The 72,089-nt window shown below is 43.9% G+C and overlaps 1 protein-coding gene and 1 pseudogene across 2 annotated transcripts; one reads left to right on the forward strand and one right to left on the reverse strand.

Annotated features, from left to right (window-relative positions):
- Positions 1 to 362: 362 nt before the first annotated feature.
- On the reverse strand, positions 363 to 11,959 carry LOC129819641 (PR domain zinc finger protein 1-like). Of its 2 annotated transcripts, XM_055876067.1 has the most exons (7): positions 11,634 to 11,959; positions 10,676 to 10,973; positions 7,638 to 7,757; positions 5,750 to 5,993; positions 3,033 to 3,946; positions 2,797 to 2,925; positions 363 to 2,298 (listed from the first exon to the last, which is right to left on the reverse strand). In XM_055876067.1, the coding sequence occupies exons 2-7, from the start codon at positions 10,913 to 10,915 to the stop codon at positions 1,729 to 1,731; spliced, it is 2,217 nt and encodes a 738-aa protein (XP_055732042.1). In that variant the 5' UTR covers positions 10,916 to 10,973; positions 11,634 to 11,959; the 3' UTR covers positions 363 to 1,728. The 2 variants fall into 2 exon arrangements, with proteins under 2 accessions (XP_055732042.1, XP_055732043.1); XM_055876068.1 differs by lacking the exons at positions 7,638 to 7,757; positions 10,676 to 10,973; positions 11,634 to 11,959 and adding an exon at positions 6,309 to 6,534.
- A 34,259-nt stretch (positions 11,960 to 46,218) lies between these two features.
- LOC129819459 (prolyl endopeptidase-like) lies at positions 46,219 to 57,137 on the forward strand (annotated as a pseudogene).
- Positions 57,138 to 72,089: the final 14,952 nt, after the last annotated feature.

Genomic DNA, 72,089 nt, shown 5'->3' on the forward strand with positions numbered 1-72,089 from the left:
ACAATAGCTTGTCAGATTTTCAAAAGCGCTGAATATCCTAAAAGGGGACATCTTCTCAGAAGAAATAATCCACATTCAATGTTGCAATCGTTATTAGTACATTAGTATCGTCTGATGGTAAGTGATGCGGATTCTAGTTAACATCAGTGCATACTCTCAGTTCCTCTATTGTCGAAGAAAGTGAACTCAAAGAAGAGTATTGAGTGAGCGGTTGTGTGGAACTTTCTGGAGTTAGGTTATGAGTAAGAGAGGGCGAGAGTATGTGGGGGATTTGTGAGGGGGTGTCTGTGTGTGCGTTCATGTAAGTGTGGAGATACAATTATGGAATTTATGAAGAGAGAAAAGACAATTCAAAACACATCCAATTTTGAGAAACAATATGTTTAATGTGAGACATTTACTATAAAAGTATCATCAAAATACTGTACAAAAACTACAAATATGTATATATAAAAAAAATCTATTCACGACTCAGAGTAGTAACAATGTTAGAACTGTTCCACCATTTTTGTTTGAGGTAAAAAAAAACCTAGGTGCACATGGATCTAGTTCCAGGCTTTTTACAGTGCTAGTGGTACTTGTGTCGATAGTTTTGGTAAAATACAAAAGACTAGAGCCATTCACCTGAGCATATACACAGTAATACTTGGAGCAGACTGAGTAAAGGGGTATGTGCAATACAGACTACAGTACATTTGGTTCTGGCTCACATCTACCACCAGTATAGAGGACGAATGAAATAAAGCTTTATCGACAGTCGGTAGATAACAACTGAATCAAAGAGAAATAGCTAGAAACACAATGCTATATCAGTATATATTCAGGAACACAATGGGGGAAAAAAACAGAACAGAACTGTTGAAAATGTCTTACAAATACAAATGCATTGTCTTAACCTGTTTTAACAGACAAAAATACAAAGAAAAAAAATGGATAAAACAAACGTTTTTTTTTTTTTTTTTGCAAGTTTCTGTGCACAAGTATGCACCTCCAATACATCGCTAGATGACTCACAGGAAGTCCTGAGAAGCTATTTGCGTCGAACCGGAACATTATAACAATCTGACTACTTTAAGTTTGCTTTTTTTTCTCCATTTTGCTACATTACATTAGAATACACCATTTAAGTAAAAAAAATAGTTATGCTACATAAGTTAGACCCGTTTATCCTCATATTGTCTTTGATTCTTGTTGTTTTTTGGCAAATACATTCACATAGTTTCAAGATCCCTGGTCCGCCCTTTGAGCAAAAATAAATAAATACACACAAAGACTTGTCCACTAATAAAACATGAAATATCCCATTAGTAGTTCCTGGCAATGGTCCAGTGGTTTTCCAAGGAATAAGCCTCCTTGGAAGTATCAAGACATGTAACATTACGCAAACAATTCAAAGAATCACTCAACTGAACAAATATAGCTGACAAGCACAGGGTACAGCAAACTCTTTCACACATCCCATGTAAACCTGAGTGTAAACCTGAGTGAAAACAGTTGCGAGCACTTCACTGCTAATAAGAAAACACCATGTCTTTGGAATGGTCTTTGTTTTGGTGCGGCTTTCTCATTGGCTTTTAATAGTCTCTCTTCCCCTTGGGGAAATACTTTTTTTTGGCGACAACTTTATCGATTGTTCTCTGGCTTTGCAACAGTAAATGGCCTTCTTTCAGGAGGTAGACGCTAAAAATGTCTCTTATTCCCTCCCCACAAGGGTCCCTCCACTTTGCCCTACTGCCCTTGCATCTTCACCATTGGCCGGTTGTAGAGGCGTACCACGCTAGCCCTCTCCTGATGGGCTGAAGTAGGGCTTTGAGACGAGGTGGTGGGAGGAGCTGGGGTGTTAATGGCCGCCGTGAGGGCCTTGAGCAGCAGGGTGGCTTCACTCTGGTCATCCTTGCCGTCTCGCCCTTCCAAGCTCCGGGCCACCCAGCGCTCCACTGCAGCTTCCACCTGGGCCGGCCCTGCCCCTTCAGGCAGCGTGTCCGCCTCGGGGCTGGTGTCAAAGCGCTCAACCAGATCGCAGATGTGGGCGTGGGCATGGGGGTTAGCGCTGGCCTGGGAAGCGGGGCAGCAGCTGCGCTGGTGGATGCGCAACGAGAAGCGGTGGAGGAAGGCGTGGGCGCAGAGCGGGCAGTGGTAGGGGCGGTCGTAGGCGCTGTGCAGACGTCGGTGCAGCTTGAGGTGAATGTACTGGGTGAACTTGGTGCTACACAGCTTGCACTCGTAGGGCTTCTCACCTGAGTGGAGTCGCAGGTGGGTCTTGAGGTTGCTGGTGCTGCTGAAGCGCTTGTCACACACCTATATGAATAGGAACAGATAGATAGGAGAGTTCAGGATAGGATAATGCTGTGATAGTAATATCATTAGAACAACTGGGTGAGACCAGGCTCCTGTTTTCTATATTATCAGACAGGGCCTTCCCTGGTTGTGTGCCAGCAGGGTATGACCCTAGACGGGTTATTTTCAGTGGGAGAACCCTACCAGGAAAATAAACATAGGACTGACGCCTTGATCACACCCACATAAACTCAGCAAAAAAAGAAACGGACCTTTTTTCATGACTTTGTCTTTCAAAGATTTTTTTGCTGAGTTTAGTTACAATATAGTGTTCAACAAAAGCCCAGGGATTCCTTATATCACAGGGGCAGGGGTTTGTGTGTGTGTGTGTGTGTGTGTGTGTGTGTGTGTGTGTGTGTGTGTGTGTGTGTGTGTGTGTGTGTGTGTGTGTGTGTGTGTGTGTGTGTGTCCCCTAGAGGTCAAGTAGACTGGAGAAAGCGGATCAAAACACAAACATACCGTGCACTCGTGTGGTTTCTCTCCTGTGTGGACCAGGTGGTGCTTCTGCAGGTGGGCTAGCTGGGTGAAGCTCTTCTGACAGAGGTGACACTGGAAGGGCCTCTCTCCACTGTGAACTCTCAGATGCACCTAAAAGAAAAGTGCCTGGATTAGATAGGAACCCACAATGACAGACAATAATAGATTTGGCCACCAAAGAAATCAAAAGGACCACCTATGTCTTCTGAAATCCTCACCTTGAGGTTGGACAGCTGTCCGAAAGTCTTGAGGCAGACGTTGCACTCGTACTTGATCTTGCCGTTCTGTTTCTTCAGGGGGTAGGGTTGGGATTTGTACCGAGGGGCAGCGGGCGGTGAGGGGCTGCTCTTTGGCATGGCCAGGCTGAGGTTCATGGCCTCTTCACAGCCAGAGGGTGAGTGCAGGGGTGTCTGGTGCTCTTGCTTGGGCAGGGGGGAGAGCTCTGGGGTGGCTGGGGCTCCATGAGGAGGTGACATATTTGGGGTCCTCTCCTTCAGCTCTCCCTGAGTAGCTCCGGGGTAGGGTAGAGGCACTGGGAGCAGACCAGGCTGGTAGGTCATGGAGGGGTATGGAAGTCCATCGCTACCCAGGTAGCTACTGTGCTGCAGGGGGCCTCTGGAGGGGAGCATCCCAGGGAATGGTGGGGAGTACTGGGGGAGGAGGTGGGGGTAGTGGGGCCTGCTGTATGTGGGGAGAAGCTGATGGGTGGATTGAAGGGGTCTGGAGGGGTAGTAGAGTGGGTAGGAGGACACTAGGCCCTCTCTGTGGCTGTAGAGCCCGTGGAGGTGGAGGGGGAGGTCACGGTGCAGGGAGGGGGCAGTAGGGTGGTGCTCAGGGAAACCGTAGACGTGAGATGCCAGATTGGGCTCTCTCTGGTTGGGTTGAGGAGAGGGTGTGGCTCCCCGGTGGTCCTGGGTCACCTCCTCCTTCTCCATCTTCTGGCTGAAGTCCATGATTTGGTCGTCTGGCGTATCGGGTGGAGTGTCTCTCTCCAGCACCTCTACGTCGATTCTCTCCTCTCCTTCATCTTCTCTCTCGTCCTTCATTTCGTCCTTCTTTTCCAGGAGCCAGGTCGGCTGAGGTCGGTGTTGTTTGGTGAACTCAGATCCTCTGACATCTCCGCATATGTGTTCTATGGATGAAGATAAGACACAAGGTCAGACGTAGTGTCAATCTATCCAATCCACACAATTATACAACTTCAACACTTCCTTCAATAGGAGAGTACTGATTGACAAATGCAAAAGTTCACAGTCTTAATGAGGCGAGAAGTGACTAATGACACACCACACTCGCACACTCACATCCTCCCTGGCACTCCCTCTTATGGTAAATGAAGACGATGTTTTCAGTTTTTAGATGACACTTCAAAGATAGTAATTGTTTTCATTTTGAGAAACGTGTGTGTGTTTAATGTGTGGGTGTGTGTGGGTATGTGTCATGTAGACTTGATAGTAAAACAAAGAGCTTTCATTTTTGGGACGTTTCTGTCGCAAGGTGTGAATTACCCTACACGCGCATTTTTCTCCAAACCGCAGGAAGAAAGACATTTGGAAATGCGGCTTCAGACTACTGACATTTTAATTGGAAACCTTGTGGTAAAATAACAGGAATTGCCTGTGCGCGTGGAACACGACGTACACACCATAGGCACAGGGCAAAGAAACATTTTTGTTTACTGGCTTGTGGTCATAGAAAAAAAAGGGTTGCTGATTTATGTGAGTAGCTGTGTACCTTCACTGACACATGACTTATTGTTTAACAGGAATTGCCTTCCACCAGGATTACAGGGAAAGTCAAACCACTGTAGGCTACAGTAGTGAATTAAACCATGCATTCGAGTGACAATTCAAAGCTTAGGCATGACGTTTTCATTTTCACCTGTTCAGTGCCAACCTGTTCAGTGAAAAAAATTGTAAGCTATTTATTAGGCATAGAAATTGGTCATTGGATAGACTAATTCAATTGAGGCTACTTTTATCCTATATTTTTATGTTTAATCTTAGAAAGCCTAGCCTATTTGCTATTGTCTTTATCAGGGGTTGCCAAGTGTGTGGAGTACATAGTAAAAAGGCCTGTGTAAATGCTGTTGTCATTGTAGCCTAGTCAACATTAGTCAACAGGTCGAATGACTGTGCAATGTAATTATAGTGTTATAGGGTATGTCTCCTTAGAGTTTCTGGCAACAAAACTATTTGTCATACAATACATGGACACCTTGCCATACCTGAAAATACAGCTGACTATGACTCATGGACTTTACCAGGCATTGTTGAGAAGACTTTCCTACTTCCTTTGAGATTTCCCCTGTGTTGTGTCAAAAAGAGTGAGTGTGTGTGGGTGAGGTGTCTTCTACATTAAGGCAGGTGCAGCCGTCTATTGTGTTTTGACTGTAAATTACCCAACCATGACCATGACCCGCTCCAGAAAGTAAATAAGACAGGAAACAGTTCCCGTCACACTCAGTCCCATTGTCTACCATCTGATAAACTCTTGAGATATTTTCAATATGAGAAAGATACTTCTTGTTTCCTTTGAAGACAACAATCATGAAAGTCTGATCAGACAAAAAAAAATGGCTCACTTTTGTGTCATTTTATCGAGCAGACAGATTTAAATCGCATTTGTATCTGCTCCAGGTACGAAAAGAAAACTGTCTCGGTGTTCGTCACACCTGACTGTCTTTTACTACATTGTCCTCTCACCCACTGACAGATTGTCATTGAGTTCAAATGTCACAACAAAGGAGAGCACTGCATTGTAGTAACAGAAAAAAAAGAGAGAATTAGAGAGTAGACGGAAGGAGCAATTAAATGAGAGCATAGAGAGAAAGATGAGTGGAGAAAAGAGTAGAGGGTGGGGAATAAAGAAGGGGAGGACTCGAGGAGTGTGAACAGGTGAGAGGAGGGCAAAATAATCAAAAGATGGTACTCACTTTGTTTGAGCTCGTCTCCCGGTTGGCTGCACAGTCTCTGGGCGAACTCTTGGCTGTACCACACCAGCAGCTCCTGATTGGCCTCCACAGGCCGGATGGTGTAGAAGTAGACGTCGGGTCCATTCTGACACGCCACCAGGTTCTGTTCGGACAGCGAGCGCGCCGGGTTGACGTAGCGCATCCAGTTGCTGCTCCGCACGTCATAGCCGTCGATGAAGTGGTGTAGCCTCCCCCTGTTATAGATCTGAGAGGGAAAAGAGAGGAGAGGGATTAGAATACCATATCATAACAATAATACAATCAAGTAATAGAATAGAACACACACACACAAGCACATTTGTATTTAAACGCAGCGTAACATCAGACACACCACATTAGTAGATGAGTTAGTACACATTTTGTAACTGACGGATTTCTACTTTGTTGCATTCACTCATGACTGAACTATTCGTTGTAGTTGCGGAGTTGCTAAGCTGACAGCCATTGACACCAGTTATCAAAGTGTATGTATATATATATATATATATATATATATATAGAGAGAGAAATAATAGTTCACCTCTGCCATGGGCAGAATAGTCTCCTATTTCCTCTTCCAATGAGCTGGTTATTGTTCCACTTGGGTTGTGTCCTGAGTGTGTGTTCCTGAGCTACTGTCACTGTCTGGTGTGAAATCAGCGCTGTCACTGCTTTTATCAGCTGCTACATTATACTGACAGAGAGGGGGCGGGGCAAAGAGCTTTTTTCTCTTTTCTCTCTCTCACTCTGGTTGGGGGTTTCTCTCAATATGCTCAGACGTGAATGGCTGCTTCCCACCAGGAGATACAGTACATCACAATACTGTCAACCCTCCACATTTCCATTACATTTCCTCACTTTTCAACTTCTCAATAATGTATTAAATATTGGGAGCACTTGTAATTGTGTTTACTGTTACCTCCTGAGGAAATGTACAGTGGCTGTGTTGGCAGACACTCAAACACACACATACTGTACACGGCACGCTCGTCTACACCTGCCCGGCGAGCGAGCGGCGACATACTCTCAAGGCAAGTCCGACTTTCATTATTGCAGTAGTAGGACGGGAAGGGTCTGGCTTACAGGAGGAAATGCCAGGAGGAAGGTGAAAACGTAGGACAGAAAGCCTTAATGGGGAAACGACTCAGAGAAAACTCCTGAATGACATAAGTCACTGCCGTGAGACAGAGGGGACGAGGGTGTGTGGGAAGGAGAAGAAAGTGTGTATGAGAGAGAGAGAGAGAACGGGACACTAACAATCACTTCCTGTATGTCAAACTTGGTGAAAGGGACTTGAGCTCTGGGAAAGCAGTTAGTGTTATTGTGAAGGACGCTAGAGTTGCGTATGTGTAAAGATCCACAACTTCCTCAAAAATCTGTTCACAAGCCCTGAATACCTCTGGGCTTCTGTGCAATAGATTTTGGTTTCCTTTTAGATGGGAACTGACTGACTTGGTGTGAAACTGTTTAACCACTTTTGTTTCTTCTTCTAAGAATAATTGGAGAAGAAAACTAGGACCAATTTGTAGTCAAATCTCTTTACCCGTCTCTTTCGAGAAACAGTTCCCATAGAGTGTTGCTCGATAAGGCATTGAGATTTCCCCCCCTGGAACCCACAGTATCATTTTATTCACATGGTTTCGTGGCTGTATTTACAGTATGTCTTGATATACAACTCCAGCTGACTGAGAGCAAGTTATAACTACGTTTGTTAATCCTGTTTCCTTTGAGTATGCCAACTCTCATTTGTTGCTGCCAGAATCCTGTTAGGATAAGATCGAACTATGAACTTTAATGAGGAGGACAATTGGACCACGATTAAACAAACCGTGTGTGTGTGTGAACTTGAACGGTTATTCTGCCTGCTCACCCTCCAGAAGTATTTCCTGTTGGCCTGTTTGGGGACGTTGTCTTTGTTGTGGATGTCACCTTGCAGAGGCCCGAAGCGAGTGCCTTGGGGAATGTACTCTTTGCTGAAAACACCTGTCACCTAGAACACAAGACAATACATCATCAATCACTAATCCATGCTACTAATCATGCTGGAGAGGTAGAGTACAACAGTGAGAATGACCTTCACCAGTCTCTCTGTAGTGCCTGGACTTTTTCAGTACATGTTCAATGTCTACACTCTGAGTCAGAGTTTACCAGACGAAAGTTACACCCATGAAGTGAAGAAAAGAAATATGCATCCACAGTTAACTTGAGAGCTGGGACAAGGAAACAGGGAAATAGCTACTGTAGAACTCTCTGCCCTGAGCCCTGACGGCCAGGAATAGCAGCCTGACTCACACTTCAATAGGAATTATTTAGGATGTACTGGAAGTTTGAATGAGGCACAAGTCGTCTCCAAATCAAGTATGAGGACACCCAAGCCTGGCAGGGAGCATCTGTGGGACGCACACATAGCGTGGGGGTCTTACGGGGTTCTGTCTTGAACCCAGCCCTTTTCCAAGAAGGAGATACAGGACAACCCGTCCCTCGAAATTGAATTTAAAATGAGGAAATTGACTTTTTTTGGGGGCCAAAAGTTACTTCCTCGTGCTCCAAAGTCTACCTACTTGGCCCTTACATGTAAACACAACGAGAGAACCAATAAGACGTCTCAGATCATCTTTCAGTTACAAAACTTCCAGTTACTATTAATGGGGAAATGTTCTGTGATAAGTGGGTACAAGAGGGGCAGACAAGGAGAAGAGAGTGACGGAAGGAAGGGGGGGGGTGAAGGGAGAGAGGGAGGGAAGGGGAAGATCTGTTGCGTCCTGGCCAGGGGGTGACGGAGGGTGAGACGAGAGCGGGTGTGACAGGGATGTTGTGCGGCCCCGGTGTAGCGTGACTCATGAATGATTTGCAACAGGGCTGCTGGTTAACGACCGCTCAGCCAGGTTAATAAGAAGACCAGGAAGGGGGGAGGGGGGAAAGGAGGTGAGGAGTGTCGCTCGCTTCTTGACTGGACCACGCCACCACTCTCCCTCCCACTTTCCCCTTAGCTGTCCCTGCTCAGAATAGGTCCTCTCACAGCCAGGAAATGCGGCCCGTGACGATGCCTGCCCTGCACCCCAAACGAAAGTTAATCGTTGGAGCTTAACCTACTTACACCCCCCCCCCCCCCCCCCCCCCCCCACTGCTCAGCCCTTCTCTCTTGGCACACCCCACGCCCCATCTGCCACGTGTACTCTCGCACCCCCGGCACGCTTCAGGGTTACGAAGGAATGGTACAAACAATTCAAATCAGCTTACTTTATATTCTCCTAAAATAGGTACATCATAACTAAAAAAGGACCCCCCCCCCAAAAAAAAACAGTAACATGAAAATTAACTTGAATTTATCTTTCTGTTGCTCAATAATAACTTTGTGAACAACTGAGGGTGTCCCAGTCAATCGCCATGACTAAACAAAAACTAGTAACAAACAATGTCTGGCAAGAACTATTAAGTACATGTCCCTATAGGTAGTGCATAGGTTTTATTTGTATTTCAATTGTTATGTGTCCGTTTCCTGCTGACTCACACAACCTCTGGCATTGTGACATTTGCTGGGAAACACGCACACATACACATACACACACACAACATAAAAACGCCACAGGTCATATGGATTGCCAAAGCAATTTCCAACTAATCAGGGGAGAAATCGCCATGATGCAGTTATAGAAAGGGAAGCTACTCTGAGTAAGAAAGGCAACCTTACCAAAAGACAAGCTGTAACATTGAAATGTTGGACTTTACATGTGCGTGTTTCAGTGAGACACTCATATAAAAAAAAAGTTGTGCCTGGAAGTGCAAGTACTGTATCTGTCTTTCTTGCAAGGACGCAGTAGAGTTGAGGGTCCCTTTGCCTCTGGTGAAACAGGAATAGACTTCTCTCAACCCCTTGGTGTGAAAGGGAAGTCTTGCACTGTGCAACACGCTGCATCTGGTTTGGCTGATGTCTGTGTTTGTGAGGGTGGACGGCGACTAACACAGTCACATAAAGCCTCAACATGAGTTCATAACCACAGTCTTCACACCTCGCAGGCCTAGGCTGCAGCAGAGAGGGTGAAAAGACTGAGACAAAGAGGAACGAAGAGTTTGCTCACTCAACCACAGGAAAAGTGAAGAATGACCAAGTGAGAAGTGTGCTAGAGAAAAACGGTGGCCTTTGTTTTTCAAGAAGAAAGAGGTGGCTTTTCTACCACAATTTCAAGGTCACTTGTCATTACAGCAAATATTGCAGAAAACTTCTCGAATGGTGTCCACTTTAGGATACCCTCAGTCTCAAACGTCATGCTCTGGCGGATACCTTCTCAGGTCAGTCATAGGGTTATAAAGCAAGCCAGTAAGTGGATTTCCTGACACACATAGCCTTGGGATTTTGTGTGTGTGTGTGTGTGTGTGTGTGTGTGTGTGTGTGTGTGTGTGTGTGTGTGTGTGTGTGTGTGTGTGTGTGTGTGTGTGTGTGTGTGTGTGTGTGTGTGTGTGTGTGTGTGTGTGTGTGTGTGTGTGTGTGTGTGTGTTTGCGTGTGTGTGCGTGTCTGTGTGTGTGTACCCAGAGACATGACTGTCACACCGACCTAGAGACATGGTAACAGTAAAGAGGTTTAGGCCTTTTACCCAAGCTCCCACGAGTTGGCCATTGTGACACACTAAACGGACAACTTTTGCTTGCACCTAACACAATCCTTGACTTCTGGCTCTCTCAGATGAATTTAGACTTCATTCATTCATTCAGAGTGATAGAGTATGCAAGACATTCATTATTCTCTACAAACTACACGAGCATATAGACAGAGCAACTCCAAAAAAATGGTGTATCACAGAATATGTCGAGGCACAGACATGTCACTTGTACTGTATTCCCATCGGGCTTTCTAAATCTGCCACGTAGAAATGCTACATCATGTGATTTGTATTATGTCAAGTTCCTACCTCATTCTCTGTGTTGTACTCAAAGGTGAGGTTGCGGGGTATGGACGTCATGGCTTTAGGCACGCCAATGCTGGGGTCTGACACCTGGTCAGGGACAATGTAGGTACAGTTGAGGGCAAAGTCGTCCTCTTGCCACTCACTCATATCTGGGGCTGTCTCCAGCTTCATCTTGATGCTCTCTGTGTTGATTTTCTCTCCCTCGCTGGACTTGGTTTGGTATGGCGTTACTTTGGTGATCATTTGGTTCACTTTAAGGGCTGGACCCTCTTCTTTAGGTATGTTGGTTAAAGCTAGAGCTCTGGAAGAGAGAAGGGAGAGAAGGGATGTTATGCTGCTTTATCCTTGCATGAATTCACTAGTGGCATCCATTTGCCTTGCCTGTTGTTGTCACTAGTAGTTGTCTCTTGATACGCACTGTGTTTGGAATTGACTGAAACTGTCTCAATCCCACTGCACGATGAGGTGTGGACAATGTTTGCAGTTGTCAATATAATCCATGGAGCAGAAATGGATGACAAAATTATAAGCAATAAAATTCATCCAAAACATCCTCAGGTTCTTGTTCAATACCGGAACTGTGAATCAAGTCAATGTGTCATTTCACCAAAAATCGATCCAGATTTCCCATTCAACCCAGGAAGAATATTTAACATATTCCAAGCCCCAATGTTATTCTGAATGTCGCCACGGATCACCAAATCCCAGTCCATCAAGTAAGTGTAAATGAGACATCTCCATTTCTCAACCGCTGTTGTTGACCATGAGCTAGTATCCCAATCCTAACTCTACTAGACCCAAGGGGACAAGTCTATTCGCTGCTGTTCGTTCACTGTCCATTCACTCAGCATTGATTCAAATAGAACATTTCACAATTCCTTTACTTGATATTCTGCATCAACAACTTCCTTCTTAAACAGTGGATGTCAGACCTGTTGAAAATAGGAAGCAGTTGACTTACTGTTAGACATTTAGTTGTGGGATCATCATCTCTTCGCTTAGGTCATCACTTCCTCTCTTTTACTTCTCTTCCACTACTTCCCGTGTCACTCTCTCTTTGTTTTTCCAGGAATTCCTCCCTGTAACAACCTTTGGGTATCCGTGCCGTGCCCACTTTGCCTCTGACACCAAAACTCCCGAGACACCGTTGGGCCAGGCTTTTTACCCCGTCCTCTCATCCAATGAGAAGCTGCCGTTGGCCATGTGACTGAGAAGATTAGTTTGGACGTGCGCCAACTGACACAAAACTGGTGGCTTTGGACAATGGCATGAATGTACACTTTTGACCGCAAGTGACCATGCACACACGCGTACACATGCGCACACCCAAATGAACACCCCACTGCCCATGGAAGACATCTGAATGAATGAATAAAGGAATAGCAGATGGCTGGCTTGTGGCCACTGAAAAACACACGGATAGACTTTTGCTTGGTTTGGCCCTTAACGAGCAATCTGGTCTGGTGGTACAACCTCCTCAGCCCCTCTCCTTGACCTACATCTTGGCCTGCAACATCTTGCTCTCCTTAATCCCCTACATCACACACACGTACCGTTTTTGTTGTATTCATAATTAAACATTTAGGTGCAAAGGTCCCTAAACAGTCATGCAAAGACACATGTACACACAGACACACTTGAGATCTTTTATTTTTGGATTCACAATAAAACACAGAGGTCCAAAGCATCCTCAATAGTCTTATATACTTTCAGAGGGTGAGTGTCAGAAGAACCATCCAAGTTCAGCCAGGCGTGCACATACACAAAACCTGCCCATGGCATGAGAGAGAGAGAGAGAACGACATTATGGAAGAGACAGAAAGAAAGAGACTTGGCCCGTGCCTTAGACACCTGTCGGGTGAGCTTCCCTTTCGTCTCAGTCTACTTTCAACTACTTTGAACACATTTCCCCTGTTTAGAGAGTTAGGTCACTTGAGTTCCACACTAACCAGGACAGGAAAAATAACATAAGAAAGCTGAAAAGAAAGGGGAAGTCTGTCAATTGAATCGACACACGCGGTAACAAAGTTAGTGTGCCTGTGACATCACATTGCTGTTATCAAACATCGATCGCATGGTGAAATGACTGTATATCATTGTACGATATTACTGGATAATTGGAAAAGGGAGTTCATGTCAAATTCAATGCCTCTAGTTTGATTAATCTAGATTTTTACAGGGAAAACCTGGAAATCAAGATCAAATAAGCTACAAAAGTCAACTTTTTTTACACACTTTTTTGGGGGGAGTGGGGAATTAAGTAGTTAGTACATCTTATGCTGAAATATACATATTTAAATATTTATTTATAGTTAATAAATAGTTTATTCATGTTTATTTATATACTTTGGATAATAAGGACATTCCGTATTTTATGAATCTTATGCGTAAATGTGTTGTGTTTGGGTAATGGGCGTGTGTGCATGTATTTCAAAAGCATGTATCTGCTTGCGGGAACATTTAATTGACTTCACTATGAATATATATATTTAGAAACAGATTTGTGTGTCTTTGTCCTGCATGTCACTGTCTGGCTGTCTGTCTAGCACCCACACCCCCCTGTCCTGTCCTTAACTTGCCCAGTGAAACGGTAGCTAAATTGACTGCCATCTGGCACAACTTCTATTCCAGGAGTGCTGGGCGCTTCAATGTCGTGTGTGTGTGTGTGGGGGGGGGGGCTAAAGCTCTCTGTGCTTCTTTCACTCTGCAGCTAATTTCTCTAATAAGCAGAATGTCTGGGATGAGGCTCAGAACTGGGAGGCTCAGCGGGCTGCTTGGCTGATCTCGCTCTCTTTCTCCCTCCCTCTCCTGTCTGGGGTGATGCTCCAGTGTTGCACTTGCTCAAGAGTAGGAGAGTTGCCTACCTCCTAGGGAATTGGGCTGGGGGAGGAAGGGAGGAAGCTGTGGCAGACGACACTAAAAGGATAAGTAGAGAAGATTTGAGGTCGGAAGGACGCTGTCTGAGACATGCTGGGAAGTAAGTTGCGGTAATGTGACCTGAAATGTAGAACGGCCACGGACCACACAACCGTTTGAAACAGGTGAAAGGCAACAGTTTGAGAACCATACGGTACCACTTAAAGCTGGAGGGATGTTTTACTTATTAACAATTAGCACCTGACTAACGATAATAATAAAATTAATAACTAATAATGACTAGCGATAATGAAAATAACATGCTGGACTTACAAGGTTGTTTAATAGAGACGGTTGCACACTGGAGAGTACCCTCTTTATCTGCTTTGGTAAAACATTTAAATGGAATTCATCACGAATGAACTTTTTGTACAGTAAAGTTTAGGAGACTATAGGGTAGGCTTGGGGTGCACCTGCCCCCAGCCCAGACGTTCCAAAAAAAACACTGAAGGCAATTAACGTGTAACTCTGAAATTAATCACATTTTGTTATCCATCTAACCCATAACCCTCTCCAAAATTATCCCCCACCAACCTAACCCATGCCCCCTGTTCACCCCCGTCACCATCCCGACTCTAACCGTATAGGTCATCCAGAAGGTCCACAGCGGGGGGGGGAGTTCAGCCACGGGTCACTAAAGTGCCTCACCCCTACCCCCACTTCCAAAATGACAAGCATGTATACACACTCAATGAGGCACACACTGTTGCGTAAAGCACACAAAGACTCTCACGGATACAGAACAGTGAACAGCGGTTCTTGCCAAAATAAAACCACAAATATTGCTTCAGCTGAACTGGAGGCAACATGTCAGGACAGCGAACATGAATGTAGGATGACTTGGAAAATGTGAAAAATATTCCATTGTCTCCTCTCATCTCTCCCTTTGTGATTATAGGTTGTTCGCTCGTTCTCTCCATCTGTTGGTTTTATCAGAACACTGTATCAGTGTGGTGAACAATGGGATGAATACGCCGCCTGCCAAACCACCAGCATAACAACATAGTCTTAAAATAAATTATAACTTTCCAACATGCTTCATGAGTCAATATTTTATTTAATCCTTATTTTACCAGTTAAGTTGACTGAGAAAAATTTCTCATTTACAGCTACAACCTGGGAAATAGTTACAGGGGAGAGGGGGGGGGGGGATGATTAGGTGACCATAATGGTATGAGGGCCAGATTGTGAATTTAGCCAGGACACCAGGGTTAACACCCCTACTCTTACAATAAGTGCCATGGGATCTTTAGTGACCAAAGAGAGTCAGGGCATCCATTTAACGTCCTACTCAAAAGACAGCACCCTACACGGGGCAATGTCCCCAATCATTGCTCTGGGGCATTGGGATATTTATTTAGACCAGATGAAAGGGTGCCTCCTATTGGCCCTCCAACACCACTTCCAGCAGCATCTCCCATCCAGGGACCGACAAGGACCAACCCTGCTTAACTTCAGAAGCAAGCTAGCAGTGGGATGCAGGGTGGTATGCTACTGGCAATAGTAATGGAATAAAAAACCTACGGGACCTTTACTATGCATGGGGAATTACAGTACCAGTCAAAACACACCTACTCATTCAAGGGTTTTTCTTTATTTTTACCATTTTCTACATTGTAGAATAATAGTGAAAAGTTCAAAACTATGAAAAAGTGTTAAATAAATCTAAATATACTTTATAGTTGAGATTCTTCAAAGTAGCCACCCTTTGCCTTGATGACAGCTTTGCACACTCTTGGCATTCTCTCAACCAGCTTCATGAGGTAGTCACCTGGAATGCATTTCAATTAATAAAAGTTAATTTGTGAAATTTCTTTCCTTCCTAATGCTTTGGAGACAATCAGTTTTGTTTTGACAAGGTAGGGGTGGTATACAGAAGATAGCCCTATTTGGTAAAAGACCAAGCATATTATGGCAAGAACAGCTCAAATAAGCAAAGAGAAATGACAGTCCATCATTGCTTTAAGACATGAAGATCAGTCAATCCGGGAAATGTCAAGTGCAGTCGCAAAAACCATCAAGCGCTAAGATGAAACTGGCTCTCATGAGGACTGCCACAGGAAAGGAAGACCCAGAGTTACCTCTGCTGCAAAGGATAAGTTCATTAGAGTTACCAGCCTCCGAAATTGGTACCCAAATAAATGCATCACAGAGTTCAAATAACAGACACATCTCAACATCAACTGTTCAGAGGAGACTGCGTGAATCAGGCCTTCATGGTCAAATTACTGCAAATAAACCACTACTAAATGACACCATTAAGAAGAAGAGACTTGCTTGGGCCAAGAAACTAGAGCAATGGACATTAGACCGGTGGAAATCTGTCTTTTGGTCTGATGAGGCAAATTGGAGATTTCTGGTTCCAAGCGCTGTGTCTTTGTGACACGCAGAGTAGGTTAACGGATGATCTCCACATGTGTGGTTCCCATCTGGTTTGTGCTTAGTGGGACTATCATTTGTTTTTCAACAGGACAATGACCCAACACACCTCCAGGTTGTGTAAGGGCTATTTGACCGAGAAGGAAAGTGATGGAGTGCTGCATCAGATGACCTGGCCTCCACAATCACCCGACCTCAATCCAATTGAGATGGTTTGGGATGAGTTGGATCGCAGAGTGAAGGAAAAGCAGCCAACAAGTTCTCAGCATATGTGGGAACTCCTTCAAGACTGTTGGAAAATCATCCCAGGTGAAGCTGGTTGAGAGAAAGCCAAGAGTGTGCAAAGTTGTCATCAAGGCAAAGGGTGGCTACTTTGAAGATTCGAAAATATTAAATACATCTTGATTTGTTTAACACTTTTTTGGTTATTACACGATTCCATATGTTTTATTTCATAGTTTTGATGTCTTCACTATTATTCTACAATGTAGAAAATAGTAAAAAATAAAGAAAAACATTTGAATGAGTAGGTGTGTCCAAACGTTTGACTGGTACTCTATGTCATTTTTAAATCAGGTGAACAATCAACAAACACTTTCACAAAAGTTTCAGTTGAATTTGCTTGTTGGTACACTATATATAACACTAGACTTGATTCATCAGATGACATTAGATAGGCAGTACTTGTGATATGGCAAAGACTCGTGGGATTGTAGCGTTGCTAAAACAAACGATTGGGTAGTTCCTACCAATGTGTAGGTGGTGTTCTTTCCTGTAAAAATGAAAGTGAAGTGAACTAGTGATGACATGAGTGGCTGTGACCGTCACCAGCTTTTGGGATGGTCATGGGTGAACAAACCAAACGGGCTATTATCATAAGTCTCTATGCAAGCTTGTTCACTGCACCAACCAGTCATGAGTACATTGGTAAACTGGTAAATGGGCAAATGAGAATTTAGTCTTCCAATCCCCCTACTTCCCTCCCTACATCCCAATTCCTCTATTTATTCATTTTTTCCAGGAAAATTAGCTCCCTGTCATTTTCCATACTGTACACACCTATACCGAGGGAACAAAACATTAAGGAACATCTGATCTTTCCATGACATAGACTGACCAGTTGAATACACGTGAAAGCTATGATCCCTTATTGATGTCACTTGTCAAATCCACTTCAATCAGTGTAGATGAAGGCGAGGAGCCAGGTTAAAGAAGGATTTGTAACAATTTAGACATGGATTGTGTATGTGTGCCATTCAGAGAGTGAATGTGGCAAGACAAAATATTGAATGGGGTACGGTAGTAGGTGCCAAGCGCACCGGTTTGTGTCAAGATCTGCAGCGCTGCTGAGTTTTTCACGCTCAACAGTTTCCCGTGTGTATCAAGAATGGTCCTCCACCCAAAGGACATCCAGCCAACTTGACACAACTGTGGGAAGCATTGGAGTCAACATGAGCCAGCATCCCTGTGGAACGCTTTCGACACCTTGTAGAGTCCATGACCCGGTGAATTGAGGCTCTTCTGAAGGCAAAAGCGGATGGAACTCAATATCAGGAAGGCGTTCCTAATGTTTGGTGTACTCAGTGCATACCTGTGTAGGAAATGATGCATTATCAACACATTCTAATAGCAGGGCATTTAAAGAAAAGGCAGAAAACATGTTTGGATGTTGGACAAAAGGAGAGTACATACTGTATCTTCTTTTGTCTTTCACTTCTGTTAAGAGTGATGGAAAATCAAATGGCAGATTATGGGCATTAACACAACATCAATCCACTATATCCAATGAGGTGTCTAAGGATGTAAAGAGTATATGGAATTGAGGATCAACTCCCCCTCTTAGCCGGTTCTTCCCGCTCCAGATGTTCTTTCAAGCATTGCACCAATCACACGACTCCAATCCTCCAACAACAGAGTCTCCCATTGGCTAAGGCCAATACCACATCCTTCAGAGCGGTTACTGAGACTTAAGAAAATGGGGGGGAAAGACAATAAGAGAATGGAGGGGGATTTGCATAGAAGAAAACAATTCTTAGCACATGGTTCCGATCTTATGCCAGATGGATAATTTATGACTGTTGTTTTGTTTGCTTGCCTCTTACGGAACTGGACAACACGTCTTGTGCTGGTTGTTTGCCTGTTTTTAAGGGTTGACGGGGATTAAACGTAGAGACTAAGATTGTTTTATTTTGCTTCTGAAGTTATATCTAGTATAGATTATGTGTGAGATGACCCAATGACCTTTATGGTTGACATAATAAGAGGTCAACATCAGCGACAGTTCAATTTGCTCAGAGAGGGTGTGTTGTTCACTGCAGTTCCCATTTCAAATGACCATGCCAAGTTGACAAGTTGTGGATAACTAGCATGCTACATCAAAAGGTTTCTTGGACTTTTCTGAGATAAGGTGTGTAATGTTCATCTGGTTGACTATATGAGGAACTGAAGTTGTTGAGAAGCAATAGGTTTGATATAATTCATTAATTGAGAAATCACCCAAAGGAAGAAAAAAAAAGGATAGAGAATAATTGAATTATACTTCAAGCTACAGTGGCCCTCATTTGAGTGATACACCTTAAATAGGCCCCTGCTTAGGCGATGGACCCAAATTGGCCTATTCTGTGTCATCAAGAATGCCAACCTTCTATGGAGGGTGGAAGATGAGAGGGGGGAAACACCATCAACCAGAAAAACAGCAGGCCTCACAAACAAAGAACGTCATCGAAAATATCCCCGGGAAAACAATCCCATTGCACTTTAGTGATGAAAAGGGGAATAATGCAATCATATATATTTAAGGCTAGATGGGGGGATAATCTCCTCGGTAAAAAGGATCTGAGGGCGCACTAAACCGGCCAGAGACGGTAAACAAAGTAGTACCCCCCAAAATGTTGTCACGACAGCAATCTCCATTGTGACCTCCTACAGCTCAACCCCATTCCAATACTCTGACAGGATGGTCTGACGGCCCGTAAACACAGTAGGCGGGGCTGTTGCCGGGTTATCTCCGAGGAACAATGCATAAACAGATAAATTAATCCTCTTTTCCCAGTAAAACCAGTATGTGGAGCCCAGCTTAGCTATTTACTGTGTACTACGGTGAATACGTACAGTAAAAGGGAGAAAACAAGATAAGAGAAAAGAAGGGATGGGAGAGTCAATGAAGGAGATGGGGGAGGAATGAAGAGAAATAGAGTGAACGAAAGTGGTGGAAATACACCTAATATACAAAATATTAAGTACACCTGGTCTTTCCATAATATTGACTGACCAGGTGAATCCAGGTGAAAACTACGATGCATTATTGATGTCACCTGCTAAATCCATGTTAATGCAACTAGTGTAGATGAGGGGGAACCTTAAGACAATTGAGACATGGATTGTGAATGTGTGCCATTCAGAAGGTGAACGGGCAAGACAAATGATTTAAGGTCCTTTGGACAGGGCAAGGTAGTAGATGCCAGACGCACCGGTTTGTTTCAGGTCCACAGACTCCAAAGGTTTAAACGAAGGCTCTGTAAGAGCTGTCGCTTTCCTCATCCTCGGATGAGGTGAGGAGAGAAGGATCTTCGGACCAAAATGCGGAGTCAGGGAAATAAGCCATCTTTATTTTATAAACGACAAAACTGAATAATGATGGCAACACGAAAAAACAAACACTTTCAAAACTTACAAAATAACAAAACGACGTAGAACGAAAACCTGAACATAAACTTACATAACTGACGTAAACTCACGAACAGGAACGTTACATCAAAATACACGAACAGCCAAACAGCTCCGAAAGTGAATAACATCGACGAAGACATCACAGGAGACAATCACCCACAAACAAACAGTGAGAATGCCCTACCTAAATATGACTCTTGATTAGAGGAAAATGCAAACCACCTGCCTCTAATCAAGAGCCATACCAGGCAAACCGAAACCAACATAGAAACAGATAACATAGACTGCCCACCCAAAACACATGCCCTGACCATAAACACATAAAAACTAACATAAATAGGTCAGGACTGTTACAGTACCCCCCCCCCAAGGTGCGAACGCCGGGCGCACCAGCACAAAGTCCAGGGGAGGGTCCGGGTGGGCAGTTGACCACGGTGGTGGTTCCGGTTCAGGACGCTGTCCCCGCACCACCATAGTCACTCCCCTCTTCTTTCTACCCCTTCTAATGCCCACCCTAACACTACCTTCCCCTAAATAAACAGCTAGCACCGGGACAAGGGGCAGCACCGGGACAAGGGGTAGCACCGGGACAAGGGGCAGCACCAGAACAAGGGGCAGCACCAGGATAAGGACCATCACTGGAATAAGGGGCAGCACCGGGACAAGGGGCAGCACCGGGACAAGGGGCAGCACCGGGACAAGGGGCAGCACCGGGACAAGGGGCAACACCGGGACAAGGGGCAGATCCCGGCTGAAGGACTCTGGCAGGTCCTGTTTGGACGGCTCTGGCAGGTCCATGCAGGCTGACGGCTCTCGACGCTCATGGCAGACTGACGGCTCTCTACGCTCATGGCAGGCTGACGGCTCTCGACGCTCATGGCAGACTGACGGCTCTCTACGCTCATGGCAGGCTGACGGCTCTCTACGCTCATGGCAGGCTGACGGCTCACTACGCTCATGGCAGGCTGACGGCTCACTACGCTCATGGCAGGCTGACGGCTCTCTACGCTCATGGCAGGCTGACGGCTCTCGACGCTCATGGCAGGCTGACGGCTCTCGACGCTCATGGCAGGCTGACGGCTCTCGACGCTCATGGCAGGCTGACGGCTCTCGACGCTCATGGCAGGCTGACGGCTCTCGACGCTCATGGCAGGCTGACGGCTCTCGACGCTCATGGCTCTCTGACGGCTCTGGCTGCTCATGGCTCTCTGACGGCTCTGGCTGCTCATGGCTCTCTGACGGCTCTGGCTGCTCATGGCTCTCTGACGGCTCTGGCTGCTCATGGCTCGCTGGCGGCTCTGGCAGATCCTGTCTGGTTGGCGGCTCTGGCAGATCCTGTCTGGTTGGCGGCTCTGGCAGATCCTGTCTGGTTGGCGGCTCTGGCAGATCCTGTCTGGTTGGCGGCTCTGGCAGATCCTGTCTGGCTGACGGCTCTAGCGGCTCCTGTCTGGCTGACGGCTCTAGCGGCTCCTGTCTGGCTGACGGCTCTAGCGGCTCCTGTCTGGCTGACGGCTCTAGCGGCTCCTGTCTGGCGGATGGCTCTGTAGGCTCATGGCAGACGGGCGGCTTTGCAGGCTCATGGCAGACGGGCGTCTTTGCAGGCTCATGGCAGACGGATGGCTCAAACGGCGCTGGGGAGACGGATGGCTCAGACGGCGCTGGGGAGACGGATGGCTCAGATGGCGCTGGGGAGACGGATGGCTCAGATGGCGCTGGGGAGACGGATGGCTCAGATGGCGCTGGGGAGACGGATGGCTCAGATGGCGCTGGGGAGACGGATGGCTCTGTAGGGAGGAGAAGGAGAGACAGCCTGGTGCGTGGTCTAGGCACCGGCTGCGCTGGAGAGGAGGAAACAGCAGGAGAGAGAACCCGGAGAGACAGCCTGGTACGGGGGGCTGCCACCGGAGGACTGGTACATGGAGGTGGCACCGGGTCTACCGGACCGTGAAGGAGGACACGTGCTCTTGAGCACCGAGCCTCCCCAACCCTACCAGGTTGAATGAACCCCGTAGCCCTGCCAGTGCGGCGAGGTGGAATAGCCCGCACTGGGCTATGCAGGCGAACCGGGGACACCACCTGTAAGGCTGGTGCCATGTACACCGGCCCGAGGAGACGTACTGGAGACCAGCTACGTTGGGCCGGCTTCATGGCACCCGGCTCGATGCCCAACCTAGCCCTCCCAGTGCGGCAAGGTGGAATAGCCCGCACTGGGCTAAGCACGCGTACTGGGGACACCGTGCGCTTTACCGCATAACACGGTGTCTTACCAGTACGACGCCTTCTACCTCCACGGTAAGCACGGGGAGTTTGCTCGGGTATCTTACCCGGCTTTGCCACACTCCTCGTGTGCCCCCCCCCAAGAAATTTTTTGGTCTTACTCACGGGCTCCCAACCGCGTCGTCGCGCTGCCTCCTCATACCAGCGCCGCTCAGCCTTCGCTGCTTCCAATTCCTCCTTTGGACGGCGATATTCCCCTGGTTGAGCCCAAGGTCCTCTACCGTCCAAGATCTCCTCCCAAGTCCAGAAGTTCCTGTTGCTCCGTCGAGCATTCCCATACCGCTTGGTCACATTTTGTTGGTGGGTGATTCTGTAAGAGCTGTCGCTTTCCTCATCCTCGGATGAGGTGAGGAGAGAAGGATCTTCGGACCAAAATGCGGAGTCAGGGAAATAAGCCATCTTTATTTTATAAACGACAAAACTGAATAATGATGGCAACACGAAAAAACAAACACTTTCAAAACTTACAAAATAACAAAACGACGTAGAACGAAAACCTGAACATAAACTTACATAACTGACGTAAACTCACGAACAGGAACGTTACATCAAAATACACGAACAGCCAAACAGCTCCGAAAGTGAATAACATCGACGAAGACATCACAGGAGACAATCACCCACAAACAAACAGTGAGAATGCCCTACCTAAATATGACTCTTGATTAGAGGAAAATGCAAACCACCTGCCTCTAATCAAGAGCCATACCAGGCAAACCGAAACCAACATAGAAACAGATAACATAGACTGCCCACCCAAAACACATGCCCTGACCATAAACACATAAAAACTAACATAAATAGGTCAGGACTGTTACAGGCTCTGTCACGCCCTGACCTTAGAGAGCTTTTTATGTCTCTATTTTGGTTTGGTCAGGGTGTGATTTGGGTGGGCATTCTATGTTCATTTTTCTATGTTTTGGTATTTCTTTGTTTTGGCCGGGTGTGGTTCTCAATCAGGGACAGATGTCTATCGTTGTCTCTGATTGGGAACCATACTTAGGTAGCATTTTCCCACCTGTGTTTTGTGGGTAGTTATTTTCTGTTTTGTGTTTCTGCACCTGACAGGACTGTTTCGGTTTCGTTCATTCTCTTTGTAATTTTGTTATAGTGTTCAGTTTAAAATAAAGCATGAACACTTCGCACGCTGCGCTTTGGTCCGATTATTCCTCATCCGACGACGACACCCGTTACAGGCTCACTCAATGTGGAACCGTACCATAAGAGGATGAGACCCCAGGGTATAGCCGTCAATCTCTACATGACACGCAGAGATCCCTACATGACACGCAAGGCCCTGCTCAAAGAACTCTTGCAAAAACATCAACATTTCTCACCAAAGAGCTCTGAAAAGAAGAAACCCCTTAAATAAATCCCTCTAGAGTCTAAGCCCTTTCTAATTTGGGGGGGGGGGGGGGGGTTGTGTTAAGATGGTCATCATTTAGCTATTCGATTTTTTATTTTAAGCCCCCTTAAGGTATCAAATAAATATATATAATTCGATGAAGCGTTGAATTTGGCCTGACTGCTGTTAGCCCATAGAAACGTATTGAATAACAGATTCACTACATGGAACAACAGATATTTTTTTTTACTATCAAAAGGAAGTTTGTTGTGAAGTGTCTGTCCTATATCTGAGAGATATAAGAAATAAATGAAAAATTGGAAAACTATTTAACCCCTTATTTAGCCACTAAACTACTTCCATATTTACTTCCATTATTTTTTTTAAATTGTATCTTCAGATGAGTTTTGTGCGGCTTGTGTTCATCCCAGGAAAACAACCAACATCTAAGTGCTCGTGAGGGCCTCACCTTTCCATAGAGGGGTCATATTAGTGTGTAGCCCAAACTGTTTGGACAATACAGACAGAAATGGACAGATCCGTGGGGGCCATAGAGAAAAATTGAGAACACCATCGTGTTCATGAGAGTCACATCTTTCCATAGAGGTGTTTTGTAGGCCACACAGTTCAGGCACCACAGACTTTTTTTTGTGAGAAGACCGATTTTCGGGATGTCTCATGGTCTTACAAACATTGCTGTAGCTCTGCCACCTTTTACCGAGGTGCGGAAGGGCGACGTCGACGGATGCTGTGGATTGAGACGCATCCACTCGATATCTCGAGCTTAAATAGGCAGATTTTGATGGGGATTTTGTATTATGCTAATTAGAATACAGCTTTATGGGGTGTTAACCTGACACCAAACCTCAAACGCCACTTCTATGTATACACGCGGCAACTGTATAGACGTAATCACGTTTGAGGGTAAACCCCTAGCCATCAAATTCAACCTTTCAGGGGCCAAACCCACAGATCCATGTCGGCGGTCCAACAACAGACCCTCCTGATGGACCCTCTCCTCCACGGTTGCCTGAATCAGGTTCACCAGAGGATGCGCATAGAGCAGGGTTCGAGGCCACTGATATTCCAAAACATTTGTTCCCAACAGAATGCACAGATCCTTGATTGAGAATAACAGACAACAATGCGTGTTATCTCGCAATATGTAAAGATCTACGTAGGCCCTGCCGAAGCAGTCCCATATCTGGGCAACCACAGAGGGGTGCAGTCTCTTCTTTGTAGAGATAGGACCCCCCTGGAAAGTAGATCCACACCCACATTGAGTGATCCACATTGAGTGAAAATACGTCGACCAGAGCGACAGGCAATGCGCACTGCCCTATACGAGCAGATAACCGGCCAGGTTTAGGAGTCACCCCCTGCCTGTTGATGTACGCCACAGCCCTCCTGTTGTCGGACATTACCAACATATGCTGGCCTTCCAACATCAGAAGGAAATGCCTCAACGCTAGCAAAACAGATATTAGCTCTAGGTAATTGATATGCCCTTTCTGCTGTTGACCAAATCACTCTTTCCGAGGAGCCCACACAGAGCACTCCCCATCATAGTAAGGATACATCTGTTGTGATCACCCTGCAGGACACTACCCGTCCTATGAGAACCCCCTGCAACAGCAGTGGCGGGTCCCTCCAAGGAGTCAACGCACTTACGCACGACGGGTATACCTTGAACCACTGATTGCAGTGGCGGGATGCATTCAGACAAGTTGTAATCACCCAGTGCTGAAACAGACGCATCGACCAAAGTCCCAGAGGCACCACAGCTATCAAAGAGCCGAACAGACCCAATAACCGCAACCACAAGTGAAAAGGCACCGAATGCTCCAGCTGAAACCGTGCCAGACAGAGCCAGGTAGGATGCAATCCAGGAGTTTTCAGAGCCTGAGACGCCCAACCCTGAGAGGGCGGAGAGGAGGTTCTGATGGTTCACGGTGTCAGAGGCAGCGGATACATCTAGGAGGATGAAAAGCGAGGAGGATCCTCTGTGACACAAAGGTGGGCAGTCTCAGTTGAATTAACCATCTTGAAGTCTGACTTGTTAGGGTCAAAACGATCGTACTGAGAGAGATAACGAGAAGGTTGGTCTAAGACAGCACGCTCAAGTGTTTTGTAAAGAAATTACAAGTTAAGTTATTTTTTGACGACAGAGGGGTCGAGTGTTGGTTTCTAGAAGAGGGGAGTGACTCTGGCCATCTTGAAGTCAGAGGGGACGTAGCCAGTGGTCAGGGATGAGTTGATGAGGGAAGTGAGGAATGGGAGTTCTCCAGAGATGGTCTGGAGAAGGGAGGAGGGGATGGGGTCAAGTGGGCAGGTTGTCAGGTGATCACTAGTCACAGGATTTCAATGGGAGAGAGGGGAGAAAGAGGTCAAGGCGTAGGGTGGTTCTGTGTGATTTGGAAGGCGTAGGGTGGTTCTGTGTGATTCCTTCAGGTAATGTGAAGAGTGAATAATTGAGAAAATGAATGCGGCGTTCATTGGCCCGCTGGGTGTGATTTCAGGTGAACATGATTGGTCGTTGACTCCCAATAGTATGTTATACCGAGTGACCAACTGAAAGGGAACCACAGTGGATATAGAGGGTGCCGTTCACTACCTCAGGAGTAAATGTCAGTTGGCTATTCATGTACGAGCATTCAAGACATGCAGATTGTACACCAAGTAATTGCCTATTTAAGGAAGACAAAGTGAGAACTCACACTTTCTCAGTAGTGTCTTTACCCACCAAAGTTGGAGATGCCATATGACTAGTGTCAGACAAAAATATCTAACCACAAAATTCACACCCCTGGGTACTGTAGCATGCTAGCAGAGAGGAAAGAGGGAGGTATGTAGCTTCACAAATAACTATACAGCACTCCTTTCTGCAGAATCCTTATCTTGTCTACATTCGTAAGACCGTGCACCTTTGCTAGCATAAACAAATGACATTGTCACTGCAAGCAATACAAGTAATACAACAATGGTCTGCGATAGCAAAGCTGTGATAGTATTGGTCTTGGGATGTAAGTATCATTCATGTTGCCCATCTACAGCTAAATGCTATTCATGTGGTAGCATAGCTAAAATCTCTTTGTCTGAGCTCAGTTACAGTAGTTGGAAACAGCATGGTAGAAGTTCATTCACTTACATTTTTATAGTAGACCTGGGCCCAGATTCATAAAACCTTCTTAATTAAGAAGACATTTATTCTTAACTGCCAGGTCTAGATTTAAGAAGAAAGTTAAGCAAAGTTGCTATTCCTTAAAAAGGTTATTGGAATTTTTCTTGCGCTATTTCTTATGTTTCTCTTTAAGCAAAAAGTGAAGAAGAAATTAGATTCTTGAAAATAAAGTTTTGGGAAATGTGCTTAATTCGAAGATAGCTAAACCCTTGTTTTAAACTCAGGGCCGTGAGAGAAAAAGCTCATGAAAGCAATTGAACATGTTGAATTCACTCACGAATTTAATCTGAAAGTTTCAGTATTAATTATTTTAAACGCAAGAACATGTTTTAGAACAGTAATTTTACTAAGAAATATGCTAACATGATTGGCATTGCTAGCTAGATAACTAGCTAAAACGGCTGCTAAGCAACACATCTTAAGAAGATTTGTAAGAAGATATTTGAGAAGTTCGTAAGAAAATAAGAAAATCTTAAGATATTGTTGAGGAATTGCACTTACGAACTATCTTATGAAGTCCTATTTTTTTTCTTACGTTTTTGTGTAAGAAGTGTTTTGTGAATCTGGGCCCTGTAACTCTAACATTGTGATACTGTGGCTTCCAGGCTTCCAGACTAAAATCACACAGGTAGATAATGAATATCTCCTGTTTTTATTCAGGAACTTCTACCAGCACCTGTATATACAGTGTATCACACTACTCACTGCCTTATGGGATACTTCTGAGAAGAGTGGTGTAAACCAGCTTTTAAAGGGAATATCGTCAAAGAGACTGAGCTAAAGTCTGAACGGTTTGATTTTGAGGCTATGAATCTATCAGAGATGTAAATTCTCTCAACTCTCTAATAATTTTTTAGTACATAGGACGTAGTGGCAGGGGATGTTGCATGGTGTCTGTGCCCTGGACTGTGGCTAGCTCATGCTTGCTACTGTAACTCAGTTTGTTAGCTGGCTAGCACACACCACCGACACTAGTTAGCAAACTTCCAGATTTTAAAACCATTAGGCCTCGATTTTTGGTAGCTTAGGCAAGCACACGGTAACTTGCTATCTAACTTGAATTCTTTATTGATGTGAACCATTACATTTGTGTTTAATGTAACTAGCATGCTCAGTCTAGCTAACTTTCCCTGTTTTTACTATGTTTATTCAGTTTTTGTTAGCTGGAGCATGCACATGCTAATACAAGCTCCTTAACTTCTGTTTTTTTGCTGTGTGACAAAACTATTTGATTTGTGTTAGCTGGGGCCAGCACTTACTAACTCATGAGAGCTGTTTTATTTTTAAGTTGGGACACGCTAGCTTTTTAATTGTACTATAGATCCACATTATTCGATTTTTGGGAAGATTTGTCATCATGACAGTTGTAGCTTATCCCCACACTAATTAGAAAACATGCTCAATTCCACAATCAACAAACACAGGCTTTATCCATATGCCACATACGTACGACCTCCAAAATACCCCCTCAGAAGTGGATGAGGGGTGTTGCACTGTCTGCGTGGGCTAGGGGTTTACAGGTGGGCTCGTCTACAGGGGCGAACCACCAAAAACCCCCAGAGCGACTTTACCACAGATCCGTCTACCAGACATGGAGGATTTGGGCCCAAATCCCACGGATCAATAAAAGTGTCTGCTAATTACGCTGGTAGCGAGAGGGGAAAAAGAATGAGAGGAGGAGGAGGAAGAGTGGAGTATTCTATGCTGATTCAGTGGTGTCTAGACAGTGGAAAAACCCCAGACAGACACGCCCAGGGAGCAAAGCAGGAGAAGTACAGTGGATGAGGTTACCTGACTCACACATCACTAGGCAATAACATATCTCTTAGTCCCATTATAGTCTCTCTCTCTTTCTCTCTCTCTCTTTCTCTCTCTCTCTCTCTCTCTCTCTCTCTCTCTCTCTCTCTCTCTCTCTCTCTCTCTCTCTCTCTCTCTCTCTCTCTCTCTCTCTCTCTCTCTCTCTCTCTCTCTCTCTCTCTCTCTCTCTCTCTCTCTCTCTCTCTCTCTCTCTCGCTCTCTCTCGCTCTCTCTCTCTCTCTCTCCAATTCAATTCAATTCGCTTTATTGGCATGACATAACAATGTACGTATTGCCAAAGCTTACTTTTGATATTTACAATATGAAATAGTAAGAATCAAAATTGTCAACTGGCAACAGTAACAACAATAACCAAGGGTCAAGATAACCATACATTGAACAATAACAATAAGCATACAGAAGAGGACATGTGCAGGTTGATTGGTCTGTCAGACACTGTCCCTCAACTTATGGCAGGCAGCAATGTAGTGCGCTGCCAACCCACAGCTCTCTGCGTCCTCCCCCAACAGGACGGGTAGCCTATCCTCATCAGAGAGGTCTTAGAAAACCTTGAATAAGGGTTTCACATTTTGGGAAATGACACTCTCTAAATGTTTTATATTTTTGACATTTTATCAGGAAATCTCTCTCTCTTTCTCTCTCCACTTATTTCTTGGCACTCTTCAGTTCAGTGTTACCGCAATCGGTTTCTCTGACCTCAATCCCCCCCCCCCACCTCCTTCTACTCCCTCCTTCTTCTATCCATCATCATCACTTTGACCTAATTCTCCATGTTTAATCTGCTTTTTCTCCCCTTTCTGACAACAATCAACCCCCTAATTGTCTTTAATCCTGCTAGTCTTTAACTGTCCCTCTAGGCCCTACGTGTGCTCTGCCATGGGGATGGAAAACAAATATGAAAACACGACTGTATATCTGGTATATTGCCACCACCACCACTCCCTCCTCATCCCATCTATTACAACTGATTCATAATACATGGAAATTGGACCGGCGTATTTCATGTAATGAAAGATAAGGGAGGAGATGGTTAATACTTCCGATCAAATGAGTAGCGTACAATAACATTTTAGTGGTGTTTCGATTGATTTTGTTATTTGAAAGGAATAGAAATGTATGAGAATATGGGAATATTTTTAATATAGTGGTAAAATGTCATGAATTATTTCAGTTGTGTATTCACTGGTAATCATGAGCGAGATGATGTGAAAGGGAGGTGAGACATACCATTCAAATCAAGCTCTTGGTACTAAAAAGCAGACAAAATGTATTGAAGGGAGAAACATAATTATCATAGCAGTAAGGTAAGGAATAATACATGTACCTTCTGTTGTAATAATGGACATCTAATGTATGTCATGTCTGCCAATGTCCATGAAAAGTAACAATAAGCCTAACCAGATGTAAACACATTCATAAATACTCCCAAGCCTGGCTTTATATGATGTCTAAAGACAACACATCTGCACATTGTCCATTTCTATATGAGGAGTTTATAAAGCACCACGCTCAATTGTAATATGGCTTCAAATCTAGCATTTCTGAGCCAAACATATTAGCTTGGACTACTAAGCAGATGACAAATGCATGAATTCATTTTTCTGTCCAAAAATGATGCAGAAAAATTAATTCATGCATTTGTTACTTCTAGGTTAGACTACTGCAATGCTCTACTTTCCGGCTACCCGGATAAAGCACTAAATAAACTTCAGTTAGTGCTAAATACGGCTGCTAGAATCCTGACTAGAACCAAGAAATTTGATCATATTACTCCAGTGCTAGCTTCCCTACACTGGCTTCCTGTTAAGGCAAGGGCTGATTTCAAGGTTTTACTGTTAACCTATAAAGCGTTGCATGGGCTTGCTCCTACCTATCTTTCCGAGTTGGTCCTGCCGTACATACCTACACGTACGCTACGGTCACAAGACGCAGGCCTCCTAATTGTCCCTAGAATTTCTAAGCAAACAGCTGGAGGCAGGGCTTTCTCCTATGGATCTCCATTTTTATGGAATGGTCTGCCTACCCATGTGAGAGACGCAGACTCGGTCTCAACCTTTAAGTCTTTACTGAAGACTTATCTCTTCAGTAGGTCATATGATTGAGTGTAGTCTGGCCCAGGAGTGTGAAGGTGAACGGAAAGGCTCTGGAGCAACGAACCGCCCTTGCTGCCTCTGCCTGGCCGGTTCCCCTCCACTGGGATTCTCTACCTCTAACCCTATTACAGGAGCTGAGTCACTGGCTTACTGGTGCTCTTTCATGCCGTCCCTAGGAGGGGTGCGTCACTTGAGTGGGTTGAGTTACTGACGTGATCTTCCTGTCTGGGTTGGCGCCCCCCTTTGGTTTGTGCTGTGGTGGAGATCTTTGTGGGCTATACTCGGCCTTGTAAAGCCAACTGACATTTATTCCTGATTATTATTTGACCATGCTTGTCATTTATGAACATTTTGAACATCTTGGCTCTCTCTAATTCTCTCCTTCTCTCTTTCTTTCTCTCTCTCGGAGGAACTGAGCCCTAGGACCATACGTCAGGACTACCGGGCATGATGACTTCTTGCTGTTACAGTCCACCTGGCCTTGCTGCTGTCCCAGTTTCAACTGTTCTGCCTGCGGTTATGGAACCCCTACCTGTCCCAGACCTGCTGTTTTCAACTCGTAATTATCGGCTATGAAAAGCCAACTGACATTTATTCCTGGATATTATTTGACCATGCTTGTCATTTATGAACATTTTGAACATCTTGGCCATGTTCTGTTATAATCTCCACCCGGCACAGCCAGAAGAGCACTGGCCACCCCTCATAGCCTAGTTCCTCTCTAGGTTTCTTCCTAGGTTCCTGCCTTTCTAGGGAGTTTTTCCTAGCCACCGTGCTTCTACACCTGCATTGCTTGCTGTTTGGGGTTTTAAGCTGGGTTTCTGTACAGCACTTCGAGATATTAGCTGATGTACGAAGGGCTATATAAAATAAACTTGATTGATTGATTGATGATCACTAATGGAAAGGTTTGTGAGGTACATCCGATATTGAATTTATAACCACAATGATAATCAAAATATTCTATATGATATGTAATCACAGATTATCTCTTGTCAGCCCCTCATCCTCTACACCATCTGTTGAGGAGGGGGCTGATCACAATGCTCCCCTCACTGTGTGTGTGTGTGTGTTTGAGTTCTGCAATTACCTGACAATGTAATGAGTGAACGCATCATATATGCTCTGAGCTTTTTCTTTCCCTCTCTCTTTATCTATGTGTGTCTTTTTCAGTGCCCTAACAAGGTCTCCACATCACCCCTTAATTTGGCAGTGAACAGAGAGCAAGTACAGTTCCAGCCACCACCAAGTCCTCTCCCTCTCAGGCTGTCTGTGCACTGTGCACTGTGCACTGTGGCAGTCTCGTGGCTTCTCTATAATCTGACTGGCTAATCCCAGTGCAAATTGGCAGGCTACCTGACTCTATGTGTTAGTCCATTAGCCCATATGCACGGAGGGAGGGAGGACCACTGTCTCATCGGCCTGTCTGGCTCTGGCTGCTTTCATTACCACCCATCTGTCTGTGGCCTGGTCTGCTTTCCTCCCCAATAAACCCAGCCACACCACACTTTAGTTAGAGCAGGCCAGGTAGGGCTGTATGCGTGCTGACTGATCGATCAATCAGCTCACAGAGTTGCAGTATGGTGGTACGGTAATGGATAGGAGATGCTGCTGTCCTAAGTGCTAAGTCCCAAGTCTTGTTGGCGTTGTCAACATCATCACCAGTCGTCAGATTCATTGCTCTCATATTTATCTCCACTGATGTATCATATCATTGCATTTAACAGTTCATACTTATCATCATCATCATCATGCTCACCGTCCTTTTTTTTGGGGTTCAAACTTTATGTTTGCTTATCTGGCAAAGATAAGTGTACTTTAAATGTTCTGTCTTTTCTGTCAATCCCTGCCTACTACATTTATAAATGGGCATTACTGATGCAAAAAAAGTTAATGTTCCACTATCTCAAGCTTCCTTTGTCTGGGGCTGTGCCCCAAATGCTACCCTCTTCCAAAAAGGTTCTTCGGCTGTCCCCATAGGATAATCCTTTTTTGTTCCAGGTATAACCCTTTTCTTCCCTGTTAGAACCTATTTTGGGTTCCATGTAGAACCCTCTGTGGAAAGGGTTTTACGTGGAACCCAAAAGGGTTCTACCTGGAACCAAAAAGGGTTCTTCAAAGGTTTCTCCTATCGGGATAGTTGAATAACTCTTTAAGGTCCTAGAAAAAAAGGTGCTATCTAAGAGTGTATTCCCTATGGGCCCTGGTCAAAAGTAATACACTAATTAGGAAATAGGATGCCATTTTGGGACAGAGTCTTACTTTTCACTGCAACACTAATTAGACCAAAATTAGCCTTCTGTATGACTCAATGATTATCTTCCCTCACCCCTCCCTCCCTCTCCAAGTCGTTTTCACAGCTTTATGGATTAGACAGATTAAAACGTCTGAAACTCAAAACCTGTTTTTGTTCTCTCCAACTTTAGGGCTAATCCATGATGCGCTACGGCTGCGCCATATCACAACAACTGTCTGTTTAGACAAAACCCTTTTATTCCTCAGTAAATTCATATCTGAAACCGCAATAGAGAAATTACAGTACATTGTGGAGGCTCACAGCCTCACATTCACACTAAGCTGAAAAAGAGTATGTGTAAAATCTGCACTCTTATGACTCAAATAATGTTACTCCAAAAGTTGAACTGTTGTTTTCGACTGTATCTTGTATGTGTAACAGTATAACTTTAGACCGTCCCCTCGCCACGGGCACAAACCAGGGACCCTCTGCACACATCAACAACGGTCGCCCACGAAGCATCGTTACCCATCGCTCCACAAAAGGCCGCGGCCCTTGCAGAGCAAGGGGAACCACTACTTCAAGTCTCAGAGCAAGTGACGTCACCGACTGAAAGGCTGCTAGCGCGCACCGCCGCTACCTAGCTAGCCATTTCACATCGGTTACATTTGCTTTTTTATGCTTCACAAACAATGTTTCTGTTTCACAAAATCATATGGAAGCATGCAACACAGACCTCAAGCCTTAGACACATGAAAAACAAACATATCACTAATAGTCTACTATTGAAAATTAGTAGTAGCAGCAGCTGTTTTTGACAACAAAAACAGTGACGCAATCAGTCTGCTTGACAGGTTAATTTCTCGAAAAGGGTTGAGTGTTGAGAGGACCACCCAGGGTTGGTGTGTGATGTGTTGTGTGTAGTGGTGTTTGGTCAGTGGCTTGCCTCTCTAGTTCCTCCACACACCCTGAGTAGAGACTATCAATCTGTCTGCTAGAGTCAGGGGAGGCCAAAACACCTGCTCCAATGGAGGGGGGGGGGGGGGGGGTTGATGAGGCATTGTCAGAAATCCCTCCAATCTCCTTCAAGTTAAACAACAAGAGTGATTCACTCTCTCTCAAGGCCGTACACAGTGATCATTAACCTCATGAACGGAATTAGGCATCATCCCACTATTTCAATAGAAAGCACAGTAGATATGATATCTACGATAGATAGATATATGTCAAATATGAGTCACCTCAGAAAAGTGATCTGCGCCAGAACCGTAATAATGTAAAGAAATCATGAGCTTATCACCTATGTGTGTGTGATTTGGCAGTGAAACTGTGGAGGTGGATTGTTGACATCAACTTCTTTTTAGAACCAGATTGTGTTCTAAGGAAAAGTGTCTAGCAGAATGGGGAGTTGTGAACCGGGAAAAGGGTTGATTGGCGACATAATTTCCTTTTGGGTGTGACTTGCTGAATGTCTAATAGTCAGGTGACTTCAAAAAAAAATCAGAATCTGTTCTCTTTGATCATGTTAATCATTGACACATACTGCGTCAATAACAACACTATGGTCTATGAAAGGATGTACTACCCTCTCCCATTCTTGTGAATAGTTTGTGCATAGTGGACAGTACGTTTAAACATATACGATTGTGTCGGTGCATTCAAGAGAGTATGTAGGTATTTATTATACGACTGTGTGTCCAGGCATGTATGTACTTCTATACAAATCTATACGTGCATAATCTGTGTGATGCTCCTGTCACGTCTACCATGTTGACGCATGTCTGTCAGCCTGCCCTCTAAGGTATGGCTAATGTGGGGGTGTTTTAGTTCCCGGAATGGAAGAAGACAGACAGGGTGGAGAGACTTCAGAGCAGGATGGGCCAGTGTGTTTGGGCCTGAGGTGAGGACGGATAGCCAACCCCTGAGGACACAGATAGGTGAGTGCTGTCAGGACACAGGATGAAACAACACCACAGGAAAGGTAGTGTTGCTAACGCAGATCTGTCCATACCACCACCACCTCTACTGTGTTGCACAACAGGATCCTGGAACAAAAGCATCATACACAAGTGTAATACTGAAAAATCCTGCTGAGAGAGGGAGGGAGAGAGAGAGAGTATATTGTGTTTGTTCATAAATGCTTGATACCTAGGAATAGGCTTCTTAATTTAATTTTAAAATTTGTTGGGACAGTTTGTCTTATCTTAATGTCTTTGTTGTTTGTTGCCATTTTTGTTTGCCCAATACAATCCTCTGCTGAAATTTGGGAAATTACAAGACAACTCATTGACATCAATGCCAGAAAAATGTCCCCGGATCTCTGCCAACTGGCATTTAATTGAACTGCCTCAATGGTGTGTGTGGGTGTTTTTTGTTGGGTTATGTTTGTTTTAGAGTGCGAGGGTATGCACTTTCCAGGCAGTGGTGTAAAGTACTTCAGTAAAAATACTTTAAAGTACTACTTAAGTATTTTGGGGGGTATCAGTACTTTACTATTTAAATTTTTGACAACTTTTACTTTAAATTCACTACATTCCTAATGAAAATAATGTACTTTTTACTCCATACATTTTCCAAAGTACTCGTTACATATACATTTAGAAGCTTCTGATTGGCTAATTGACATAATTTGAGTCAATTGGAGGTGTACCTGTGAATGTATTTCAAGGCCTACCTTCAAACTGTGCCTCTTTGCTTGACATTATGGGAATATCTAAAGAAATCAGCCAAGACCGCAGAAAAAAAATTGCTGCTCAGCAAGGAAGAAGCCATTGCTCCAAAACCGCCATAAAAAAGCCAGACTACGGTTTGCAACTGCACATGTGGACAAAGATTGTACTTTTTGGAGAAATGTCCTCTGGTCTGATGAAACAAAAATAGAACTGTTTGGCTATAATGACCATCATTATGTTTGGAGGAAAAAGGGGGATGCTTGCAAGCCGAAGAACACCATCCCAACCGTGAAGCACGGGGTGGCAGCATCATGTTGTGGGGGTGCTTTGCTGCAGGAGGGACTGGTGTACTTCACAAAATAGATGGCATCATGAGGAAGTAAAATGATGTGGATATATTGAAGCAACATCTCATGGCATCAGTCAGGAAGTTAAAGCTTGGTCACAAATGAGTCTTCCAAATGGACAATGACCCCAAGCATACTTCCAAAGTTGTGGTTAATTGGCTTAAGGACAACAAAGTCAAGGTATTGGAGTGGCCATCACAAAGCTCTGACCTCAATCCTATAGAAAATGTGTGGGCAGAACTGAAAAAGCGTGTGTGAGCAAGGAGTCCTACAAACCTGACTCAGTTACACCAGCTCTGACACGAGGAGTGGGCCAAAATTCCCCCAACTTATTGTGGGAAGCTTGTGGAAGGCTACCCGAAATGTATAACCCAAGTTAAACAATTTAATGGCAATGCTACCAAATACTTATTGAGTGTATGTAAACTTCTGACGCACTGGGAATGTGATGAAAGAAATTAAAGCTGAAATAAATAATTCTCTCTACTATTATTCTGACATTTCACATTCTTAAAATAAAGTGGTGATCCTAACTGACCTAAGAAAGGGAATTTTTACTTGGAATAAATGTCAGAAAATGATTTTAAATGTATTTGGCTAAGGTGTATGTAAACTTACGACTTCAACTGTATATACACTGCTCAAAAAAATAAAGGGAACACTTAAACAACACAATGTAACTCCAAGTCAATCACACTTCTGTGAAATCAAACTGTCCAATTAGGAAGCAACACTGATTGACAATAAATTTCACTTGCTGTTGTGCAAATGGAATAGACAAAAGGTGGAAATTATAGGCAATTAGCAAGACACCCCCAATAAAGGAGTGATTCTGCAGGTGGTGACCACAGACCACTTCTCAGTTCCTATGCTTTCTGGCTGATGTTTTGGTCACTTTTGAATGCTGGCGGTGCTCTCACTAGTGGTAGCATGAGACGGAGTCTACAACCCAAACAAGTGGCTCAGGTAGTGCAGCTCATCCAGGATGGCACATCAATGCGAGCTGTGGCAAGAAGGTTTGCTGTGTCTGTCAGCGTAGTGTCCAGAGCATGGAGGCGCTACCAGGAGACAGGCCAGTACATCAGGAGACATGGAGGAGGCCGTAGGAGGGCAACAACCCAGCAGCAGGACCGCTACCTCCGCCTTTGTGCAAGGAGGAGCACTGCCAGAGCCCTGCAAATGACCTCCAGCAGGCCACAAATGTGTCTGCTCAAACGGTCAGAAACAGACTCAACTCGGGCAGTTGTTGTTGCCATCCTGTACCTGTCCCGCAGGTGTGATGTTCGGATGTACCGATCCTGTGCAGGTGTTGTTACACGTGGTCTGACACTGCGAGGACAATCAGCTGTCCATCCTGTCTCCCTGTAGCACTGTCTTAGGCGTCTCACAGAACGGACTTTGCAATTTATTGCCCTGGCCACATCTGCAGTCCTCATGCCTCATTGCAGCATGCCTAATGCACGTTCATGAAGATGAGCAGGGACCCTAGGCATTTTCTTTTGGTGTTTTTCAGAGTCAGTAGAAAGGCCTCTTTAGTGTCCTATATTTTCATAACTGTGACCTAATTGCCTACCGTCTGTAAGCTGTTAGTGTCTTAACAACCGTTTCACAGGTGCATGTTCATTAATTGTTTATGGTTCATTGAACAAGCATGGGAAGCAGTGTTTAAACCATTTACAATGAAGATCTGTGAAGTGATTTGGATTTTTTAAAATTGTCTTTGAAAGACAGGGGTCCTGAAAAAGGGATGTTTCATTTTTTGCTGAGTTTATAAATATACATACATATATACAATATGTATGTATCTGTGTGTATACATATAATGGTGTCTAAAGACAGTGTATGAATAGAAAAGGTGTGTGCAGTAGTAGTTATATAGGATGAGCCATGGCTAGAATACACTGTATACATATACAGTGGGTAAAACATTATGTAAACATTATTAAAGTGACCAGTGTACATGGAGGAGTAATACCCATAAGGACTTTGAAACGTGGTCCCTGTCACACTCCTGCAACATGCGTATTTCAACAACCCACACACAAAACTACTCTCTCTCCAAATTGTAGTAAGCAATCCCCAAAAATACACAATCCAACCAATGCACTTCTATTATATTCATACAATTATTAACACCAAGCAAAATCCCTTGTTCGTACACACTCCGATTTCCCCCTGGGTTTAGATGTGCCAGTGCTACTGAAAGGCTTTAAATAGTGTACTGGTGTACTCATCTGGGTAAAGTCATGTCGTCCAAGAAAAGGAAAACACTGCATTAACTTTTTAATAAATAAGACCACTTATGTATTGAAAAAAAGTTTTTGTTGCAAACTTTTTGGGAGATGCCATTCTCTTTTTTTGTTGTTGTTGTTGAACAATGTAGATTTCTACCCCTGTTCTTTGCTCTAGTCATGCCCCCACTGACTGTGCCCTGCACTGACCTACCTGGCTGAATTGGTGATGGCATCATATTATCATTGTGGTGGCAGGTAGCCTAGTGGTTAGAGCATTGGGGCAGTATCTGAAAGGTTGCTGGATCAAATCCCTGAGCTGACAAGGTCAAAATCTGTTGTTCAGCCCCTGAACAAGGCAGTTAACCCACCCCATCCCTGGTAGGCTGTCATTGTAAATAAGAATTTGTTCTTAACTGACTTGCCTAGGTAAATAAAAAAAATGTAAATAACTTGTTGGAAGCTGGGCAGACCCATGTTGTAAGTGTGTCAATCCCATAGAGATATTTATGGTGTCTGTGAGAGCATGGGTGGCGCCATCTCCATTTTCAAGTAGTCCATTTACTTCTATGAGTTGGTAAACAAACTGAAAGGGTGCCACCAAAGGGTGTGTTCTTTGAAAAGGTATAAGGCCAAGGTTGCCGATTTACTGTCACCTGGAGTTATGGAATGTTTGCTCACAAGTAGAATTCATTGGCTGATCCGTCCTGATGACCTGGATGGAATTGTGTGATCCTTCCTTAACCTATAGGAAGTCCCACCCAGTTGACTACTTCAACTACTTCCCCATGCTAAAATGGGCTTTTGGGCACTAGATTCTTCTATCTATATTGTCAAACCCGAGAGAAGTAACATGATTAGTCATTTGAATCCGACTGAAGGAGTACATTTTATTTAAAAAATTACTTTTTGGAATATTAGGAGTATGTTTTTCCCCCTTCCTCCTTTTTTTCTATTATTTGGCAGTTTTCACCCCATCCAGCAGATGGCACAGTTGGTGTACTTCGCCATAAAAAAACCTAGAAGTAAAACATGATTTCACTTTCACTTTGGGCTACCTGTCACTGAGTCTTTCAGGGTGTGGAGTAGTACAGATAGGCAGGCGTGCTAACAGAGAAAGGAAAAGGACTGACGGAAAAACGTCTTGAAGAGACATACGAACACATTTAGACACTACCATGACATTTAAGTACCCGGCAGCTCGGAGAGATGAGAGTAAGCTCTCTCTATCTCGCACTCTCTCTGCTTCCTCTCTCTCTCTCGACCATTCTGTCTTAAAGTGGTAGGCGCACAAGCAGGAAGAGATTGAATCTTATTAAGAGAGCAAAAAATAGTAGGCCTTCACTCTGTGCAAAGTCAGTCTGGCCGAGCCACAGAGAAAGCATCCCTAAATAGGTCCCATTATGGCGTCTGTGAGCAAACAGACAGCAGCATTGGTGCAATCTCAATTTCAAAGTAGTCTTTTTTGGGGGGTGGATCCCTCCTGATGACCCAGTTGGACATGATTTCAACAGAGTCACCAGGAGGGATCAGCCAATGAAGTTGGAAGTCCCACACAGTTGACTACATTAAACTACATTAAAATGGTGGAAGCCCTCAATGGCACTGCCCATCCTTTTGGCAACTAGAGGCCTCTATCATTCTCTATGGGCTAGGCTGAGTAACCCTGAGAAAAAACATGGTTTCTGTTTCCCATTTGGTTTAGCCTCTACAGGTTCCAACAAAGGCCTGTAGTTCTGAGTAAGACTGCTACTTTTATCTTTCATGTCAAAATCAATCAAATCAAATGTTATTTTTTCACATACACATGGTTAGCAGATGTTAATGCGAGTGTAGCGAAATGCTTGTATCATACACTGTTGTAGGCTATAAATCAGTCGGTAAATGTTTCATATTTAATTCATCTGAATTTCATTGGACATTGCCACATCAAACCTCATTCAATCAATGTCATATTTAAATAAGGCAATTTATTGACATTCTGTCAATTTATTGACATTCTGTCAGCTGTCAGCCAACTCTGCTGTGGAGTCATTACGCATCCTTTCCAAACATTGTGTGACATAGCCTCTTTCTTTCTCTTTCCGTACATGCAGTCATACTTACAGTAACTGTTGTATTTCTATCCTGTAGGTGGATGACTACCATGGGGCCAGTTTCCTCTCTTGTAGGGGCAGCTGTATTTTACTCCCTAACCAGTTTCCTCTCTTGTAGGGGCAGCTGTATTTTACTCCCTAACCAGTTTCCTCTCTTGTAGGGTCAGCTGTATTTTAGTTCCTACCCGTTTCCTATCTTGTAGGGGCAACTGTATTTTAGCTCCTACCTGTTACCTCTCTTGTAGGGGTAGCTGTATTTTAGTTAACATGTTTTCTCTCTTGTAGGTGCAGCTGTATTTTAGTTCCTAACCTGTTTCCTCTCTTGTAGGGGCAGCTGTACCGGGGGTAGTCGTAGAGCTCAGTTAGCCGCTGGTGAAACTGAGGCCTGACCCGCACACTGCTCCAGGAATGGCATGGACAGTTCATTCTGTTCCTCCACATAGGCCTGGGCAAAACAAACATACAAACACGTCAGTGTTCAGGAATAGGTAGCTGCAATACTGAAACAAATCTCTTGTCATTATGTGTCTTTCCAGATTCCACCTTAGTTTCTTCACTGTCAGGATCTTCCAACCAGGCATACGGGTCGCATATCTTAAGGAGTAAAATACAGCTGACCCTACAAGAGAGGAAACAGAAAGGAACTAAAATACAGCTGACCCTACAAGAGAGGAAACTGGTTAGGGAGTAAAATACAGCTGCCCCTACAAGAGAGGAAACTGGTTAGGGAGTAAAATACAGCTGCCCCTACAAGAGAGGAAACTGGTTAGGGAGTAAAATACAGCTGCCCCTACAAGAGAGGAAACTGGTTAGGAAGGAAAATACAGCTGCCCCTACAAGAGAGGAAACTGGAGTAAAATACAGCTGCCCCTACAAGAGAGGAAACTGGAGTAAAATACAGCTGCCCCTACAAGAGAGGAAACTGGTTAGGGAGTAAAATAAAGCTGCCCCTACAAGAGAGGAAACTGGTTAGGGAGTAAAATAAAGCTGCCCCTACAAGAGAGGAAACTGGTTAGGGAGTAAAATAAAGCTGCCCCTACAAGAGAGGAAACTGGTTAGGGAGTAAAATAAAGCTGCCCCTACAAGAGAGGAAACTGGTTAGGGTGTAAAATAAAGCTGCCCCTACAAGAGAGGAAACTGGTTAGGGAGTAAAATAAAGCTGCCCCTACAAGAGAGGAAACTGGTTAGGGAGTAAAATAAAGCTGTCCCTACAAGAGAGGAAACTGGTTAGGGAGTAAAATACAGCTGCCCCTACAAGAGAGGAAACTAGTTAGGGAGTAAAATACAGCTGCCCCTACAAGAGAGGAAACTGGTTAGGGAGTAAAATAAAGCTGCCCCTACAAGAGAGGAAACTGGGTAGGGAGTAAAATAAAGCTGCCCCAACAAGAGAGGAAACTGGTTAGGGAGTAAAATACAGCTGCCCCTACAAGAGAGGAAACTGGTTAGGGAGTAAAATAAAGCTGCCCCTACAAGAGAGGAAACTGGTTAGGGAGTAAAATAAAGCTGCCCCTACAAGAGAGGAAACTGGTTAGGGTGTAAAATAAAGCTGCCCCTACAAGAGAGGAAACTGGTTAGGGAGTAAAATAAAGCTGCCCCTACAAGAGAGGAAACTGGTTAGGGAGTAAAATAAAGCTGCCCCTACAAGAGAGGAAACTGGTTAGGGAGTAAAATACAGCTGCCCCTACAAGAGAGGAAACTAGTTAGGGAGTAAAATACAGCTGCCCCTACAAGAGAGGAAACTGGTTAGGGAGTAAAATAAAGCTGCCCCTACAAGAGAGGAAACTGGTTAGGGAGTAAAATAAAGCTGCCCCAACAAGAGAGGAAACTGGTTAGGGAGTAAAATACAGCGGCCCCTACAAGAGAGGAAACAGATAGGAACTAGAATGCAGCTGCCCCTACAAGAGAGGAAACTGGTTAGGGAGTAAAATACAGTTGCTCCTAAAAGAGAGGAAACCAGTAGGAGCTATAATACAGCTGTCTAGTGATGTTACTTTTGATACCGGAGCACCGAGGCATGCGTCGAAATCGCTATTGCAGCTAACTTCGAAGCAGTGTGCCGATGCATGTATCCCTTTATCAAAATGACGTCATCCATGATGTCCGAAGCTTAGTTTGATCACGTGCTTTTTCAAACCGTGTGTTGTAAAATGCGAGATCCCACTGATTTTGCCGTAGTTCCGGTGCTTTCTTCTATTCCAAGCTGCTTTCAAACACCGACCTCTACTGGACAGTTAAAAACAAACTGCAGACATCTCAGAACAAATTAGTCAGGATTATTGTTAAACTTCCAGCACCTACTCATCTTAACCATTCCCACGTTGAAGGACTCAGATGGCTCAACGTGGAGGAGAGAGTCGCTCAGAATAAAGTGTGTCTTGTACATAAGCTTGTCCACGGTATGGTCCCCAGGTACTGACTATATGCAACGACTTTAACTTGGTCCGCGATAACCATAACTCATCTACTAGAGCGAGAACTACTACTCATCTACTGTTCCATCGCACTTCTGAAGACAATAGAATTCTCCGGTTGGAACATTATTGAAGATTAATGTTAAAAACATCCTAAAGAGTGATTCAATACATCGTTTGACATGTTTCTACTGACTGTTACGGAACTTTTTGACATTTCCTCTGCTTTTAGTGAACGCGCTTTGTGACTTGTTTCCCAAACGTGCTAACAAGAGTAGCTATTTGGACATAAATGATGGACATTACCGAACAAAACTTACATTTCTTGTGGAAGTGGGAGTCCTGGGAGTGCATTAGCAAAGGTAAGTGAAGATTTATAATACTATTTATAACTTTTGTTGACTCCACAATTTGACGGGTAACTGTATGGCTTCCTTTTGTGGCTGAACGCTGTTCTCAGATATATTGAATATTGTGCTTTTGCCGTAAAGCTTTTTTGAAATCTGACACAGCGGTTGCATTAAGAACAAGTTTATCTTTAATTCTATGTAAAACATGTATCTTTCATCAAAGTTTATGATGAGTATTTATGTTATTTGATGTGGCTCTCTGCAATTTCTCCGGATATTTTGGAGGCATTTCTGAACATGGCGCCAATGTAAACTGAGGTTTTTGGATATAAATATGAATTTTATCGAACAAAACAAATATGTATTGTGTAACATGAAGTCCTATGAGTGTCATCTGATGAAGATCATCAAAGGTTAGTGATTCATTTTATCTCTTTTTCTGCTTTTTGTGACTCCTGTCTTTGGCTGGGAAAATGGCTGTGTTTTTCTGTGATTTTGCGGCGACCTAACATAATCGTTTGTGGTGCTTTCGCTGTAAAGCCTTTTTGAAATTGGACACTGTGGTGGGATTAACAATTAGTTTTTCTTTAAAATGGTGTGAAATACTTGTATGCTTGAGGAATTTTAATTATGAGATTTCTGTTGTTTGAATTTGGCGCCCTGCACTTTCACTGGCTGTTGTCATATCGATCCCATTAACGGGATTGCAGCCCTAAAACGTTTAAGACAGTACTTGAAGAAAAGTTCAAAGTTCTTGAAATTGTCCAGATTGACTGACCTTCATGTCTTAAAGTAATGATGTACTGTCATTTCTCTTTGCTTATTTGAGCTGTTCTTGCCATAATATGGACTTGGTCTTTTACCAAATAGGGCTATCTTCTGTATACTACCCCTACCTTGTCACAACACAACTGATTGGCTCAAACGCATTAAGAAGGAAAGAATTTCCACAAGTTAACTTTTAACAAGGCACACCTGTTAATTGAAATGAATTCCAGGTGACTACCTCATGAAGCTGGTTGAGAGAAAGGCAAAAGTGTGCAAAGCTGTCATCAAGGCAAAGGGTGGCTACTTTGAAGAATCTAAAATATTTTTTGATTTGTTTCACTTTTTTTTGGTTACTACATGATTCCATATGTGTTATTTCATAGTTTTGATGTCTTCACTATTATTCTACAATGTAGAAAATAGTACAATTAAAGAAAAACCCTTGGATAAGGAGGTGTGTCCAAACCTTCGACTGGTACTGTATAAGACATTGATCGTTGTATACTGTATTTTATGGGAATGTGAGACAAGGGAGATTTACCTGTCCTATTTAGCTCATTTTATGAAGAAAAACAACAATTATGTCTGTCATTGTTTGTTGCTACTACCATTGCTACCTAACCTACCTACTTAGCAGGTAGAGACAGACCTATGGTACTTTCAAGGATGTGAGGGTACGAGGTCAAATCCTATTTAGATTTTTTTTCTTTTCTGCAGTTGTTCAATTTTTTTTTTTAATGTAGTATAACTTCCATCTTCAGCATCTTAAATAATGGCCAACTGTAGATTCAGATTTTGAAAAAAAGTCAACTTGAAGGCAGCATAATGGAAGCATAATGTAAAATGCAAACCTGGTATTCCAATTGATTATAGGCTACCAAAGCCAACGACTTAACGCTGCGGCAAGGCGTTTTGCTAAAAACATGCTGATATTTATTACTGGTCAGAAGATGTCACTAATGTGCATTGTGACCAGATAATGAAGCTCCGAGCAGAGTATGTGAGCTGAGCTGGAGTGGGGCGGAGCGAGATTCCCAAAGGCTGGAGTGTCTGCCTTCTCGCCCACTTCAATTTCGCTCCAGTAGCGCTCACTTCACGAGCACGGGGCATGCCCGCCCCAGCATACATTTGTGGTCTACTTGGGTGCCGCTATAGCCCCTTGTCATGGACTTCGCAAAATATTTTCAAAAAGAAACTAATATAACACACAGGTGCTAAATCAATAAGTCTGGCATATTCTCACATTCAAGGAGCTTTCCGTTTTGATTGGGTTATTTTGCCTAAAAACCTTTAGGCCTACCTATAGAAAAATAAAGAGTGGCAAGAGAGGCCAAAGGGGTGTTTAGCATCCCCAGTGGCTCTGCAGGTGTGGAGAGGATATTCTCCACTGCTGGCCGTCTCTCCAGGCACCATCGCATGAGTCGGAAGACAAAGACTGGCCAAACTCATGTCTCATTTTAAAAATTCAAAAGGCACTAATAAGTAATTTTTCATTTAATTTGTCTTTAATTCTAAGCAAGTCACAGCTCCCAAGTGGCACAGCATCTCAGTGCTAGAGGTGTCACTACAGACCCTGGTTCGATTCCAGGCTGTATCAAAACTGGCCGTATTTCGGCGTTCCAAAGGGCGGCGCACAATTGGCCCAGCGTCGTTAGGGTTTGGCCGTCACTGTAAATAAGAATTTGTTCTTAACTGACTTGCCTAGTTAAATAAATAAAATATTTGCGCATGTTATAGACTATAATGATTTAATATAACGAAATGTTGTTTAAATGCTGAGGGATTTATGTCCCTACCAGCCTATTGTCTCGCACTCGCAAATGCTTCACAATGTATTTCTTTGTAGGCTATAGCCAGTGGTGGATAAAGTACCCTATTCTCATACTTGAGTAAAAGTAAAGAAACCTTAATAGAAAATGACTCAAGTAAAAGTGAAAGTCACCTAGTAAAATACTACTTGAGTAAAAGTCTAAAAGTATTTGGTCTGAAATATACTTAAGTATCAAAAGTAAATGTAATTGCTAAAATATACTTAAGTATCCAAAGAAAAAAAGTGTAAATAATATAAAATTCCTTATATTAAGCAAACCAGAAGGCCTCATTTTCTTATTTTATTTTAATTTACGGACGAAACATGTGTTTAGTGAGTCCGTCAGATCAGAGGCAGTAGGGATGACCAGGGATGTTCTCTTGATAAGTGTGTGAATTTCCTGCAAAGCATTCAAAATGTAACAAGTACTTTTAGGTGTCAAGGAAAATGTATTGAGTAAAAAGTATACACGTTTTCTTTAGGAATTTAGTAAAGTAAAAGACTGTAAAAAACAAATAGTAAAGTACAGATACCCCAAAAAAACTACTCAAGTAGTACTTTCAAGTATTTTTACTTAAGTACTTTACACCACTTGCTATAGCCTTGAAATAATTGCAATAATATAGCCTAAATAATTAATTATCGTTCCTTCTTACGCTCCCTGTCTGGCTCCTGACCTATTTAGATTGTTTATATGCTGTTTAATATGACATGTAGCCTATTTTGAAATTATGTCCGCTTCTTACAGTCACATTTTCATGCTTATTCAAATCATTTTCATTCAAATCCATATGGTTTGGTTTCAATACTTAAAAAGAAATTGGTAGGTCCAGGTAGTCACAAAATAGATGGTTAAATTGTGATTTTAATTAATGGAGCGAATTTGGAGGTGCAGTGTGTTTTCCTGTGAGCGCGGCGTGGTTTTTAGCTGCGTTTTAGGAAAGCACATGGAGCGTGGTGCCATCAGCGAGATTTCCAACTGCTCCAGGTAATCAACCGTTTTTTGGCACAATTTGGTGAAAGCACCAAAGCCTTCAGAAAGCCATCACTACAACTGCTCCTACAAGAGAGGAAACCACATAGAGATAGAGGACTCATCTCTGTCACCAGGAGGGATCAGCCAATGAAGTTGGAAGTCCCACCCAGTTGACTACATTAAAATGGTGGAAGTCCTCCATGGTTCTGTCCATGCTCATATGGCCTTTTGCCCACTAAAGGCCTCTATCGTTCTCTATGTGAAATAAACAGATTAGGAACTAAAATACAGCTGCCCCTACAAGAGAGGAAACCGGTTAGAAAGCAGTTTAAGGACTAATCAAAAGGATTCAGTGCTGAGCTGGAACAAAAGCCTGCACACTTATTTCCAAGAAAATGCACGAAAAGAGATAACTATGCAATACCTGCATGTGTGAAACTTACTCCTCAGCTTTGGCACTACCCAGACTCTCCCTAAAGCTGGCTTTCTGACCAAACTGAGCAACCGGGAAAGAAGGACCATGGTCAGGGAGGAGACCAAGAACCCATTGACCACTGACGGAATGACAGAGTTCTTTGGTTGAGATGGGAGTACCTGCCAGAAGAACAACAGTCTCTACAGCACTTCACCAATCTGGGCTTTATAGGTGAGTGGGCCGACTGAAGCAACTCCTGAGAAAAAGGCACATAACGGCACGCCTGGAGTTTGCAAAAAGGCATGTGAAAGACTGCGAGCATAAGGCAAAAGATTCTGTGGTCTGATGAGACGACAACGCAAACCGCTATGTCCTCTCCCCTGTAACTATTCCCCAGGTCGTTGCTGCAAATGAGAACGTGTTCTCAGTCAACTTACCTGGTAAAATAACGGTAAAATAAAATAAAATAAAAAATGTCTAGAGAAAACCAGGCATCACCTGTCTAACACCAAACCTACCGTGAAGCATGGTGGTGGCAGCATCATGCTATGGGGATGTTTTTCAGTGGCAGGGACTGGAAGACTGGTAGGGCTAGAGGGAACAATGAATGGAGCCAAATGCAGGAAAATCCTTGACGAGAACCTGCTTCAGAGTGCAAGCTACCTTAGACTGGGGCAAAGATTTACATTCCAACAGGACAATGACCCCAAGCATACAGTCAAATAAATGCTGGAATGGCTTCAGAACAAGAATGTGAAAGTCCTTGAGTGGCCCAGCCAAAGCCCAGACTTGAATCCCATTGAAAATCTGTAGAAAGACTTGAAGATTGCTGCTCCCATCTAACGTAAGAGCTTGAGAAAATCTGCAAATCCAGATGTGCAAAGCTGGTACAGACATACACACCCAAGATGACTCAAAGCTGTAATCACCGCCAACGGTGCTTCTACAAAGTATTGACTCGGGTGTGAATACTTACGTAGATGAGTTTTCAGAATTTCATTTTCAATACACCTGCTAACATTTCTAAGATTGTTTTCACTTTGTCATAATGTGTCTATTTCATTTTTTAAATTCAGGCTGTAACATAACAAAATGTGGAATAAATCAAGGGTTATACTTTCTGAAGGCACTGCATGTGTGTCTGATGCTCTCCATGGTAGAACAAATATAACTAGTTTCCTCGGTCCACAGGTATTTCTACTTCCATAACCAGGGCCTGCAGAACCAGAACCATAACCAGGGCCTGCAGAACCAGGATGCTCTCTACGTGCAGGACTCTCTGGACGGACCGGCCACAGTCTTCTTTGACCCAAACACACTGTCTGCGGATGGGACTGTAGCCTTGAAGAGTGAGCTGATTCCTGTAATACAACGTTTTATAGTGTGTTTCTGTGTATGTCTCAACCCTGAGTCCTCACAATTCCTCCTCCTCTCTTGTCAAGCAATTGACATTTCTATTCTGTTATTACATTTTATTGCTGTGACAAAGGTGGAGTATATTGCTAAAAAACACAAATGATAGGCCCACTTTACATGATACATTATTACATTATCACACAATGTAATATCTATTTTTCCTTTTCCTCTCTCCTTGCCTCGCTCTCCTTCTCCTTTCAGTGGGGCGCTTGTCAGAGGAGTGTGAGTACTTTGCTTATGGCCTGAGCTCCAGTGGCTCCGACTGGGTGACGGTGCACTTCCTGAAGGCTGATGACTTCATGACGCTGCCTGATGTCCTGGACAGGGTGAAGTTCAGCTGCCTGGCCTGGACCCACAATGCCCGTGGAGTGTTTTATAATTGTTACCCCTGGCAGGACGGCAAGGCTGATGGTGAGACACACAGACACACACACACATGAAATCTACTGTATACAGTAGAACATAATATACAGTGCATTCAGAAAGTATTCAGACATCTTGACTTTTTGCACTTTGTTACGTTACAGCCTTATTCTAAAATGTATTAAATAGTTTTTCCTGATCACTCCTCTGACAAGCGCCCCACACAATACCCCATAATGACAAAGCAAAAACTGAAATATCACTTTTACATAGGAATTCAGACCCTTTACTCAATACTTTGTTGAAGCACCTTTGGCAGTGATTACAGCCTTGAGTCTTCTTGGGTATGACGCTACAAGCTTGGCACACCTGTATTTGGGGAGTTGCTCCCATTCTTCTCTGCAGATCCTCTCAAGCTCTGTCAAGTTTTTCCAGAGATGTTCAATCGGGTTCAAGTCCGGGCTCTGGCTGGGCCACTCAAGGACATTCAGAGACTTGTCCCGAAGCCACCTCCGGCGTTGTCTTGGCTGTGTGCTTAGGGTCATTGTCCTGTTGGAAGGTGAACCTTCGCCCCAGTCTGAGGTCCTGAGCGCTCTGGAGCAGGTTTTCATCAAGGATCTCTCTGTACTTTGCTCCGTTCATCTTTCCCTCGATCCGGACTAGTCTCCCTGTCCCTAGCTCTGAAAACCATTCCCACAGGATGATGCCGCCACCACCATGCTTCACCCTAGGAATAATGCTAGGTTTCCTCCAGACGTGTCGCTTGGCATTCAGACCAAAGTGTTCAATCTTGGTTTCATCAGACCAGAGAATCTTGTTTCTTTTGGTCTGAGAGTCCTTTAGGTGCCTTTTGGCAAACTCCAAGCAGGCTGTCATGTGCCTTTTACTGAGGAGTGGCTTCCATCTGGCCACTCTACCATAAAGGCCTGATTGGTAGAGTGCTGCAAAGATCATTGTCCTTCTGGAAGGTTCTCCCATCTTCACAGAGGAACTCTAGAGCTCTGTCAGAGAAACCATCGGGTTCTTGTTCACTTCCCTGACCAAGGCCCTTCTCCCCCAACTGCTCAGTTTGGCCGGGCGGCCAGCTCTAGGAAAAGTCTTGGTGGTTCCAAACTTCTTCCATTTAAGAATGATGGAGGCCACTGTCTTATTGGGGACCTTCAATGCTGCAGACATTTTTTGGTACCCTTCCCCAGATCTGTGCCTCTTATACGATCCTGTCTCGGAACTCAATGGACAATTCCTTCGACTTCATGGCTTATCTTTTTCTTTGACATGCATTGTCAACTGTGGGACCTTTTTATATAGACAGGTGTGTGCCCTTCCAAATCATGCCCAATCAATTGAATTTACCATAGGTGGTCTCCAAGTTGTAGAAAGAAACATCGCAAGAATGATCATTCGAAACAGGATGCACCTGAACTCAATTTCGAGTCTGAAAACAAAGGGCCTGAATAGTTATGTCAATAACTAGTTTTTTAATTTTAATACATTTGCAAACATTTCTTAAAACCTGTTTTCACTTTGCCATTATGGGGTATTGTGTGTAGATTGATGAGGATTTTTTATTTTTTTACCCATTTCAGAATAAAGCTGTAACGTAACAAAATGTGGAAAAAGGGAAGGGGTCTGAATACTTTCTGAATGCACTGTACCTACTGTACAAGTGCACAGACACGTTGAAAAACACACATCTTTCTGCATTGCTCCACAGGCACAGAGACCACATCCATCCTCAATCAGAAACTCTACTACCATGTGATCGACACCAACCAATCAGAGGACATCCTGGTGGCTGAGTTTCCTGACCATCCAAAATGGCACAGTGGAGTAACAGTGAGTTTAAGGAGATTGTTTTTTCTTTACATTTCTCACCTGTTGTCCACCACATTCTCCATATGAATCTACTGCTATTACACTGTCACTCTTTCTCTCATCTCCCTCACTTCTCTCCTCCACCTTGTTTGACTCTTTCTCAATCCCGGATCGATCTTTTGATCTCAGTTTAAGTAATGACTTGCATTGTTAATGTAGGGATAGCATCAGCTAGTACTAAAGCGTCAAATCATTTGTATTTCTCACTCACCCTCCTTGTCCCCCTCTCTCACAATCTTACTCTCTCTGTCTCTCCATCTTCCTTCTCTCTCGCTCTCTCCAGGTGTCGGCTGACGGCAGGTATGCAGTGCTCAACATCACAGAGGGCTGTGAGCCAGTCAACCAGCTGTGGTACTGTGACCTGGAGAAGCTACCCATCACAGGTCTGTCCCTACCATTTTAATCAGACCCTGTATGAATACCTGACATCATAGGTGTGTCTCAATACTAGCTCTCATTGTCCTGTACAGATGCAGTCAAATATATTTGCACGATTCACTATTTCTTCCAAAATAAATGTAAAACATTTGGTATTTGATTTCCAACTGCACAGGACCAAGAAAAATAAATCAAAACTGAATGAGATTTTTCACTTCAAAGTAAAAACTGGCCTGTACTAAATTATTCTAAAGTTAATGTGGTTGGAGGAAAGGGATTGTCATTTACTCGTACTTTATCTCACCTGTGGTAAGTTTCCTACAGGGTAAATATAGCCATTCAACTACTTTCTGCTCCATTGCACTCGCTTGTATATTGCATGTGTGCCAATATATTTGACTGCATCTGTACTTATAGGCCTGCTGCCTTGGGTGAAGCTGGTGGACAACTTTGAGGCGCAGTACTCTTACGTCACCAACGAGGGCAGTGTGTTCACCTTCAACATTGACCTGGAGAAACCAGACAAGGAGCACCGGAGGACCCTTGTACCCCAGCACGACAAGGACGTCCTGGGTAAGAGAAACCTGAGCAGTGGTATCCAACCCTGGTTCTGGAGAGCTACAGGGTGTGCAGGATTTTGTTCCAGCCCACCACTAAAACAACTGATATGACCTAATGACCTAATCATGATGATGGTGATAAGCCAAATGTGTTTTTCGTGTTGGGCTGAAACTAAAATGTGAGTTTCTGTGTGAGTATCCAGGAACAGGGTTGGAGACCGCTGGACTAAAGAAGCTAAAATAAGTTTAGTATGGTCAGGCTACTTGCCAAGTTTCACTTTTTAGATTTGAATGTCTATGTGTCAGTCTATCAACCACAGTGAGTGGGAACTTCTTGGTCTTGGTTAACCCACTTTCGTCATAGCATTCAACTTTGCAAGTACGGGAACTTTGTCTCAACGAATCACGTTTTAAAATCTATCACCTGCAAGATGTTTGTGACGTAGCAAGCAATTTTGTCAGCCCTAGTTCATAAGATACTTCCAGGCATTGTAAGATCTAGCACGCGTATTCAATGTCGTCGGGCAGGAACAGGTCATATGTGAGTTACTTCTCATTTAAAGTTTATCTCTTTTACATACCACAAGGATGTTCTTCACCAAACCATATTGGTACCATATTGACTAATATCATTAGAGCAGTGGTATGTCATCTGCCTATCATTCTGTTAACTGAGAGATTTTAATCAGTACTGGAAGTGGGGCCACAGATGTTTGCTGCCGTATCTGTGGTTGAGGGTGTGCTTTGGAGGTTTTAGGAGATTCTACCAGGTGGTTTGCGATGTGTGCTCAGTGTATTAAGGGCCGTGGGTGTGTGGCTCTCTCTCTCTCTCTCCATTCATAGAACAATACACACACATGAGTATAATGTTAACAGCATGTGCTGTACACACACACACACTCTTGGAAATCAGCAAATTCAAGCTACATTATTGAAATTTGTTCTATTTATACTCGACTTGACTTACTAGCATTGCACTTCTTCATTTTGGTTGAACTCCCTATACTAGAATATCCGGTGTAGTTGCTGTATCTTAGACAAAGTCTAAAATAAACAAAACAGAAATTGCATCCCCCTTGCAATAATTTGCCATGAAATTGGATCCTATATATGTCCGGTTATTGGTGTGTTATGCCTTACTTATAATCCAAGGCCAGTTTCATTATTTAGCTGCCAATGGTTTAAGTTTTAAACAGAAATAACTGATTCTAGACGTGTTGATATGCTCAGAAGGAACCCAAGTAGCCTACACGTAAGAAATCCCTGTCTTCCTTATAGGCTCCGTGGCCTGTGTGAACCAGCTCCACCTGCTGGTCAACTATGTCCATGACGTGAAGGACATCTTGCAGTTGTATGAGCTGTCCACTGGTGGTCTGGTCAGAGATCTGCCTCTGGACGTGGGCACTGTGGTGGGCCTCAGCTGTAAGAAGAAACACTCTGACTTCTTCTACAAGTTCACCTTCTTCACCACGCCAGGTACTGGACTGTCTCCTAGGGGATAGTCAACTTATTTTGTGGTGTTAGACATGAAGAGGATGTGGGATTTTCATTGTCATAACCTGATGTGTTTACACCTCCTTGTCTTTTCACTTAATTATGATTCGTTAGGGTTAATATTCGCACTGTTAGTATGGAGTGGCTTACATTCAACACAAAGGAAGACTAGCTTTCAATACTACGGTTTGGGTGCCCTCCCTGCCAACGTCCTTATTATCTATAACCTTTGACCTCTACAGGACCTCTAACCCCTATGTGTCGTGTCTCTCCCAGGTGTGATCTACCACTGGGACCTGAGCCAGGCGTCTCCAGAACCCACAGTGTTCAGACAGGTGGATGTGAAGGGTATCCAACAGGAGGACTATGAAACCAACCCGGAAAGACAACAGCAGATTACAACTACTTACAGTAAAAACAGTATCTTGACACTCAGTATGACAACATTTCTGCGTGTTTCAGGTGTTTTACTCCAGTAAGGATGGAACTAAAATCCCCACGTTCCTGGTGCACGCCCGGGGTCTTAAGAAGGACGGATCACATCCTGTCTTCCTGTACGGATACGGAGGCTTTGAGCACTCTATCCAACCACACTACAAGTTAGTATCCCAACACATGGACCTCCAACAGAACATTATGTATCTTTCCCCTCCAGGAGTTCACAAGTATAGAATTCATCCGAGTGATCTGTATTCTGAGTCGGTGTGATTTGAGTGACACCTGTCCATCATCCCTCCCCTCGCTGTCTCTCTCGCTCTGTCAGGGTTCTGTACCTGCTGTTTGTCAGACACCTGGGGGGAATCCTGGCTGTAGCCAACATCAGAGGAGGAGGGGAGTACAGACAGACCTGGCACAGAGGTACTGTATCTTCCCCACCTAAAGACGCATAGAAATAGGTTAAATAAAGCAACAGTATGTTAAACCTATGGGCTGGTTTTATATTCACTAGCACAGCTTTCCACTGTTTTGCCTTCACCTGTTATGCTTGGGGGGGGGGGGGGGGGGGGGGGGGTACGATGAGCAATGGAAACTATTGTAGCTATGACTATTGATACTCGGACCCAGTCTCTCTGTAGCTCAGTTGTCAGAGCATGGCGCTTGCAAGGCCAGGATAGTGCGCAAAAGTGTCTGCTAAATGGCATGTTATCTATGGACTATGGCAGTATCCCGTCTAGAGTTGAATTCCTTCTTCTGTCTAGGTGGTGCCCTGGGGAACAAGCAGAATTGCTTTGATGACTTCCGGTGTGCAGCAGAGTATCTGATCCAGGAGAACTACACCACAGCCAACCACATAGCCATCAACGGAGCCTCCAACGGGGGACTGCTCGTAGGTATGGAGAGGGGATGGCGTTTAAAAGGCCATCTTTCTAAATTGTCTCCTAGTTCGGTCAATCATAACCGCATTCTCTTTAAATGTTTTATATCTTCAGTATAATTGTTAATGTAAAGTCCATCAAAAAGTGTTATCTACTTAGCTACAATTAATTCAGTGATTACACAGCACATTAAACAGTAGTTAGCTACATCATTTAAAAAGACTGCCAAGCATATTGCATTGTACAAATCCAACTGAAGAGTACTTCCTTATTTTAAGTGGCTATTTAGGAAAGATTGGGTGTTGCTTTAGTGTGTGTGTGTGTGTGTGTGTGTGTGTGTGTGTGTGTGTGTGTGTGTGTGTGCTTGTCAAAGAGTGATGTGTGTGTGTGTGTGTGTGTGTGTGTGTGTGTGTGTGTGTGTGTGTGTGTGTGTGTGTGTGTGTGTGTGTGTGTGTGTGTGTGTGTGTGTGTGTGCTTGTCAAAGAGTGATTCGGGTATGTTTGAGTGTAAGACAGGTCTCTCTCTCTCTCTCATGAAACGCATCGAGAACCTCACAACCGATAGACTGCAGATAGGTATTTAATCACACCTGTTCCTTCTCTTGCAAGAACAAAAGCGGTACCTGTTGCATGCCGACCCGGTGGTGATGAACTTACCGATTGCTTGTCAGTGGCAAACAACTTCACTTTGAGCCAATCAGAGAGCACAAACCCCCACGTGGAGGTTTTTATTTAATTTAAAAAAGAATAATAATAATAGGGATTTTTTTCGTATGTATGAGCCAGTCACACTGTTCAGAGGTGCTAAGTACTGTCGGCAGGCAAACGTCTTACTATCCTACTGGTGTCTATGGCCATTTAGGAAAGATTGGATGTTGGTGTGTGTGTGTGTGTGTGTGTGTGTGTGTGTGTGTGTGTGTGTGTGTGTGTGTGTGTGTGTGTGTGTGTGTGTGTGTGTGTGTGTGTGTGTGTGTGTGTGTGTGTGTGTGTGTGTGTGTGTGTGTGTGTGTACTTGCCAAAGAGTGAGTCGGGTATGTTTTAGAAGTGTCATTAATCATATAGCAAGTGTAAGACATGTCTTTCTATCTCTCTCTCTCACACACACACACACACACACACACACTTTCAAACCCAGCGGCGTGTGTGAATCAGTGTCCAGACCTGTTTCGCTCTGCTGTGGCTAAGGTTGGGGTGATGGACATGCTCAAGTTCCACAAGTTTACCATCGGCCACGCCTGGACCACTGACTACGGCTGTGCAGACCACCCTGAGTAGTTCAAATGGCTCATCAAGTAAGTCTGGCATACTCAAATCACACACACACACACTAAACATACTAGACATACTGAACATAAACACAAATGCATTGGACGCCACATTGTAGCCCTGCATGTAATTTGTACAATAAATATTTGGTAGAACTCAATTCTCTCTCTCTCTCCACTCACCCTCAGGTACTCCCCTCTCCACAACCTCCCCCCTCCACCTCACATTGGCGCTGCCTATCCTGCCATGCTACTACTGAGTGGTGACCATGACGACCGGGTGGTGCCCCTCCACACTCTGAAGTACTGTGCCACACTGCAGCACGGTGTGGGCAACAGCCCCGGGCAGGCCCAGCCTCTTATGGTCCGGGTAGACACCCGCAGTGGGCACGGGGCAGGAAAGCCTACCACTAAGGCAATCCTGGAGGATACGCACATCTTCTCCTTAATCGCTCAGACACTGGGGCTGAGCTGGAGAGAGTGAGGAGGAAGAGAGGGGAGTGAAGAGCTAGAGCAGTGGTCGCCAAACTTTTCTGAGTCAAGATCACTTTCGTAGTCAAAAAGCAAGCCGAGATCTACCGCTCAGATTTATTTTAAAACCTGACTTAAAAAATGTAACATTAACCTAATAAAAACAGTTCTGTAGGAATGAGGTTTGTGCAGTAGGCCTAATACATTATCACTGCATATTGGCTATATGCCTGGCCTGCTAATATTGTTCTTCTCAGACCATATTATATTTAAACAAAACTCAAGCTTTGATAATAGAATAGGTCAGTTGGTGTAGCACTTGCGAGGCAAAGCTTGCAAGTGCGAGCATAAATTGAAATAATTTGCGAATAATTTGCTTTTTCATTTTACTGGATTGATGGGACCTGAATCTCATGGTCATGGTGCTTTCAAGACAACTGGGTTCTCTGAAATAAACGAGGTCAATGAGTGATCTTCAGGTCGGAGTTCTAGAAAGATGTGTGAGTTTCCGACTTGGATGACCACTCCAAACTATTTTTCCCATTCGGATCAATTTTTTCCCCCAAGTTCCCAGTTGTCTTGAACACACGGAAGTCAGAGATTTCCGAGTTGCAAGTTGTTTTGAACGTCATCAGAAGGGAGGGAGAGAGCAGCAGAGGGTCTGCCTCTCACTGTCCCTGCTCTCTCCTTTCTTTCCTCTGGTGAGACTGACCAGAGAGGGGACACAGTCTTCCACCTGATGGCGAAACTCGAGTCGCACAACATCTGCCTCATGCACAAATGTATGTTGTTCCTATGACCAAAGAAAGTGAAATATTCCTCAATATGAATTCAAATAGACGCGACGAGCTGCTAACAGTTAGAAAGACGCAGATATATCAATACACCTGGGTCCTCATTGTAGGGTGATTCTGTAACTACTTGCACTTCTATGTCCTCGGGGTAAATGTTTAGGATTTTATTTCAAAAATAAAATTTAAAGGTCATTTGTTTGTTAAGTTCACACTACAATCACCCCAGAATTTTTTAACACCTCTCTATCAACTTATTTTGCTACTTTTATACCTCGAATATCACTGTTTTGCCCTTGTCCCCAACCCAGGCTTTTGAGGTTCTGCTATGTTTTTCTATGAGAAAGCAGAAATAATTACACATTATGTTATCTTCTATAAAAAAAGAGTAAATTAAATTAAATCTATGTCAATATTTGTGAGTATGTCCTTTATTGTTTTTTTTTTACACCAAATATACCTGTCTTTTGGTAGTGGTGACATTTCCATCAGAGGACAAATTCCTCATGAATAAAGTTTACTCAAGAGAATGTGAATTTAGTTACCATGGAAACGTATTGTGACTCTGAAGCACATGGCTGCAGCGAACAGTTGTTCCAGATGTGATGTCCAGAAGTTGAAGAAAAATATGTCAGTCATTTCCAAACAGGCTACAATTTCTTTAATTTGTGGTAGAATTTTGTAAGAATGTGTATATTTATGTATTTGGTGTAAACTATATGTTAGTTGTAATACTAGCCAAAGCATGCTGAACAGCCTGTAATTTTTCCTCCAAAAACTAGAAGCCTTATTTCCATCAGTAATTTCCATCAAACCTAACTGTGGCGGAAATAAATGACAGAATGTGGTGGCAATGACACATTATTTCTGTTATTAGTTTATACGTTAGGCTTATTTAATCATATTTTAAATTATTTGAATCTAGAAAATGTTCCAAGGTGTGCACAAGTTGAAAACTAAGTAGTATTTCTCTTTGTTTTTAGAAGATGCCACATAAAACAGCACTGAGGTCACAGACATACTGTAGAAACAAAATAAAAAATTATCCTATACGATTCCAGGAACATCTGCAAAAAGGCAGGAAGAGATACTGGAAGAAAAAAGAGAAGGGAGAAGTGAAATCTATCTCTGAGTTACAAAGCGAGAACAAAGAAGCAAGAGAAGGCAATGGAAATGCAACCAATGGAATAGAAGACAGACTTTAAAGAGAACAGTTGCAATGGAGACCGACCTATCAGGAAACACCACCTCAGTTACCAGATAACTTGCAGCCAGAACATGAAGCCAACATACCTGCTCCTAACTTACCTGCCCCTGATACACGCCCTTATACCCCTTCCTCGTTGTCTGCAACAGGACTGAGAAGTTGAATACTTGCTGGAAGGAAAAAGGTTGGAAGAGGTCGCTCAAAAACATACAGAGATCTTTGCATGACAAATGTCCAACTTGATAATGCTTTACGGAAAGCTGAGAAATACAAAAAAGGTATGATTGACTGAAAATGGAGAGAAGATTCCCCAAAGACAAAACAGCAAATGAAGGGAACCCCCCGAAGAACTTGAGGATTTCATTGTTTCAAAATGCCTTCATTGCAGAGTTAAAGCAAAAGTAGCAAAACATGTGCAGTGCCAAGGACAAACAAGTGGCTTCAAAAATGTTCAGAGGCAACATCCTGAGAAAGTATGGCCCGGTCAAATCAAAATCAAAATCAAATGTATTTATATAGCCCTTCTTACATCAGCTGATATATCAAACTGCTGTACAGAAACCCAGCCTAAAACCCCAAAACAGCAAGCAATGCAGGTGTAGAAGCACGGTGGCTAGGAAAAACTCCCTAGAAAGGCCAAAACCTAGGAAGAAACCTAGAGAGAAACCAGGCTATGAGGGGTGGCCAGTCCTCTTCTGGCTGTGCCGGGTGGAGATTATAACAGAGTCCAAAGTCAAAGCCACAAACTGAGAATTTGGATTTTCAGCAAAAGCAATGAGGGCAAATGAAAACAGGCCAACAAGAATTCGATACTACAGGAAAAAGTAGTGTAACAGAATTAGCACAGCCACAGAGGAGAAAATCACTAGATTCTATGAACGTGATTTCAACAGCAGAGCAACAACAGGGGAAAAGGACACACTAACGAGGAACAAGAAGAAAAAGCAGAAGCGCTTCTTGAACGACACAATTCAGAACCTTTATCAGAAGTTTAAGAGGGAATATTCAGAGATCCAAATGTCCCACTATGAATTCTGCAAATACGTCCTGTTTGGGTTGTCAAGACAACAGTCCAGGACAGGGACACACGCCTCTGCAAACCCAGGGGAACCTCCAGTTCATGGCAGAAAACTACAGTATCACAAAGTGATCAGCTGCAGCAACACTGAGAACCTTATTGAGTCGTCGTGCTGTGAGGAACTGAAGAAAGAGGGCATGTACCCAGAGTGCTCCCTTCGCCAAGCAAAAGAGCTTAAACATCTGACTTTGACGCCGGTGAGCAGACATGGTGGTTTGAGTGGAAAAACAAAGCTAAAGAGAGAGAGAGAAGAAAAACAAAGAGGGAAACGTGGAGAAGTTCACTGTACATTTGACGGTAAAAGAAAAGGTGTGTGGCACACTACAGATTCTACTGGAGGACTTCTCCAAGGTATTGAAAGAGAAGTTGGGGAAACACCGATACAACATTTGACACCAATACTCCAAGCTGAGAGAATTAAAAGAGAATCTGCCGAAAAGAGGAGATCATAGTGCATATTGACTTTGCACTGTGTAAATACGCCAGTGAAATACAGGCAGTTCACTTTGATGATTCTCACAAGCAGGTGACCCTCCACACCCGTGTTGGATATACCACAAATGATACAGTTTCAGTTTGCTCACTGAGCTCTTCTATGACCCCTCTGCTATCTGGGCCCATCTCTCAAAAACACAGGCCTACTTCCTTGAGCTCTGCCCATCGGCTACTTTTGGAATCTTACTTTGTCTTATATTAATTAAATGTCTAACAGTGGTTGTTGTTTAAAATGTTTGCAATAAAATATTGTTTTTACTTTTTTTTTTTTTTTTTTACATAGATGTCCTTTCTACCACACCCATATTTGAGGTAAATGAGTACACTATGTATAATTTACATTGAACGATTTCTTTTAGATATCGAAATCATATGGTTGTTATCATAAAAAGGTTGGGTGGAAATATTTTATTTTTCATGATACATAAATGTTTTCAGAAGTCACAAAGGCAAGTTTATAGATTCAGGGGTCGGGTTGAATTATTATTAGGAAAACCTTAAATCACTTAATGTTCAATTAATTAATTAATGTGCACATGTGTTTTAAATAAATTGTATGATTTCATTTTCAACTAAAATGGATGTTTAATGACATGATGGAAATGACATTGTCTACGTGCAGAGCCCAAATGCCCGAAGTTGCAGAATCCCTCTGTAGGGTGACTGGCGTTTTTATGTTTTGTAATAGTGTTCAATAAAAACAGTGCTGAATAAACGTAGACATGAACTCGCTCATAAAAACAGCAGCTCTTTTCTTTATTCTTTGACAGTCTCTCTCGGCATGGTTTTAAATGTTATGAAATATCACGTTCTGTAGTATCAAACTTTGCTGTGGCCGGGGTCGTGGAATCCGTAGTCCCGGTGATTTGATCTATCCGATTGGCCAGCGCAATACGCATACTATTCAGCCACAGATCTCCGGGTCCGCCGGTTTGCGGAGTTCGTCTCTTCAGACATTTTAAATGGCAACCGGTGCGCAGGGCTTCTGAATCATGAGTACCCATTCTCAACATCGCAACACGAATAAACAGTAAAAGAAGCGCAAGACTTTATTTCGATGATCAACCAGGAATGCCTTGAAGATTGACTTAGGAATGCCTCGAAGATCGACCGGTTGGTGACCACTGAGCTAGAGAAAGGTGAGAGAAAAGCGTAGCGGGGAGATTAGCAGAAATTGAGGATGTTCGGCGAAAGGAGTTTAGGAGAATGAATGTGGGAAGGGTGGGACATTTAAAGAGTGGCGTGAGGATGAGGGAAGAGAGTAATTTGCGCTGGGAATACAGGTGGTGTTTGACAAGCTACTGTACTGTGTTGCCGACTCTTTAGAAATATATTCGTACAACAAAACAAATGAAACCTACAAACGAACAAAATTATACTCACTTCAGTCAAAAAAATTTTTTCTCGTAAACACCAACTTTGTAACAAAGCCGAACTTTAGTATCAATATGTTTTAAATCAAATTGTATTTCTTCCATTGTTCTGCCAATTTCGCACTTTTTTAACGCCCACGTTCTTTCCTTTTAATTGAAATTCTTTGGTGGGTAAGGTGGCTTCCGTTATTTTTATAGGATGCACTTGTCCTCTATACCCAGTAGGTGGCAGTATGTTGTAACGAAATAGCTCTGGATCCTCAATTCCTGACTGTGCAACCTTTGCTGTCCAATACAATTATGAACAGTCCTCACCCATGACTGACGAGAGTCTTATCAAAGTACTACCCCCCCCCCCCCCCCCAAAAAAAACACACACAAAATGGATACCTTGCTCTATTGTGCCATCCATCATAGCCTTAAAGCTTTTTGCTTTTGAAATGGACACATTTCAAGGTCTTTCAGCTTATTAGTTTTAAATGTGTTTAACAAGCGCAGGTGGATTTTAAATGTGTTTAACAGCTCCACCTTCAACACCATAGTGTCCTCCAAGCTCATCACTAAGCCCTGGGTCTGAACCTGTCCCTGTGCAACTGGGTCCTGGACTTCCTGATGGGCCGACCCCAAGTGGTGAAGGTAAGCAGCAACACCTCCGCCACGCTGATCCTCAACACTGGGGCCCCACAGGGGTAGGTGCTCAGCCCATCCTGTACTCTCTGTTCACCCATGACTGCGTGGCCACGCACATCACAAACTCAATCATCAAGTTTGTCAACGACAACAGTGGTAGGTCTGATTACAAACAATGATGAGACGGCCTACAGGGAGGAGGTGAGAGCCCTGGTGGAGTGGTGCCTGGAAAATAACCACTCCCCTCAACGTCCACAAAACAAAGGAGCTGATCGTTGACTACAGGACACAGCAGAGAGAGCACTTCCACATCGACAGGGCCGCAGTGGAGAGGGTCAAAAGCTTCAAGTTCCTCGGCATGCACATCCCTGACGACCTGAAATGGTCCCTTCACACAGACAGTGTGGTGAAGGCACAATAGCGTCTCTTCAAACTCAGCAGGCTGAAGAAATTCGGCTTGGCCCCTAAGCCTCTCACAGACTTCTACAGATGCACCATTGAGAGCATCCTGTCAGGCTGTATCATCGCCTGGTACGGCAATTGCGCCGTCCGTAATTGCTGTACCAGGCAATTGCACCTCCAGAGGGTGGTGTCGTCAGACCAACGCATCATCGGGAGCACACTGCCTGCCCTCCAGGACATCTACAGCACTCGGTGTCACAGGAAGGCCAAGAAGATCATCGAGGATCTCAGCCACCCGAGCCACAGTCTGTTCACCCCGCTACCATCTAGAAGGAGGAGACTGCAGGTGCATCAAAGCTGAGACCGAGAGACTGATAAACAGCTTCTATTGCCAGGCCATCAGAGTTAAACAGGCACCACTAGCTGGCCTCTGCCCAGTACCCTGCCCTGAACCTTAGTCACTGTTACTAGCTGGCTACCACCAGGCCTAAATAATTCGTTAGGCCCTAATTTATGGATTTGACATGACTGGGCAGCCGATCAGAATAAGTTCTTCCCCATAAAAAGGGCTTTATTACAGACAGAAATACTCCCCAGCTGTCCGGCTGTCTGGTCTCAGACAATCCCGCATGTGAAGAAGCAGGATTTGAAGGTCCGAGGCTGGCATGGTTACGTGTGGTCTGCGGTTGTGAGGCCGGTTGGACGTACTGCCAAATTCTCTAAAATGACGTTATGGTAGATGAATATTCACGACTCTGGCAACAGCTCTGGGGGACATTCCTGCAATCAGCATGCCAATTCTCCCTCAACTTTAGACATCTGTGGCATTGTGTGGTGTGACAAAACTGCACATTTTAGAGGCCTTTCATTGTCCCCCAGCACAAGGTGCACCTGTGTAATGATCATGCCGTTTAATCAGATTATTGATATGCCACACCTGTCAAGTGGATGGATTATCATGGCAAAGGAGAAATGCTCACTAACAGGGATGCAAACAAATTTGTGCTCACAATTGTAGAGAAATAAGCTTTTTGTGTGTATGGAAAAATTCGGTGATATTTTATTTCAGCTCGTGAAACATGGGACCAACAGTTTTTACATGTTGCGTTTATATTTTTGTTAAGTATAACTCAAAAGGATATTCAATGTCTTCTTTTTTATTTTTACCCATATAGTACCAATAGGTGCCCTTCTTTGCAAGGCATTGGAAAACCTCCTCGGTCTTTATGGTTGAACCTGTGTTTGAAATTCACTGCTCAACTGAGGGACCGTACAGATAATTGTGTGGGGGGGCTACAGAGAAGAGGTAGTCAATAAAAAATCACGTTAAACACTATTTTTGCACACAGTGAGTCCATGCAATTTACATGAAATGTTAAGCACTCCTGAACTATTGTAGGCTTGCCAAAACAAAGACATTTCAGCTTTTCATTTTGAATTAATTAGCAAAAATGTCTAAAATCATGATTCCACTTGGCCAGTGACACAACTAAATGTGGAAAAAGTCAAGGGGTTCGAATAGTTTCCGAAGACACTGTATATTTTAAATTCTGGACTCTGACATTGCTCATTCTGATATTTCTTAATTTCTTTATTTTTACTTTTGAATTATGTGCGTATTGTTTTCTAGGTATTATTACTGCACGGTTGGAGCTAGAAACACAAGCATTTCGCTTCATCTGCGATAACATCTGCAAATATATGTACGCGACCAATAAACTTTGATTTTGACCCTAGCCAACAGGAAGTGGCAAGCTGTCCCAGTGCTGGCTCTGTAACCTGCCCGCCGACCTTCAGGGACATGCAAACACCTCCGATTGGGCCTCGTTAAGGCTGATGAGCTCATTTGCATCTCTTAGGGAAGGGTATAGGGGTCAGAAGGGTTACCACCCTGGTCTCTGACAGGTATATGCCTGCACCCCCCCCCCCCCCCCATGTGCCCCCCTATAATGTCACCAGCCCACTACACCCTGGGTGCCAGAACGGGGACCAGGGATTCTGTGCCCCCCCCCCCATTAAATTTGTATCCAATCTAAGCTTCCCATCATCTCCTCTCACTCTGCAAACTGTGTTCCAGGGGTAGAATCTAATTCAGCAGCGTGACAGATGTTGTGGCCAGTGGTGCGTGCAGTTCAGCTCCCTCGTTAGCAAATTCAGAGCGCACACCTGTTTTACTTATCACATTCCTACTTTCCCACCGAATTGATTTTTTTTAGGAAGGATGAAAAATTGCCATTTTGCACACATGGCTGGATTTGGTGACAGGTGCTGTATGGATGGGGCGGGTTTAGAGGTCATACAGTGACCCTGCCACATAAATCATCTGGAGAGACACGGAATCAGAGGGTTGGGATTACGGCGGGGTGGAACTCATCAGACAGGGGATTCAGAAATGCAGAATGAAATTCATCTATTGGCACTGTTGCAGATGTAGGAGAGCAAGGGATTGACTAGCTAAATTATGTTGTTTCGTTTAACATGAGTGTACTATGTTGAAAATGACTTTACCTCCATGTGGAATCTACCTGGTGTGATCAGAGCTTATACACCTTCAGCTAGTCCTTTATTTACCTCTATCTTTCGCTCATTCCTTAAATCTTTCATCGTTAACGCATACATCTGACACATGAGCGCTGCGTATTCCTCAACATGCCTTATTCCCCCCCAAACTGTTGGGAACACTCATTAATTGAGCCCCTAGACCCGGGAAATTGCCCAAATCTGTGCCGAGACGAATGGTCCTGGCCCGGCTTTTCCGCCTAGCCAAATTAATTATCTGGTGTGTCGCGCGCCCCTACAAACACCATCCGTCAAAGGCTCCCTAATCGATTTATTCACAGACTCCCCGTCTAACACCACTGTGTCTCTCACTCAGTTCACCTGGGGCTAGGGTCACGGCCCAGGTGGTGTTTAATTGTTTGGTCTACCAAGGTGTTTTGTAAGACAAGGAACAAAAACATTTCCTTTTTATGTTGTATAGTTTTGCATCTAACGGTTGAGTTGGGGTGACGAAAAGGGCAAAAGACACATGGCGGTGGTAGAGGGCGGTAGGGTGGCTGTGGCTCGGCCCAAATTTGACAGTCTGGGCACACGCTCGTCTGGCGGGGGCCTAATGGCGTTTGATGTGTGGCCCCTCTGTCCCTAGGGAATCCTGTCGACAGGCTGAAGGGAAGATCTGCTGCCAAAAAGTCATCTGAAATCAGCCCTGCAAATAACCAGCCACTCCACCCAGAGACAGGAGGTTAAGGCTTTGGTGATTTCACAGTGATTTGTGAAGTTATATAGTGCTGAGTGTATATAGCAAGCTCAGGTATCCAAAGGAAAAAGTAGACAACGAAAACGAAAGTTTAACAGACTTTGTTAGCCCAACTGTATTTTACACATTTGCCAACTTTTAAAGCTTTTGAATGTGGCCCCATATGCTTGAATATCAGGGTAGGGTTTTGTCTTTATGCACACAGCAGAATACGTTTATGCCATGCCTGCTGCTGTTTTCAGTCTGTGAACAGTTACGTATCAAGGGAACAAAGTTCCACTTCCCCCAAACAGAAAGAAAAGCCACCTTCCTGCAAGGTGCTCTGATGTTTTAAAAATACGAATACATTTACATTCCTATGCAGGCCCAGGTCTCTGCTTGTGAAAACAAGCTTTTCCTATTTGGTTAAAGAATATGAGTTGCAAACACTAGCAGAGTGGCACAGCACTCTTTTCTTCATTACAACACATTGAAAAAGACTGTCCATATAATATATGTGGAGCAGCAACCAGGATTGCCCTCCAATAAATAATTAGAGACGCTTATACAATACCCCCAATCTACCAGAGAGCCCTAGTCTCCTCCAAGGGCCACAATTGATGTTTGGGTTACGAGGGCCTCTTTATTAAGCTGCACTTCAATAAAGTATATCATCCTATTTGTGGGACTAATATGGCCCAATGCGATCCTCAATTAAATATAAATGACATAGCAAATTGAAAAATTAGGAAGGGAGGGAAGCGTAATTTGCTCCCAAACAGGGTAAAACCAATTCATTAGGAGAGTGGAGACAAGAGACAGGGTTACTGTCGTCCATTGAACAGCAGACTTTGAGCGTGGACCTTCATATACTCTCATTGAAGACAGACTGCTTTCTGTTCACTTGTTATACACGGAGTGTACAAAACATTAGGAACACCTTCCTAATATTGAGTTTCTCCCTCCTTTGCCCGCAAAACAGTCTCAATTTGTCCGGGCATGGAGTCTAAAGGTGTCGAAAGCGTTCCAGAGGGATGCTGACTCCATGTTGACTCCAATGCTTCCCTCAGTTGTGTGAAGTTGGCTGGATGTATTTTGGGAGGAGGACCATTTTTGTTTCACACGGCAAACTGTTGAGCATCAAAAACACAGCAGCGTTGCAGTTCTTGACACACTCAAACCGGTGCGCCTGGCACCTACTACCATACCCCATTCAAGGCCCTTAAATAGTTTGTCTTTTGTCTTAAAAATCCTTCCTGTCTTCTTTAACCTTCATCTACACTGATTTGAAGTGGATTTAACAAGTGACATCAATAAAGGATCATAGCTTTCACCTGGATTCTGTTCAGTCTATGTCATGGAAAGAGCAGGTATTCCTAATGATTTGTCCACTCTGTAGTTTACAATATACTGCCTATTAGATAGTAACTGAGTAAGTATGGTTCTGTAAATGTATGCAATTGAAAAAGGATGAGGAAAGTATATTGGGAGCCTCGAGTCAGTCTGGACAACAGGTCCATAGAACTGACAGTAGACTACACGGACTGGTCTTTGTGTGTAGACTATTCAATAGGACATGATTATAGCCTATGCATAAGTGTGTGTTAATTTTCCTGTACATTCTCTGAATATACTGTATGAACTAAAGAGAGGAGGATGAATGTGGTGATTAAGGGCGCACCTTGGCACCCTTGATCTTTCTACACTTATCTCTGCAGTGTCAAATATGATCATCTTGGCACTGTGACAATATCTTCTTAATGTCCTACAGGGAGGTGATTATAGACCTGCAATGGATGGGTCTCAGTAGACTAATATACTGATATAGGATTTAGAACTACAAAACTGTTGCACTGCTTTCAAAGGCAGCTGCATGTAAATTAAAGTGTCTATTATCCAGAGCAAAGTATTCTCTATTTATATTGTGAAAATACAGTATTTGACAATTGACTGTGCTTAGTCAAGAAACCTTACCCCCTGGACTGAAATAATACATTAGCTAAGGGTTTCAACTGAATATAGTAGTTGATAGAATGTTGCATGGGAGAGAGAGGGTCAGAACAGAATGTGGTAAACAACAGAACTCGACTCCCACTCATCCGCACACAAACACACACACAGGTGGCTGCTGACATGTAAATCAGCGGGGCTGTCTCTAAAAAAAACACCAGAACAGAACTGTGTGTATAGAAGTGTTGTCCTCGCTGTACGGAACGCCAACGGAAGTCCTGTTTCACTGTCATGCATCAGAGAGCTGTCAACCTTGAGACCCCTCTGTCTACTTGGTCAGCCAGAAGGCGTGAAAAGTGTCTTTAAGCGGCTCCGTCTTCACCCCTTTGCTGCCTAACCACTCCCCCAGAAAACAACTATACATCATGTGTTGCATATTTCTTCCACTACAACCACATCCCTTTCACATGACTGATAGCAGTGGTATACTGCCATGGGTGCCGGAGAAGATGGCAGATGTTTTACGTGCCCCCACCCGATTGTGTTTTTTTGTTCGCAACTTATTTTTCAAAATGATTTTGTACATAATGTTGCTGCTACCGTCTCTTATGACCAAAAAATAACTTCTAGACATCGGGACTGAGATTACTCACCAAGGACTAGCAGAATCATCTTTTTCCTTTCACGACTCTGACGAGCACAACGCGAAGGATCTTCGGGAACATACCCCGATCTGCGTGAAGAGGAGGTGGAGAAAGAGGGGCCGAAGGTCCGGCTGCCTTCTGAGAATATGCAGGCGATCGAATAAACCCCCACTTCCCTCCATTCTGCTAGCAATCGTGCAATCTTTGGACAATAAAATCAACGAGTTACGCAGGAGATTAAACTACCAACGCGACATTCAAAACTGCAACATCTTATACTTTATGGAGTCGTGGCTGAACAGCGACAACATCAACATACAGCTGGTTGGTTATACGATGTACCGGCAGGATAGAACAGCGGCGTCTGGTAAGACAAGGGGCGGCAGTCTATGTATTTTTGTAAACAACAGCTGGTGCACGATATCTAAGGAAGTCTCGAGCTATTGCTCGCCTGAAGTAGAGTTTCTCATAATAAACTGTAGACCACACTACTTACCGAGATAGTTTCATCTGTATTCTTTGTAGCTGTTTACATACCACCACAGTCAGAGGCTGGCACGAATACAGCATTGAATGACCTGTATTCCGCCATAAGCAAACAAGAAAACGCTCACCCCGAGGCGGCACTCCTAGTAGCTGGGGACTTTCATGCAGGGAAACTTAAATCCGTTTAGCCAAATTTCTATCAGCATGTTAAATGTGCAAGCAGAGGAAAAATAACTCTGGACCACCTATACTCCATAAACAGAGACACATACAAAGCTCTCTTTCACTCTCCATTTGGCAAATCTGACCACAATTCTATCCTCCTGATTCCTACTTACAAGCAAAAATTAAAGCACCAGTGACTAGATTAATAAAAAAGTGGTCAGATGAAGCAGATGCTAAGATACAGGACTGTTTTGCTAGCACAGACTGGAATATGTTCCGGGATTCCTCCGATGCCATTGAGGAGTACACCACATCAGTCACCACACATGGTTTCCTCAATAAGTGCATCGATGACATCATCCCCACAGTGACCGTACGTACATACCCAAACCAGAAGCCATGGATTACAGGCAGCATCCGCACTGAGCTAAAGGCTAAAGCTGCCGCTTTCAAGGAGCGGGACTCTAACCTGGAAGCTTATAAGAAATCTCGTTATGCCCTCTGACGAACCATCAAACAGGCAAAGTGTCAATACAAGACTAAGATTAAATCGTACTACACCGGCTCTGACGCTCGTCGGATGTGGCAGGGCTTGCAAACCATTACAGACTACAGGGGAAACACAGCCGAGAGCTGCCCAGTGACACGAGCCTACCAGACGAGCTAAACTACTTATATTCTCGCTTCGAGGCAAATAACATTGAAACATGCATGAGAGCACCAGCTGTTACGGAAGACTATGTGATCATGCTCTCCGCAGCCGTTGTGAGTAAGACATTTAAACAGGTGAACATTCACAAGGCCGCAGGGCCAGACGGATTATCAGGACGTGACCTGCGAGAATTCGCTGACCAACTGGCAAGTGTCTTCACTGACATTTTAAACCTCTCCCTGTCCGAGTCTGTAATCCCAACATGTTTTAAGCCGACCACCATAGTCCATGAACACTAAGGTAACCTGCCTAAACGACTACAGACCGTAGAACTCATGTCTCACATCTAACACCATCATCCCAGAAACCCTAGACCCACTCCAATTTGAATACCGCCCCAACAGATCCACAGATGACGCAATCTCCATTGCACTCCACACTGCCCTTTCCCATCTGGACAAAAGGAACACCTATGTGAGAATGCTATTAATTGACTACAGCTCAGCGTTCAACACTATAGTGCCCTCAAAGCTCATCAATAAGCTAAGGACCAGGGGACTAAACACCTCCCTCTGCAACTGGATCCTGGACTTCCTGACGGGCTGCCCCCAGGTGGTAAGGGTAGGTAACATCCCCTCCTGTACTCCCTGTTCACTCATGACTGCACGGGCAGGCACGACTCTAACACCATCATTAAATTTGCCGATGACACAAAAGTGGTAGGCCTGATCACAGACAACGACCAGACAGCCTGGGGAGGAGGTCAGAGACCTGTTCGTGTGGTGCCAGGACAACAACCTCTCCCTCAACGTGATCAAGACAAAGGAGATGATTGTGTACTACAGGAAAAAGAGAAATGAGCACTCCCCCATTCTCATTGACAGGGCTGCAGTGGAGCAGGTTGAGAGCTTCAAGTTCCTTGGTGTCCACATCACCAACAAACTAACATTGTCCAAGCACACCAAGACAGTCGAGAAGAGGGCACAACAAAACCTACCCCCCCCCCCCCCAGGAGACTGAAAATATTTGGCATGCGTCCTCAGATCCTCAAAAGGTTCTACAGCTGCACCATCGAGAGCATCCTGACTGGTTGCATCACTGCCTGGTATGGCAACTGCGAGGCCTCCGACCGTAAGGCGCTACAGAGGATAGTGCGAGCGGCCCAGTACATCACTGGTGCCAAGCTTCCTGCCATCCAGGACCTCTATAACAGGCGGTGTCAGAAGAAGGCCCTAAAAATTGCCAAAGACTCCAGCCACCCTAGTCATAGACTGTTTTCTCTGCTACCGCATGGCAAGCAGTACAGGAGTGCCAAGTCTATGTCCAAGAGACTTCTAAACAGCTATTACCCCCAAACCATAAGACTCCTGAACATCTAGTCAAATGGCTACCCAGACTATTTGCAGTTCCCCCCCCCCTCCCACTCTTTACACCACTGCTACTCTCTGTTGTAATCTATGCATAGTCACTTTAATAACTCAACCTTCAAGTACAGTTGAAGTCGGAAGTTTACATACATTTTAGCCAAATACATTTAAACTCAGTTTTTCACAATTCCTGACATTTAATCCTAGTACAAATTCCCTGTTTTAGGTCAGTTAGGATCACCAGTTAGGATTGCCTTTAAATTGTTTAACTTGGGTCAAACGTTTCTGATAGCCTTCCACAAGCTTCCCACAATAAGTTGGGTGAATTTTGGCCCATTCCTCCTGACAGAGCTGGTGTAACTGAGTCAGGTTTGTAGGCCTCCTTGCTCGCACACGCTTTATCAGTTCTGCCCACACATTTTATATAGGAATGAGGTCTGGGCTTTGTGATGGCCACCCAATACCTTGACTTTGTTGATCTTAATCCATTTTGCCACAACTTTCGAAGTATGCTTGGGGCCATTGTCCATTTGGAAGACACATTTGCGACCAAGCTTTAACTTCCTGACTGATGTCTTGAGGTGTTGTCTTCAATGTATCCACATAATTTTCCTCCCTCATGATGCCATCTATTTTGTGAAGTGCACCAGTCCCTCCTGCAGAAAAGCACCCCAACAACATGATGCCGCGTGCTTCGCGGTTGGGATGGTGTTCATCGGCTTGCAAGCCTCCCCCTTTTTCCTCCAAACATGAGGATGGTCATTATGGCCAAACAGTTCTATTTTTGTTTCATCAGACCAGAGGACATTTCACCAAAAAGTACGATCTTTGTCCCCATGCGCAGTTGCAAACCGTAGTCTGGCTTTTTTTTATGGCGGTTTTGGAGCAGTGGCTTCTTTCTTGCTGAGCGGCCTTTCAGGTTATGTCGATATAGAACTCGTTTTACTGTGGATACTTTTGTACCTGTTTCCTCCAGCATCTTCACAAGGTCCTTTGCTGTTGTTCTGTGATTGATTTGTACTTTTCTCACCAAAGTACGTTCATCTCTAGGAGACCGAGCGCTTCTCCTTCCTGAGCGGTATGACGGCTGCGTGGTCCCATGGTTTTTGTACTTGCGTACTATTGTTTGTATGGATGAATGTGGTACCTTCAGGCATTTGGAAATTGCTCCCAAGGATGAACCAGACTTGTGGAGGTCTTGGTTACCTCCCTGACCAAGGCCCTTTTCAACCGATTGCTCATTTTGGCCAGGCAGCCAGCTCTAGGAAGAGTCTTGGTGGTTCCAAACTTATTCCATTTAAGAATGATGGAGACCACAGTGTTCTTTGGGACCTTCAATGCTGCAGACACTTTTTGGTACCCTTCACCAGATCTGCGCATCGACACATCTATCTCGGTGCTAAACTGACAATTCCTTCGACCTCATGGCTTGATATATGCTCTGACATGCACTGTCAACTGTGGAACCTTATATAGACAGGTGTGTTCCTTTCCAAGTAATGTCCAATCAATTGAATTTACCACAGGTGGACTCCCAAGTTGTAGAAACATCTCAAGAATGATCAATTGAAACAGGATGCACCTGAGCTCAATTTCGAGTCTCATAGCGAAGGGTCTAAATACTTATTTAAATAAGGTAATTCAGGTTTTTTTGTTTTTATAAATTAGCAAAAATGTATTGTGTTAGATTCATGAGGATCTATCCATTTTAGAATAAGGCTATAACGTTAGAACATGTGGAAAAAGTCAAGGGGTCTGAATACTTTCCGAATGCACTGTACATAACAGGCAGTGTTTAAGCTCTCCCCTCACTTT

This window comes from Salvelinus fontinalis, chromosome 22, assembly GCF_029448725.1.
Source record: "Salvelinus fontinalis isolate EN_2023a chromosome 22, ASM2944872v1, whole genome shotgun sequence".
In the NCBI taxonomy this organism is placed as follows: domain Eukaryota; kingdom Metazoa; phylum Chordata; class Actinopteri; order Salmoniformes; family Salmonidae; genus Salvelinus; species Salvelinus fontinalis.

Excerpts from the sequence above, each read along its gene's own strand:
- LOC129819641 (XM_055876067.1), bottom strand. The coding sequence starts at position 10,915 with ATGATCACCAAAGTAACGCCATACCAAACCAAGTCCAGCGAGGGAGAG. Across the intron at positions 7,758-10,675 it reads AGTACAACACAGAGAATGAG|GTGACAGGTGTTTTCAGCAA; the intron begins GTAGGAACTTGA and ends CTTGTGTTCTAG. Across the intron at positions 3,947-5,749 it reads GGGAGACGAGCTCAAACAAA|AACACATATGCGGAGATGTC; the intron begins GTGAGTACCATC and ends CTTCATCCATAG.